At 46.4% G+C, this 70,293-nt stretch overlaps 10 protein-coding genes across 10 annotated transcripts; 6 read left to right on the forward strand and 4 right to left on the reverse strand.

Annotated features, from left to right (window-relative positions):
* Positions 1-19,987: 19,987 nt before the first annotated feature.
* PtA15_11A526 (uncharacterized protein) lies at positions 19,988-22,340 on the reverse strand (the record flags this gene model as incomplete). Its single annotated transcript, XM_053161443.1, has 11 exons — positions 19,988-20,169; positions 20,260-20,517; positions 20,667-20,802; positions 20,885-20,968; positions 21,050-21,118; positions 21,212-21,326; positions 21,393-21,487; positions 21,567-21,663; positions 21,760-21,906; positions 21,981-22,094; positions 22,183-22,340. 11 exons carry the CDS (start codon positions 22,338-22,340, stop codon positions 19,988-19,990), a joined length of 1,455 nt encoding a protein of 484 aa, XP_053025389.1.
* A 1,483-nt stretch (positions 22,341-23,823) lies between these two features.
* On the forward strand, positions 23,824-26,443 carry PtA15_11A527 (uncharacterized protein; the record flags this gene model as incomplete). The annotated part of the gene is made up of 6 exons (XM_053161444.1): positions 23,824-24,375; positions 24,701-25,079; positions 25,184-25,558; positions 25,721-25,825; positions 25,903-25,961; positions 26,051-26,443. 6 exons carry the CDS (start codon positions 23,824-23,826, stop codon positions 26,441-26,443), a joined length of 1,863 nt encoding a protein of 620 aa, XP_053025390.1.
* A 1,649-nt stretch (positions 26,444-28,092) lies between these two features.
* Positions 28,093-29,183, forward strand: PtA15_11A528 (uncharacterized protein; the record flags this gene model as incomplete). Its single annotated transcript, XM_053161445.1, has 4 exons — positions 28,093-28,204; positions 28,316-28,603; positions 28,674-29,009; positions 29,086-29,183. The coding sequence occupies 4 exons, from the start codon at positions 28,093-28,095 to the stop codon at positions 29,181-29,183; spliced, it is 834 nt and encodes a 277-aa protein (XP_053025391.1).
* A 659-nt stretch (positions 29,184-29,842) lies between these two features.
* Positions 29,843-31,178, reverse strand: PtA15_11A529 (uncharacterized protein; the record flags this gene model as incomplete). Its single annotated transcript, XM_053161446.1, has 3 exons — positions 29,843-30,412; positions 30,485-30,918; positions 30,992-31,178. 3 exons carry the CDS (start codon positions 31,176-31,178, stop codon positions 29,843-29,845), a joined length of 1,191 nt encoding a protein of 396 aa, XP_053025392.1.
* Positions 31,179-33,162: 1,984 nt separating this feature from the next.
* Positions 33,163-35,089, reverse strand: PtA15_11A530 (uncharacterized protein; the record flags this gene model as incomplete). The annotated part of the gene is made up of 3 exons (XM_053161448.1): positions 33,163-33,243; positions 33,355-33,426; positions 33,524-35,089. 3 exons carry the CDS (start codon positions 35,087-35,089, stop codon positions 33,163-33,165), a joined length of 1,719 nt encoding a protein of 572 aa, XP_053025393.1.
* A 277-nt stretch (positions 35,090-35,366) lies between these two features.
* On the forward strand, positions 35,367-36,527 carry PtA15_11A531 (uncharacterized protein; the record flags this gene model as incomplete). Its single annotated transcript, XM_053161449.1, has 3 exons — positions 35,367-35,471; positions 35,538-36,174; positions 36,253-36,527. The coding sequence occupies 3 exons, from the start codon at positions 35,367-35,369 to the stop codon at positions 36,525-36,527; spliced, it is 1,017 nt and encodes a 338-aa protein (XP_053025394.1).
* A 2,443-nt stretch (positions 36,528-38,970) lies between these two features.
* PtA15_11A532 (uncharacterized protein) lies at positions 38,971-40,127 on the forward strand (the record flags this gene model as incomplete). Its single annotated transcript, XM_053161450.1, has 5 exons — positions 38,971-39,013; positions 39,083-39,164; positions 39,260-39,668; positions 39,739-39,847; positions 39,931-40,127. The coding sequence occupies 5 exons, from the start codon at positions 38,971-38,973 to the stop codon at positions 40,125-40,127; spliced, it is 840 nt and encodes a 279-aa protein (XP_053025395.1).
* A 7,413-nt stretch (positions 40,128-47,540) lies between these two features.
* Positions 47,541-50,467, forward strand: PtA15_11A533 (uncharacterized protein; the record flags this gene model as incomplete). The annotated part of the gene is made up of 9 exons (XM_053161451.1): positions 47,541-47,552; positions 47,618-47,638; positions 47,713-47,774; positions 47,865-48,023; positions 48,088-48,187; positions 48,260-48,579; positions 48,671-49,618; positions 49,704-49,970; positions 50,086-50,467. The coding sequence occupies 9 exons, from the start codon at positions 47,541-47,543 to the stop codon at positions 50,465-50,467; spliced, it is 2,271 nt and encodes a 756-aa protein (XP_053025396.1).
* Positions 50,468-53,607: 3,140 nt separating this feature from the next.
* On the forward strand, positions 53,608-54,549 carry PtA15_11A534 (uncharacterized protein; the record flags this gene model as incomplete). The annotated part of the gene is made up of 5 exons (XM_053161452.1): positions 53,608-53,686; positions 53,772-53,857; positions 53,922-53,993; positions 54,087-54,294; positions 54,359-54,549. 5 exons carry the CDS (start codon positions 53,608-53,610, stop codon positions 54,547-54,549), a joined length of 636 nt encoding a protein of 211 aa, XP_053025397.1.
* Positions 54,550-55,623: 1,074 nt separating this feature from the next.
* Positions 55,624-59,140, reverse strand: PtA15_11A535 (uncharacterized protein; the record flags this gene model as incomplete). Its single annotated transcript, XM_053161453.1, has 4 exons — positions 55,624-56,787; positions 56,855-57,585; positions 57,669-57,862; positions 57,945-59,140. 4 exons carry the CDS (start codon positions 59,138-59,140, stop codon positions 55,624-55,626), a joined length of 3,285 nt encoding a protein of 1,094 aa, XP_053025398.1.
* Positions 59,141-70,293: the final 11,153 nt, after the last annotated feature.

The raw sequence follows: 70,293 nt of genomic DNA on the forward strand, positions 1-70,293 counted from the left end.
AGTTAGACCCTCCAGAACACCTGTAGCACCCTGTCATTCCCCAATATACACATACATTTCCCTACTCCATGGTATCTCCACTGCATATATTAGTTTGCCTTTGTTTGCTATCTGCATTACATCATTCAGCACTGCCCCTGTAGTCTGTGCCATTGTTCTCCGCAGTCTAGAACTTTCACCTCCACTTTTGTTTGGTTTTGTTGCATCACATGCCATTGTTCCCTGCATCATGCATGCACTCCTTGCATAAATTGTACACAGCCCAAGCCAGCAAAAATCCCTCACTGGGGCTGCCCTGGAGCTAAAATCCCTCACATTTGTCTATATAAGGAGCTCTCTCCCCCCCCCCAATTTGGTTCCTCAGTTTATTACTGATCAGTGATTCACTCACCACCTTGTACTCTCAACACTTACAACTTACAACTATACTCATAACAACCCTTATATATCAATAACAACTCTTTATACGGTGTCTCGAACAAACTCATCTTGAGCATCCACTCCTATCACCTAATTAAAACTTGCCAAGCTGAGCTTGGTGAGTCTTGTAGCTGTTAGTATAGAAGGGCAGAGCTTGCAACTCCTTCATCCCCTTCTCCATTCAGCAAAAGGGTTTCAAAACCACTTTTGAGTCTTACACCGTGAGGGCAGCCACCAGGCACTCATCCCCTCCCAGCGGTGTCGCCGGCCTAGCACTGGTCAAAGCTTCATAACGACACTTGCCACCTTGGGCTTGCTTTGAAGAAAAAATCGTTTGAATTGCATTTGATTACATAGAGATGCGCACAAAGATATATTTGCGGACTTGGGCAGCAACAACCGCACAAAATCTCTATCTGGCTCTTTGGTGAAGTTTATTGGACAATATCAAGGTGAAACCTTTGCTTTGAATGTTGAAGATGATTCCTTCAGTACTCTGACCTCTCCAATCTGTTTTGTTAGATTGCCGAATCCAAAATTAGTTTAGTTTCCAATGTTTGGACAACGAAAGGTGGGCACAAGGCCTTCCTTGGCATATTGGCATGTTACATCACAAAGAACTGGGAATACCAATGCCAGCACTTTTCAATGAAATATATATCTTGGCATCATAAGGGCAAGTATCTTGCTCTTCCTTTTGACTGAGTTCTGATCAAGAACAGTCTTCACAATAAGATATGTATTAATTTTCTTGAATCTCAACCTTTCAATCAATCACTGATCTTACTTTTTGCCTTTGTTGTCTTTTTTTTGAATCATTACATCCTAGCCAAAACAGCTGACTCACAATTGAACAACTTCACCATGACTAAGGAGCTCTCCAAAATAATCGGTGATCCGTTCTGGGACCATGAAGTAAACCATCAGCGTTGTTTCTGTAACATTCTCTCACTTATACTTGGAGCCGGGCTAGCTGCAATAAATCTATCAATCGCGGAGGGACCAACACCAAAAAAACCAGAATCGTTTCCAACCCTTGCAACAACCACTGAGGAAGGCAAGATAATTGATGATGGGTTTGAACAGTTTGAAGCTGATGAAGAGATTGATCCAGATGATGTCTCTGATTCGCAATCAGATGGTCAAACCAATGAAGATGACATTGCTGAAGGGGTACCTAGTAAGAAGAAAACTAAAGGGAAGCACACTGACAGTGGGATTGGCTTAACATTGAAGAAGGTTAGGAATTTTTTTGGTTGTTTTTGGTGCATCATCCTGACTTGCATGCATATCATCCTGATCAAACAGATTGATTATGTATGCCTCACATCTTTAGCTCCCCGGCAAAGCAGGCCGAGTTCAAATTCTGGGCTGAGAAGCTGGGGTACAAGGGCCCAGGAATCATAGGTGGATACAGAATCCAATGGAACATTGCATATGACAGTTGGAACCAAGCATATAATGCACAAAAGGAAAGTAAATTTATTTTGATTTTGATTTCACTATCATCAACATTAACAATCTTGTTAGTTTTTATATCTTGTTCACAGGTTGTAAATCAACTTCTGGTAAATGAGACTGAGAATGGAAAGGTTAATCATTTCAATGGCTACAAGTTCACATCCAAAGAATGGGAGAACATCAAGGTCCTCAACAGGGTTCTAAAGGTAGATGGTCTACTCAACACCTTTTGATTTGTTTTCTTGGCTGTTCCAAAAACTAATTTTTTTTCATTTTACGTTTGTGCTTGCAGGGATTCCTCAATCTAACAAAACGGATGAAGGGAGAAGGCCCATCTTGCTCAATGGTAATGTATGAATATAGTCAACTCATTGACTACCTCTCTCAATTGAGACATGATAGCAGTGGAAGTGTCTTGGAGGCAATTTTTGATCCAATGATCAAAAAGGCAAAGAAGTACCAAGATATTGCTCTCAAATGCAAACCAATCCTCATGACAACAATGTTGCATCCGGCATGGAGACTTCTCTTGTTTTCAAACAAGTACCCGACTCATCACACTGCAGCTCAATCTCTCCTTGTGAACAAATTCAAGGAACGTCAAGCATCCCTCAAACCATTGACACCTACACCAACCAAAGAAACATTCCAACCAGCTACAGATGCTGCAGATGAAGGCTACAACTTCTTTCCATTGCAAGTTGGGGTGGATGACAGTGAAGATGATTTGAATTGTTATCACGCAACTCAATTTTTGTTAGGTATCAAAGGCAATGTACTCTTGTGGTGGAAGGTTAGTCGTTCTCATTGATTGTCTTTTCTGTATTGCACAGCACTGACCACTTCATCCCTTTCCATATCTGGGATTCAGACTCAATCAATATTGTTTCCAGTCCTGTCATCCCTTGCCAGAGACTACTTGGCATGTGCAAGCAGCTTGGCATGTGTAGAGCAAACCTTTTCTGCAGCATCCAACATATGTACCACCATTTGTACTTCCCTAGCACCTCAAACAATTGAAAGATGCATCAGTAGTGATCTTTGGCTTCGCAGTGGAGCCAGAGCCAAAGGCCAATTTGAAGATTTTCTTGCTATTATCAAATCTCCAAAGTTCAACAGTAACATTTAATCACAATCATATAATCTATCATTGTCCTTGGATCTTTTTCAGATCACATTGTCTTGACTCTTGTTTTCTGTGAAGACCCCCGCAACATTGGGTCTGCACACGAGGGGTTACAGGATCACCTAACCCTAAACCCCCTGCAAGACTCATACTTAGACTTGACCCCACTCTTCCCTAGTCGAGCAGAGATCTGATCTCTCTCAACTAGGTGAGCACCCTTTTCTTTCTTCTCTGTTTTCCTTCTGTTTTGTCTGTGTATCTAGCCAGAGAGATCTGATCTCTCTCGACTAGCCTTTAGAAATACCAGCTACACCGTTTGGAACTAGAACTCAAACGGCTCTTGTCTTGTCTTCTGCGCCCGTACTTCGTCGTCTTCAGTGAGGGTTCACAGAACCCTTACACTTTTTTTTTCTCGTTCCAAACAAAACACCGGGCTAATTCAGACCCATCCTCAATTTCCGATCTCATTCCGTCTCGTTCACCCCGGCCTTTATCCCCGTTCGACCTCTACACCAACCCATGACAACCAGAAACTCTAACAACGAACCTCTTTTGCCAATCACCGATCCTGAAGAAATTCTTCGAACTGCGCGCCGCCGAGCCCGACTTGACGCCGCATTGGCCGCGACGAACCCGATCTCGGTTCCCCTCCCTCGTTCTCCAGTACTGTAAAACAACACCAATCTACCGACGACTCCCCCTTTCGTAAACACAGATCTGCCCGGAACTGCGCCTCAACCGACACTGTTCGACGAGCCTAACGCCATGCAACAATCCTCAGGAAACCCGAACGCACAAAACCTTGCCTCCCCAGCCCCACCAAACCAGGAGGTGGAAGGCGAGCTGAGTATCACGGACTGCTTCAAAACCTTACTGACGATTCAGAAGAACACGGCCGTACAATTCCAAGCCACCCAACTCCAAGCCGAACGAGCACAGGCCCGGGCGGACGAGCAACGCCGCCATGACGCAGAGCGACTCGCCGCTGTTGAAGAGCAACGAAGGCTTGACAATGAGAGGTTCGCCGAACAACGCCGCCTGGACGCGGAGAGAATTGCGGCCATCGATGAGCAGCGCAGACTAGACAACGCTAGGTTTGAGGAACAACGCCGCATCAATACTGAGAAACTCGCACTTCTGGAGGAGATCGCGAAGAACAGCGTCACCAAACAAGAGTCAACTCCGGCCCCTGCCACCCGAGTGGACGGCCGCATCGATCTCACCCGGTTCCGTACCTCTGACGGCCCACAGTTCAAGGGCCCGTTTCAGATTGTGGAGCCTTTCCTCACCTGGATGCAGGGAGTGAAAATCTTCTTTTCAACACGCAATGTCACCCACTCGGACGACAAAAGATTAGTCCTTGGCGCATTAATTACGGAAACTAACTTGCTATCGTACTACGCCAACGTGTTGGCGTCGTACGAAGGAAAATCCTGGGACGAGTTCAGGGATTGCCTCTTCAAGTTCTGCCTACCTGAAGACTGGCGCACAGAGCTCCGACAAACCATCAAGCACTTGGAGATGTCAAATTCCAAGTCATTCATGGAATAAAGTGGACGAGCCCGCACCCTCCAAAGTCTGGTAAATTTCGAAAAACACTCTTTCTCCGACCTCGATCTCGCCGAGTTCGTCATGTTTGGATTGCCACATGCACTCAAGACAAAAGTCAAGGACTTCCAATTGCTTGCCACCAAAGACTTCAACTATAGCGAATTTGAAAGCCGAACCAACGGTTTTTACGCCACCCTCCCAAGAACAAGATCTACCGCTACCCGAACACCATCGACGCTATCCTCCAACCCAATGGAGCGTTTGGACCCTGAAGCATATCTCTGGAGGCTATTTTCTTATCTCGACTCGGTCGGTAAGTGCCACTTCTGCAAGAAGCACTGCGGAAATTTGGCCGGTGCTTGCCCGGTGTGGTGGTCAAACTGGTACAGGGCCTCAAGATCAAGATTTCAAGATTTTAGATCACTCATCAGAAAATCCTCAAGAGAAGAATTATCCAGCCTCTCAAGACCCTTCAGCCTCAAGATCCTCAAGATTCATCCTCAAGATGATCCCCTCCCTCACTTTCTCACTTCCTCAAGATTCTAAATCCCTCCCAGATTCTTTCTTTTCCTTTCTTGGTCCTAACACATGAGTCATGTGGGTTTTATTTTGTTTCTTTTGTCTTGTTTTGTTTTGTTTTCTTTTTTTTAGATTCTTTATTATTTGATTGTGTGTTTCTTTTCTTCCTTATTCTCATTGGTGTTGCTTTATCTTTGATTGTTGTGGTGTTTTCTTCTCTTTCTTCTTTTTTCTCTTTTCCTGTTTGATGTTTGTAGTTAGGGATGTGATGACATGTCCTGTGACATGTCACTCCCCAGAGTCCAAGTTCGAGTTCAAACTTGGAGGATGGGACGGCATGGGACTTGCTCTGATCCAAGAGAAATTCCATCACCCTTTTCTGATCCGCTGGCAGTATCCCCAGCACTATTCTTGATCCTTTATCTCTGATCCTGATCCCTTATCATCATCTGATCCTTAACAAACCAACCACCGCCGACGGTATTCCATCCCCGTCGTCTCTCAAAAATCCCCCCCCAACGCTATCACTTTCTGATCCTCATTGCTCTTCATCCGGACCACCACGAGGGCAGCCTCAACAGCACCTTTCCCCTCAACGCTCTGCCTACCGCCTGGCACGGTAGGAGTTCCACATTTGGTCCCCCGAGCCGGGATCGGACCAGCGACCTCAAGATTTACAGTCTTGCCCTTACAGATTTCGAGACGATCGGCGGTTGAGGTGCTCTCCCTTTCAAATCCTTTCTACTTGATCTCGAGTTCTTCCCCGGATTCCTGCTTCTTTTTTTTTTTTTTCCCCTGGGTTTCTCTATCTAGGACGACTCCTCTCGGCGTCGTAGGCGTGGATCTGCTCCGCTTGGAGTCTCCCTTTTTGTTTGTGATTTGTCGGCGGAGGCAAAGCCCCAAGTCAGCTCAACTTTAATCAATCAAATCTCGGATACGGCCCGACGTTAGAGGACGCCGTTGAGATCAAGGTTGTAGAGGACGATTCCAGCTTTCTTTGGAGCCCTTCATTGGTGTTATTGGGCGACTCGATCAAAATTTATCCCACGTCAAAGCCGACCTATCCGAATCCCTTGATCTTGAACTTCTAGCTGCTTTATCGCCAAAGCCGTTAGCTTTTGTGCAAATTATCCAACGACGAGGTTCTAGAGGACGACACAAGCTTCAATCGTACATATTCTAGGTCCCGATTGCACGATTAGATCAGAAGTTATTCGACCTCAAAGTCGCATCCCCCTTCCTACTTTCTCTGATCTCCAGGCCCGATCGATCGACAAGCGCTTGGCTCTCTCCTTCTCTCAATCTCAACCCAAAGTCCCGACGACGACTACAGACACTCGATCACCCCATTCCTGGCTCTCTGGAACTCGACCGATCGATTAGAGGAATCGTCGACCCCTTCTTTCTTTCTTTTTTAGCTCGACTGGACGTCCATATCGCCAGGCCCTATCTCTTCCTTCTTCCTCGTCGCAGGAGCAATCAAAGATCAACTAGACAGCTCATTCTTGTACCCTCAAGCCGTTTCAGGAGCAAGAGCCGCTGAAAGCAATCACAACCGAGTGGAGTTTCTTGTTTTTTTTTCTGGTGTTATAAGCGGGGCATAGGAGAGACAAAAGTAAGTCCCCTCCATAGTGCACCTCCAGGGTCTATCTACTTTTGTCAAAGCATTACCTTTGCCACATACGTGAGCCTTGCGGTACTGTCTTTCATCCTTGTCTAGGTTCTGGCTCTCCTTTCCTCGTTGTTTCAGGATCGGTCCGAGATTGTTTCAGGACCCGAACAGCCTCAGAAGATCAAGCCCAGGCCGATTGTTCAGATTGCATCTCTTGTTTTGATCTCAATCTCTAGCTGTTCTTCTGCGCGGCCGACCAATTAGAAAGCACAAATAGCCAGACCGGACCAATCTTCTCGCCCTCCTTCCTCCTCTGATCTGCAGAAGTCCAGACGATTGCTCCCAGACGGATTGCTTGCACCCTCGCCCCTCAACTTCCTTTAGGTTACAGAAACCAAACAACCAGACAGCCTGAAGACCTGCCACCGGCCTCAAAAGGCGACTGAGCCCCTAGATCATCTATCAAGCCCCAATCGGTCCTGCCGATCATCTGAACGGCCTCCTGAGTCCCTCCCATTTTTTGAAGGGCCCTCCAGCCTGCATACCTCCCTGGTGGGGGAATCCCGCTGTCGAGACGTTTCAAAGTCGTCTACAAAGCCATCCAAGCATTCATCCGTTCGTTCTGAAGCCCAACAGAGTCCCAATCGTTTTCAGACAGCCCACTCTCGTCTCAGGGGCTTGTGTGAGGACCCAAACAACCAACAGGTTTGATCCTGCTCTGGTGACCCCACCCACTCGATCGTCTCCTGCTATGGATGAATTTTCAAGGATGCTGCGGTTGTTGGAAGATCTCTTAGAGAAGCTCGAGTCTTTGGAGCAACGGCTGAAGAGGTTTCTTTCTTCTCCCTCGTCTTCCGCCGCAGCAACTCGTCGTCCTTTGATCTGCTATTACTGTCATCACAAAGGACATGGGACGGCCTGTTGTTCTGTGCTTCAGAGGGACAAAGAAGACGATCTCATTGAACAGAAGGGTCAGAATTTTTTCCTTCCAAGCGGCGCCCTGATCCCGTTCGATCCTAGTCGCCCGATTCGAAGTGTCGTGGTGTTATTTCAAGCTACAAGCTCCTCTCCCGATCCAGTCAATCATCTACCGTATAGAACTAGTTGCGGCAACCTCAAGAGGCGGTATCCGCCAGTGGCTCCACCACCGCCTCTTTCACATGCTCACGTGTCTGATCCCACTCGGAAGAAAGGTCCTGAGCCAACGTTCCTCAGAGTTCTGTCCAATTTCCAGCCTCATCCTCGCCGTCCGATCCGCAAGTCACCTGTCCCCGAGTCTAATCAATCTGAAGCTGCATGTCTACCGTGTTGTACTCCGTCCGCGCAGGCAGTAGACTCTGTCCTGAAGAAGATCTCCAAGATTATTAGCCCTGGTCTTTTGGTGTCTAAGCCTCCTAGGAGGAAGTCACCCACATCTGCGTCTGTTGCCATCGCTCTGCCCACTGCAGAGAAAATGAATAATTGGATTTCGCTCCGCTGCATCAAGATAGGTTCCCAGGAAGTGAAGGTTTCATCTGGTACCCTCGTTGAAGGCTCCAATCCCAGGGTTTTCTCAGCTCTCCACCCGCCTGTGGGATGTTTGGTTTCATCTTCACCGACTCTGATCGGCCTCCGAGATGAGGTTAAACTATCTTCACCGTCTCCGATCCGCCTCCGAGATGAGGTTAAACTAGCTTCCCGATCCTCCTCTGATTCCACCAATCAACAACCTTTCTTTCGAACTCAGATCCGTCTCCGCAATGAGAATAAACTAGCCGATCCTGATCCGGCTTCTGATTCTGATCCTGCAGAATGTCTCTGCTCTCCTCAAGTCCACCTCCGCAATGAGGGTAAACTAGTTCCGCGTTGTTTGGGTTTTCTGCGGAGGCATAGGAGTATAAAAGTAAGTCCTCCCAAAGTATGCACCTCTTGGGTAGTTTCTACCGCTTTGTCAAAAACTCTACAATTTGCCACATTTGTGAGCGGCCCCCGGGTTCTTCCCCTTTTGTCTTCTCTTGATCTAGGAATGCGTGGCGCAGTCTAGGGACAGACTGCAAATGGTGGGTGGATGTGGTGGTCAAACTGGTACAGGGCCTCAAGATCAAGATTTCAAGATTTTAGATCACTCATCAGAAAATCCTCAAGAGAAGAATTATCCAGCCTCTCAAGACCCTTCAGCCTCAAGATCCTCAAGATTCATCCTCAAGATGATCCCCTCCCTCACTTTCTCACTTCCTCAAGATTCTAAATCCCTCCCAGATTCTTTCTTTTCCTTTCTTGGTCCTAACACATGAGTCATGTGGGTTTTATTTTGTTTCTTTTGTCTTGCTTTGTTTTGTTTTCTTTTTTTTAGATTCTTTATTATTTGATTGTGTGTTTCTTTTCTTCCTTATTCTCATTGGTGTTGCTTTATCTTTGATTGTTGTGGTGTTTTCTTCTCTTTTCCTGTTTGATGTTTGTAGTTAGGGATGTGATGACATGTCCTGTGACATGTCACTCCCCAGAGTCCAAGTTTGAGTTCAAACTTGGAGGATGGGACGGCATGGGACTTGCTCTGATCCAAGAGAAATTCCATCACCCTTTTCTGATCCGCTGGCAGTATCCCCAGCACTATTCTTGATCCTTTATCTCTGATCCTGATCCCTTATCATCATCTGATCCTTAACAAACCAACCACCGCCGACGGTATTCCATCCCCGTCGTCTCTCAAAAATCCCCCCCCCAACGCTATCACTTTCTGATCCTCATTGCTCTTCATCCGGACCACCACGAGGGCAGCCTCAACAGCACCTTTCCCCTCGATGCTCTGCCTACCGCCTGGCACGGTAGGAGTTCCACACCGGGTCCCCAAGAACGACGATGCTTCATCCCACCCTCCTTCGTGGTTCCACCGAAGCCGGAAAACTATGTCGTTCCCAGAGCTTGGAAGAACGCCCAAGGACCTTTGGGCCCATCCACAGGCAAGGCAACGGGACGCCCGGCAGGAGTAGCCGCAGCAAGTGTGGAGGCTCCAGCTTTCGACGAAGCTGGGGTATCCGCCGTTGCGATGATTGAGGGTCACCTGGAGGCCGAGGCGCTTAACTACGGGGACGACCCATTGACCTTCATTGAACAAGACAGGGAGGATTCGGAACCCTCAGACACTGAGGAGACCCCGAGCATTGCTGAAAATCTCTTGCTAGCCGACGTTCAAATGACTGACGCCTCACAAGCGGGATATTGAGAAGACCTCCTCAAGCTCCTGGATAACCCCTCCGCAACGGAGGTAGACAATAAGTATGTCTCAGCCGGTTACACGCTCCCCCCCCCCCCCCCCCCCGCTCCATCCATTTCCTTCACCCAGGGAGACGCTTACGCGCCCCCCCTCTTACAGGGCGTAATCCACGTCCCACCTGCCGCCGACCACCAACACCGACTCACTTTCAACGGCTCCACTCGGAAACTCCGATAGTCATCCCGCTACATTCCACCTTTCCTACATTTCTTTTCTGTTTCACCTCTCCAGCCCCGAATCAACCAACCCCGACTCCCCAAACCTACAGACAACCCGGCACCGGCAACACCGACGGAAATGCAAGCATACAAACCAAGCCTGCAGACCGGCGGGCAAACTCGACTTCTTATGGACATTTGAGTGTCCCGACACGCCCCCCTGCTTTCCCCTTGTTCCTTATCCTCGACCGCCCCACTCGCACTCGACCTCAGCCGACCGCTCCCTCCTTTTTATAGGGGGGGAGATTGTGAAGACCCCCGCAACATTGGGTCTGCACACAAGGGGTTACGGGATCACCTAACCCTAAACCCCCTGCGAGACTCATACTTAGACTCAACCCCACTCTTCCCTAGTCGAGCAGAGATCTGATCTCTCTCGACTAGGTGAGCACCCTTTTCTTTCTTCTCTGTTTTTCCTTCTGTTTTGTCTGTGTATCTAGACAGAGAGATCTGATCTAGAGCTGGCCCCTAGTACCCATTGACGGGTACTAGGCACCCGTGGGCAGGTACCTGTCGAGGTGCACAGGTACCCGCCAGCGGGTGCCAGGTGCGGGTGCGGGTGTCTGGTTTTACCCCCAAAAAATGGGCAGGTACCCGTCCAGGTACCCGCCAGATACCCGCCCAGCTCACTGGGGAATACAGCTAGCTGCGCGTCTTGCCTCCTACGGAAATTTTCCGGTCTCAGCACGGGGGAAAAGCAAGCCCGCCACCACCCCAATCCATTGGGACCTCTGTTCACAGCCTCGCCCGATTGAAACACCTCACCTCGTCATGGCGAGAAGCAAGAAGCGATCTCACCCCTCACCTCGATCCCCGGAATTGAGTGAATCTCGCGTCCTCAGCACACATCCTCGCCATCAAAAAAAGAAAACTAAAACAGTTGACAATTAATTAGTGGACGATTCCGAATCCGACGAAAGCAACAAACAAGCAGCCCCCACTGAACTTTGCAGCACCAATCCTGGAAGCACTCAAGCAACATTGTCTTCTGGAGATGTTTCTGATGAACAAGAGCTGGGTAAGTGTTTCTGAAATTCTGTCTTCCTACATGCAATTACTGAAAAAAATTGGCACCTTTTAGCAAAGGCGCGGAAATTGCATCAGAATCAACTCAGCTCCAGCTATTCGTATTACGACAGCCCCCAGCTTTCCAACCAACTAGACAAAAATGGGCGGAAGATGATTGCATTTCCATGCAAAGCGTGAGTCATTTTCCTGTCACTTTTTTTCTTTTTTTTTTTGATCGACTACCAATCATTTCTTGTTTTTAAATTTCAAGCTGTGGCACCAGGATTCACCGCCCTACGTATGACACTTCTCCAACAAATCTCTCAAAGCACGTTGCAAATTGCCTCAAGAAACAACAACAGGTCAACCAAACTAAGAATCTTGCCGCGCTGGGGGTATCCGGAACCGGCGATATTGATCCACCTGAGGTAAGTGTGATTTGCTTAATTTTTCAATTCAGTCTACTGAAATTTTAATGTAAAAAGGTGGCCCAGCTATGTGCAATCTGGTGCGCCGAAGCAGCTCGCCCTTTTTCGGCTCTTGGTGAACAGGCGCATCGCGGCATTCTGCACCCGACAGTCTTGAAAAATCTGCCCACACGCAAGGCAGTTTCACGTGACATAAACATCCTATGTACCGCCGTTCAGGACTTGTACATCAAATCACTTGAGGTTTGTTTTTTTTTGCTCTTGATTTCAAATTAACCATTTCGTTTTCTGAGGTTATTTTTGAGCTAGGATCATAAGGGAGCGATGTATTTGGGACTTGATGCCTGGCAGTCGCCCAACGGCTACGATATTTTAGGAACGGTTATATACCAATTGATTCAGCACGAAGGTAATGTTTTTGAGTTAGAGGCAATGCCCCTTGACTTCGTCAGGTTGAAGGAAAGACACACCGGTGTGTATTTGGCGGAAACAGTCCGAGTGATTGTCGAGAAATTCCGAGTGCAGAATAAGGTAAAAATTTCAGTTTCACTTTTGCTCGGGACCATTTTTGGATCTTTTTTGATTATTGCTCTCTCAGATTTGTGGCATTGTAACAGACAACGCCACAAACAACCAGAAAATGATCCAGCAGATTGCGACTTTCAGATGGCCTCGATTCACAGGCGAGGCGCAATGGGTTCGATGCTTTGCCCATATCTTGAACCTGATCGTTCAAGTAATTCTACGACCTTTCGGAAGCCACAACGCGCAGAAAAACATCAACTGCCAAGATGCAGAATGCAACTCTGACTCCGACGAGGACTCAGATCCAGAGGACCCACAGAATCAGATCCAAAGGTATAAATTTTTATCTCTGTTGCAATATTGAAATCTGCTGATAATTATAACGAAGATACACAATATTCTGAAGATGAAGAGACAGATTGTGATACAGGCGAAGATCGAAACATCGCAGGCGAACTGATCGATGACAAAGAGCTGGAACTGGAGACTGATGATATCAACGATCTGAGCGATGAAGAGGATGATGATATATATACTACCAAATCCTGCAAAGAGACATTGGCCAAGGTAAGCAATCATCCCCCACTCTTGAATAATCAAACAATTGCTGACAATCTAAGCAATTAGTTCAGGGCCATTGCTCGGAAGCTCAACAAGTTGCCGACTTCAAAGACTCTTTTTGTTGAACTCTGTCGGGAGAATGATTGTTCTAGGCCGCATTCAATCGAGCGTGATGTCAGGACAAGATGGAATTCCACACTGGTACAACTTTTGAGCATCCAACGATGTGAGTCAATATTTACCCCCTTCCAGAAATCAAACCGGTGGTTAACAATCTCTTTTCAGTCTTGAATGGCAGAAAGATAAGCGCCACGGAACTTGTCGATCATATCACATCAACAAGGCTGATCTCGACCTAGCTGGCCACATGATCGACATACTACAACCTTTTCACGACATAACCCTCCAAGTATCAACTCGCGGAGGTGCTCAAGTAGCCCAGGTGGTTGTCTTCATCAATCAGATCACCAGTCATTTGTCGACTGCCATTTCTGATTGACGAGATGTCTACCCCCCGGCCTTGAGAAACGCATGCCGCGCTGGGCTTCAACTAACGAATAAATACTACACTCTAACAGACTGCTCACCATTATATCGAGTTGCTATGGGTGAGCTTCCTTCATAAATTCATATTGATTAATTTAAATAGATGCTTACTCCTTTTCCGTAGTGCTACATCCTTCATTTAAAGACGAATATTTCAAACTAGCAAAGTGGAAAACTGAATGGATTGAAGAATCCATCAGACTAACCCGTGAGATGTGGGAGAACCACTACAAGCCCGATTCTCAGCCAACCATAACAAAACAGACAACTTCGCGTCCAAAGGTAAGTGGAATCGTGAACTCTTTTCTTTTTCTGTCTACCTTCGTTGAGGCTGAAACTCTGCCAACTAGGCACAGATTGGTGTGCTTGCTCAACTCAGCAGCGCTTCTCAAGCTCGTTCGGGAGGTAGCACAAATGATCCGCTCAATGCATGGCTTGCAGGAGGATTGGCTTTGGATGATGATGGCCAGCCAGTCAACCCTCTCAAGTGGTGGACTCAACAAGGGCGGGCAGGTAATGACCACGGCGGTCTGCTCCAGATGGCACTTGATGTGCTAAGTTGTCCGGGTGTGTTTTCTTTCAATCTTATTTTTTTAGTTTTTTATGAACCCTAACCAAATTTTTCTGCAACAGCAACAACCGTTGACGTCAAGCAATCTTTCAACTTTGGGAGGGACTATGTGTCATCCAAGAGACACAGTCTCAGCGCTTCATCTGTCAGTCAAGGGATGACAGTTGCTTTTTACTCAAAGAACGGAAAAATTCCAAGTGGAAGATAAAGCGGAACAGCGCCAACAAAAAGGGTAAAAGGAACTAGATTTTGTTCCTATTTATATATGAAATGCATCCAAGCACGATTTTTGCAGAGAAAAATCAATAAAAGTGCCTCACACCCGCGGGTACCTGCCACCTGCACCCGGGTACCTGCCTGTGCGGGTGCGGGTGCGGGTGCGGGTGCGGGTGTCCAGTTTGAGGGAAAATTCAGGCTGGTACCCGCACCCGCCACAGGTACCCGGGTGCGAAGTGCCAGCTCTAATCTGATCTCTCTCGACTAGCCTTTTGAAATACTAGCTACACCGTTTGGAACTAGAACTCAAACGGCTCTCGTCTCGTCTTCTGCGCCCGTACTTCGTCGTCTTCAGTGAGGGTTCACTTACATTTTCCCATCTCACAGTCTCTTGTTTGGTTTTCCTATCTGATTCAACATATTATGTCTTGCTACTAATTTGGTACACGGCCAACATAGATGCAAAGATTAGCACATATAAAGCAAGTGCATAGATACACAAAACATAAGTAGGATACTGAAATACCACAGAACATTTCTCCCCCACGTCCCAATTTTTTTGCTCTTGTAGCAAAAACAACTCGCCTTAATAGTGATTGTTCTTCTGCTTTTTTAGCGGAATAAAATCGCTACAGTAGCGTTCCTACTGCTATTAAAGCGGTGAGCGCAGCGAAACATTGCTTTTTGCCGCTGAAAAAAGTGCGCTACAATTTACAAAAAATTTACCCCAGACCATTCAGCGAAAAGCAAAGCGCTAAGACCGCTTCATGAAATAGCTTAGCAAAGTGAATGCAAATTTGCTACGCTTTTGCTGCGCTGACCGCTTTGGTCAGCATAGCTCTTGTGGTGTTGGTTCACCACAATAGCGTTTCACCAGAATTTATTTATTGACACACCAGAAATGCTGTGCACGCTGCACAGATTAAAATTAAGCCTATTTTAGGCCACCAGAAAATTTGTGGCATGTTCACCCATAGAAACGTTCTGGTGTCCATCTCTTCATGACCCGATGGCCAGTCTGTATTTGTCTGTACATACAAATCTCAACCAATTCCCCATCAAGACCGGTCATCGAGTTGATCAATTCCATTCCATGGCCGGTCAACACCGGCCATCAATTGGACACTCTACATAACACTACCAACATGGATGAATTTGCAATGTTGTATATTGATCATTTGTTTCATTATTCCTCTTGATCCCTTTTTCTGACTTCCATGTCTCATCAATACTCTTCTATAATCTGTCTCCTTCCCCCTGTGTTAGGTTCAAACCGCAGGAATATTTTCATTCTTTTGGCTTGATAACATTCATAAATTTTTACATACTCCAATCAATTTTTCCTGAAAAAAAGATATTGCAAGTGTGATGAGTCAGCCTGGGGAGTTCAGAGGGGGGCTAAAAAATTTGAATTGTGTTTTTTTTTTACTTGAACCATTGATGTTATCAGAAGACTCCAAATCTACTTTTTTTAAAAAAGGGAAAAATTTGAACTCACTCATAATATTATCCTGCACCTATTGTTTTGAAATTTGATTTGCTGGAGATATGGCATATCAGACTTGATATTTCTATAGGTGGATGCCGTGGGGGCCGCGCCTGCAAGGACGGTGGGCTTCCCTGGATGCTCCAATTTCCAATACCGGGGAACTGGGGCAGTTCAACCTGGTTGGTATGGAACTGCGAAATGTAGAAGGGTTTGAATTAGTTTCTTGATTCAAATATACTACAAGCCCTTTAAATTAGTTTGCCATGGATTAGCTTATTTTGGTCAGGTTTCTTTTTTTATCTACTTGTTTGATCAACCCCAGATTAATGTAGAATATTGACCAATGATATTCAATTGGAACACTGTTTTGCATGTGAATCTTGAAATTATACATTTGGGGTCACAGCCATTATGCAGCAGCTAGAATCTGATCAGTTGCCAAATCACTATTTTGGTAGTTTCTTTGTGTTTCTGCCACTATATGTCAAACCAGCATGGGAATTCTTCCAGGATATTAGTACAAAAAGAATTTAAGATCCCCCAAATATGCACTGTGCATCTTTGTTGACCACAAAACCCTTCAATGTAGCACCTACAATCTGATCAGTTGCCAAAAACTGTTTCTTTGTGTTTTTGCCACTATATCTCAACCCAGCATGGAAACACTTCCAGGATATTGGTACCAAAATATTCAGCAGCGCCCAAATACACATTTGATATCTTGCTTTACCATTAAACACAGAATTGTAGCAGATATAATCTGATCAGTTGCCAAATATCACTAATTTGGGAGTTTCTTTGTGTTTCTGCTGCCATATCTCAACCTACTGTGGAAATCCTTTCAATATATTAGTAAAAGAATGTTCACAAGCCCGCAAATAAGCACTGTGCACATTGTTTTACCACAAAACCCTGAAATTTAGCCACTACAATCTGATCAGTTGCCATTGGCCAAATGTCAACAATTTGGTAATTTCTTTGTGTTTCTGCCACCATATCTCAACCCAGAATGGGGATCATTCCAAGATATTAGTAACAAAATGTTCAAAATCCCCCAAATATTCATTTTGTACTTTTGTTTAGCACAAAAACCTCAAATGTAGCAGCTACAATCTGATCAGTTGCCAAATAGCACTGTTTTGGCAGTTTATTTGTGTTTCTGCCACCAGCGGTGGGCAGATACGTTATCCAGAATTCCGCATTTTTTTGTTGTAAATTCAAATTTTTCACACAACAGTTCAACTTATCAGCAAGAGTTAAGCATTAGGGCTTTGTATTCCCAGTATCTTTAATTTTCAAAAAAATATTCCATGTTTACTGACTAATTTTCTTCTAATCATCAATTACACAACAAATTTTCCGTTATCTGTAACTAAGTTACAGATAACTGAAAATTTGGTGTATAACTAGTGATTGAAAGAAAATTACTCAAGAATCATGGGATTTTTTTTTTTAAATCTTGCTGATAAGTTGAACCGTTGTGTGCAAAATTTGAATTTACAACAAAAAAATGCGGAATTCTGGATAACGTATCTGCCCACCGCTGCTGCCACTATATGTCAACCCAGCATGGGAATAATTCCAAGATATTAGTACCACAATGTTCAAAAGCTCTCAAATATGGATTGTGTACCTTGTGTTGAGTTTTTGACCGGAGAACCCAAAAAAAGGAGGCGGAGATGCGGTAAGGATATGCTGGACAGTGAGAGGAGGTTTTCTCACTGGATCGGCTCAATGGCGGAAAAAGAGGGAAAGAACCAATGGGTTGATTGCTTTGGACTAGACTATGGCTAAATAGACTATGTACATGGCATCAACTTGTGGTTTGAGAATAATAATGAATAAAATAATAATGAATTTGAAACTTCTCAACTCAGTGTAACATGTCAAAAGGTACACTGATATCCCCATCAGAGATGCGCACAATCTAGAGGATAAGCAGTAAACAAGGAAAGCTAACAGTCTAATCTGAGCAGGGATCAAAGTCTACAAGATCAGTAAGAAAGAAGCATGACCATGAATAAAAGACAGACCACATAGAAAGGGGGCAACATAAGTGTTGGATAGCTTTGATCTGAAAACAAGCCCATAGAGGAGGATAAAGTAGTTGGAAAGGAGGGAGAAGGGAAAGTAAAGGGGTTTTAGGGATGAGTGGAAAGACAGAAGTCCGACACCTTGATTGACCAGGAAAACCAGAAGTGTAGCAGATACAATCTGATTGGTTGCCAAACATCACTAATTTGGTACTTTATGTGTGTTTCTGCCACTATATCTCAACCAGCGGTGGGTAGTTACAATACACTACAATAACCGCCGTTATCTGTGTAGCGTAACGCTTGCCATTAGTGCACTAGTAACAACCAGTTTTAACCCCAGGCCTGTATTGTAACGGGCCTGATTTTCTTTGGTGCGTTACTCACGTTACTAGTAGCGTAACGCTTTAACCACCGGTTAATGGGATAAAAAGGGGTAAATGGCCCCCTCTGGATCATATGTGGTCAGATATCTGCCCCTCTGTGCGGGCAGATATTGTGACAGATGTCAAAGATTGAACATCATGGGTGTGCAATATTGTAACACACTTCTGTCACGGTTAACGGTAATGGTAACAAGAGAAAAACCGTTACAATATTGGTACGTTACCAATAACCGTACCGTACCTACCCACCGTTGTCTCAAACCAGAATGGCAATCCTTCCAAGATATTAGTACCACAATTTTCAAAAGCTCTCAAATATGGATTGTGTACCTTGATTGACCAGGAAACCCAGAAGTGTAGTAGATACAATCTGATCAGTTGCCAAATATCACTAATTTGGCCATTTCTTTGTGTTTCTTCCACTATATCTCAACCCAGTGTGGGAATCCTTTGAATATGTTAGTATCCAAAGGTGCAAAAGCCCCCAAATATGCACTGTGTACCTTTGTTGACCATGAAAACCTCAAATGTAGCAGCTACAATCTGATCAGTTGCCACACAGCACTATTTTGGAAGTTCCTTTGTGTTTCTGCTACTATATGTCAAGCCAGCAAGGGAATCCTTTCCAGATATTAGCACCAAAATTTTCAAAAGCCCTTCAATACTCCTTGTGTACCTTAGAAGTTGACCAGGAAACCCAGAAATTTAGCAGATGCAATCTGATCAGTTGACAAATATCACTAGTTTGGCAGTTTCATTTTGTTCCTGCTACTCAGGGTGTAAACAGGTTGGGTTTGGGTTGAAAAACAGCGCCCAAACCCAACCCAACATTTAGCGCGGGTTGGGTCGGGTTGAGGCAGATTCTAAAATATACTGCCCGAACCCGACCCAATGCCATACTATTTTGGGTTGGGTCCGGGTTGGGTCGGGTTGGGGCAGATTTTAAAATATACTGCCCAAACCCGACCCAATGCCATACTATTTTGGGTTGGGTCGGGTTGGGGCAGATTTTAAAATATACTGCCTGAACCCAACCCAATGCCATACTATTTTGGGTTGGGTCCGGGTTGGGTCGGTTTGGGTCTTGGGTCAACCCAACCTCTTAGGCGCCAAAAGCCCCCAACTTGACTGTTGGAGGTGACACAGTCGGGTTGCAGGCTGACCCGATTAGGAAATAGGCTGCCCTAACCCGACCCAACAATTTTACAAGTTGGGTTGGGTTGGGTTGGGTTTGGGTCATGTCATTTTCTTTAAGAATGTGCCCGAACCCGACCCAAAACCTGACAGGTCTTGGGTTGGTTTTGGGTTGGCCCGACCCATTTACACCCTGACCTGCTACTATATCTCAACCCAGTGTGGGAATAATTTCCAGATATTGGTACCAAAATTTTCATAAGCCCCCAAATATGCACTGTGTAACTTGGTTGACCACAAAACCCTCAAATGTACCAGCTACAATCTGATCAGTTGCCAAACAGTACTATTTTGGCAGTTTCTTTGTGATGCTGCTACTACATCTCAACCCAGCATGGGAATCCTTCAGAGATATTAATACCAAAATGTGCAAAAGCCCCCAATTATGCACTGTGTACCTTGATCAACCAGGAAACCCAAAAATGTAGCAGATACAATCTGATTGGTTGCCAAATCTAATTTGGTACTTTATGTGTGTTTCTGCCACTATATCTCAAGTCAGCCTGTCATTGGACCGGTTTTTGGTGGTGTTTCACATGCAGTTCCCAAATTCCCATGCTGCGCGCTCTAGTGGCCCTAGCTCATCACCAGCCCGCGCCCGTGCCCGTGTTGTGCCCCTAAAGGCAACAGGCACATGTACACCCTTCTTGACACAACACACTCTCTCGAGGACCATCAACATCATTCTACAGCTTTGATCAAGCTCATCATAATCTAAATGCTGGCCAGGCCGTGATGCGCCAATATCCAACAGGGTCATACAGAGTTACTCTACTTCCTCGTGATGATTTCCAGCGAAAATATGTTTGTTGCCGCTTAGAAAAACAAACAAAGCAAAAAGCATAACAAGGAATGATGTTGATTGGTTGATTACATGTTACCGTTTGAGCCACCCCCACGCCGAACAAACTCCCTCACAGCCGCATGACCATCACACTCAATAAAAAACTTTCGCAGTCCAGCATGTTCCCACAAAACAATCCCCAGCTTTTTAGAGTATTGAAGGGTTGAATCATATTCTGCAGCTGTTCTAAAATCTTGATACAGATACCCTATTCATTCACAATTGGTCAAGTATCAACGATGATCAGTTTATATTTGGTAGGGAAGAGGAGGGAGCAAGAGAGTGGAAAAAGGCTGACCATCTTGGGCCTGGATTCGATTTTTTTCTAGCTCCCACAGCCTAATCTGATCAACGACAGTAGGCGGCAAAAGGGGCTCGACTTTTCTCATTTGTGGATGGGCATGAGTATGCAGGTACATAATCACTTGATCGGCCGTGATCCCATTTGATAACGCAGACTTGATCGACTCTCTTGTTACCGCTCCTACCACCAAGTTTGGAAACCGATACCTCAAAGACAGAAATAAGTTTAAAACGGCTATCTGTAATGGATTACCTATGTTTGTTGCAGACATGTCGCCCGGGCACCGATTCAAAAAAGAGAGAGAAAATTAATTTAGTTATTTGGATTGGATATGGCCTGCGTTTTCCAAAAAAGGGGAGCAATGAAGCCCAAGGAGAATTGAGAGGATCAACAAAGCTCACTGGTGTATGCATAGATTCGATAATTAGTTTCCAGGACCAAGAACCCGTGCTCTTCTTGTAATCTTTCAGCAGAGACCAGAGGAGGGGCTGTCGAGGTTAGAGTTGTAGCTAATCGAGTGGGATAGAACCGATCTGGCTAGCGATCAAAGCATCAGCTGAGCTGCACAATCATCTCTAAAAAACATCCTAATCAACAAGTTCAAGAATTTATAGCTGACAGCCGTCACAAGTACCAAACCGTAATCTACCAGGTCTTGGAGTACTTGGGTTTGAGTTGAGGTCCAATTCGAAAAAGAATATTCCTACGGGACAAGATAGTGTTTGATATCCTGAGTTATTCTTTGTTTTTTCAAAGATAAACAAGTTACATCGATTGAACTCACCTGACCTAATTCCAAACTTCCTAGCATAAATAAGCATGCCAAGACATCGACTATATCAAGTCCGTGACTCTACGGAGACATAAGCAAGACAGTTTGAAGTCAAATCATTAGCTGTGCTCCAACAAGTCTCTGGATCATCACGTGAGATTCTTGATGACCTACTTCCGTCATTTTAAGATATTGGAGTAAGATGTCCCACAGCTGGGTGTTAACGTCTTCCAAGAGAAACCCGAACCCTTTGGATGTGATTTTCAAGCTATGGAGGGACCTTGGGTCTCTGTGAAGGTCGTCAACAATATTAGGGTTCAGACTGTTGATAGTTTCAATCGATTAGGAGATGTACGTGGAAGTCATCAAGCCGCTTTGGCCTAGTAAAGTTAGAATGTTATGACTCGGCTTCGTTGGCAGTCGGGAACCAACCATGTAATGGAGAATAGTCTGGAAATAGATGTCGAAGAAGAATAATACGTCGTATAAATTTATAGCTCAAATGGAATCAGTCTGATGGTGGACTAACCTCCCATTTTTCGGTACCATACCGATCCAGTTCGTCAATGGGAACTACCGATTTGGGAGAGGTATTACAAGGAACGCCAAACGAGCAATGATTGCCCCTGGTAGTTACGATGAGGAGAAAATAAATCGAGGTTAGCTTCTCTCGAACATGTTATGTTGCGCGCTGAAGAAAATGCGAGATAATTGCTACAAACCCTCCCGTTAACGCGCGCCTGAAATTTTGCTGGAACGAGCGATTTAGGATCAGAGTAGCTTGAGTATTATGTCGATCGGATGACGAAGTGAATGATTCTTCGATGATATTCAATCGAAACAGTTTTGTAAGACTGTCGTCGAGCTGTCTGTAGGCACAACAAAAGCTTGAGCTCAGCTAAGCGAAAGATCATGAGTACAAAAGCAAAGTCGCTGGACATACGTTTTACATTCCGGCCGGTTTATATCTGCCCAAAGTTCTACTTCTGACTTCCTAATCGGATCTTCGGACCATATCATGTTAAGGACCAGATGCCTGCCGATCAACGGTAACAACCTATAGACAATCCAGACAAGAAGGTGTCCTTAGCATTTTGTTGAGATATTAAGTCGCGTCCGAAGGAGAAGAAGAAAAGGACACACACCTGAAGATTGCGAGACAGCTGGCGGGGGTGTTGTACAGTCGAGCCAGGGTGAGCTTGGGTAAGGCATTGAGGAAGGCGTAGAGTGCTGAGGTGAAGTCTCCAGTCGACGATTTTGAGCTGTTTGCTGGCACGGTCGTCGTGGATCGGAGGCTGGCCATCGTCGTCTACGTTGAATGTACTTGGACACTTTTCTGGTGGCGATACATAAATATCTTGTGCACATTGAAAAATTTCTGCAACCTCCGGCCCACAACCCGAGCGTTACAAAGCCCGCGGCACCGCCAAGCCGAAGGTGCAACAAGGAGATTCTCGCATGAGAGAATCTCGAAATTAACCATAGGTTTTCTTCCTCCTCTAAAATAAGCAATCTTTTTCTAACCTTACCCTATCCCAGCTGAGCGCTGCCGTCTGCTTCAATCCTACAAAAGTAGCTTTCCTCCAATATTTTGTGTTGTTTTTATTTACTTTTTTGAAAACAACAACTTTTGTAGATCTTGTTGGACCTCTACACGTAGCCTATTCTTTGGATTCAAAAAACCAACGAAACGAAAAACTAATCACATGAAACGGAGCAAAGAGATAGAGAGAAAGGTTTTGTCGATCTATTGCAGCGAATCTCTAGTGTGTGCGACCGTAGTAAATACATTTACGTTACGGGGGATATCATCCAAGAAGTAGCTCATATATAATAACTACGATGTTCAAGCCTATGAGCGGAACTAGAAAAAAGGCCATTTGAATCAGTTGTTGTCCTTTTCCAAAAAGGGATTGAATACTACTGATAATGATAATAAAAAAAATGTGATGGTTGTCACTCAACTCCTCATCAGTGTACGGACGGCTCCGATCAGATTGATCAATCGTTCTTTGACACTACTGGCGTGAGCACTTGAGATCATCGAGGGATCCTGGAATTGGATTGGGTTGTTCATTTGATTGAGCATCTTTGTTGACCAGCCGACTGAGAGATAAGAAGCAAATCCGCCGAAAAAACAGTTGAACCATCAGTCAACGGTCAGTTTCAGCCGGTCAATTTGAGAGAGAAGGACAAGAGGAAAAGAAGCAACAGTGGTTACAAACGATGATAGTGCTTAACTCCTTGCAAGAAATCTGTCCTCGTTCAAGATCGCCAGGGAATTGATGAGTAATAAGGATACATAGAATATATTCCCCAGTCCGAACATGTCTTGTTCTCTCTTTATTTTTATCTTTGTCGGTTTTTGTCGAGGCCTCGGAGGGCAGATAACCTGAAAGTGTATCGACGGGCGCTCGTGGGTTGGTTGATTAGGCGGTTCAAGATGACAAGTTTTCTGTAAGCTGTTTTCTAGTCGGCGCTATGAATCGGCGTTGGTCGAAGGCTGTTGTTTGTGGAGTCGACGTCATCAAATTCGGGAAAACTGGGGAGGTATGTATGTGGTAATGTTTATGTGGGTTTAGCAGAGTACACAAACCCTAATTTAAAACTGGATGAGACACGTCAGAAACCGGCCAAAAGGGTTCCGCCAGGTTTAGGAACATTGAACAAGAGAAGCAAGGCGAACACTTTCTCCACAGCACCCGTCCACGCAGAGTCCAGACAAGACAACTCCAAGGGAAAACGGTCAACAAGAGACAGAAACAGTCAACAAGGAATACCCAGCGATGGCAAACGAAGACCACGAACAACTCAACAACAATGGCTCATTCAACCAGCACTACCACCACCCCATGAACCCACCCGAAGCGATGACAGCCAAATCGGCCTCATCTTCACCAATCGATTCTAAGTTCCAACCAGTCCCTCCTCCTGAACCAGGCTGCTCCGAATCAGCATCATGCTCGAAAAACAATGTCAACCAAGCCATCCCATCTAAATCTCAATCGAGCACCGGGCCTTCTGAATTCGTCAAGAAGCTCTACAAGATGCTAGAAGAGCCTGAATCTGAATCAGTCGTCGGATGGGGCGCTCAGAGAACTACCCTGGTCATCAAGGATCAGATCTTATTCCAAAGAGATATCCTCCCTAAGCACTTCAAACACTCAAACTTCGCCAGCTTCGTCAGACAGTTAAACAAGTACGATTTCAGGAAAATCAAAGTCTCATCGGCTCTCAACCATCATTCCCAGAGCACACCCAACAATAATAACTCGGACCCTCAATTACCGATTCCTCAGGCTCTCAACCCTCCTCACAATCAGAATGCTGGTTCATTGGTGTGTTGATAGACCTGTGCTGAATACATCCATCCATGCATGCATGAATATATGTATGCGTGGGATGGATGTATCAGTTGCCTGACCTCTAATTCTTTTCTTTCGTTTTCATTTCTTTTCCGCACCCGCTTTCTTTCTCTCCTTTCTTCTTATCAGACGCAATGAACCCAATTTTGACCTGCTTTCCCCACGTATGTGTGGACATCATTGGGTTCACTAATTCTTATAATTTCTTACTGGAATTTTAGCATGTGCCCTCTGTTGTCTTTTGGTGCAAGTGATAGCAGTGTAGTGAAACTGACTTGAGTCTTCCCTTTTTTTTCAGCAATGGGAATTTTACCATCCACACTTTCGAGCGGATACGTTATCTGAATTAGATCACATTAAACGCAAAGTCCCGGCTACACGTCAGAAGCCTGTCGAGAATCCATCTCAGACCGAGTGTCAGTCAACAAACTACAGCGGCGAGCGGACAGAAGATATCGTCAATAGACTGATGAGCCACCAACTCGAGACTACCTCTGCATTAAACCAACTCACTAAAGAATGTCGAAGTTTACGAGAGAAGCTTGACCAGGCTCACAACAGATTGGATCTCCAACAACGTCAAATCGATCGATTAACTGACCCCAACTCCCGCCATCAGCCATCACATCAATATCTGGAATTAACATCACAACCAATGCAAAACTCACTTACCTCACGTTCGTTCATTTTTCGGCGTACTTGTGTTTATTTATATATTTTCCATTCGACTGACAAGCATACAATGATACATTTCATTCGGGTTATTTGAATCCATAATCAGATTCGATTAAAGTTATGGATCCAATTGATAGTCCTGACGAGGTTTCTAATCAGACCAGCAAGCCGCTTGATCATATCACGACGTCCTTCATCATGACCCCTACTCAATATATCGCGACAAATATCAACTCAATGATAGCACCGGTTCCACGACAGTCAGCGAAGCTTAACAGATGGCCAGGACAACCTCGAGTGTTGATTGTAGAAGATGATCACATCTGTCGCCGCCTCTCGTCGGCGATTTTGGAATTGATGGGATGTCAGATCGAGTTCGCTTGTGATGGCTTGAACGCGGTCTCTAGAATGAAAACTCAAATTGATGCACATGACCCCTTCGACCTCGTCCTCATGGATATCTACATGCCAAACATGGATGGTAGGCTTCATTTTATGGGTTATTTTGTACCAGGAGAAACATACCTCATGCTAGTTCCAGCACTAGTGCCAATTGAACTAATTCCACATATTTCTGACCCTCTTTCCCTTTGTTTGACCACTCTCCTTACTGATCGCTTTCGCTCTTTTTTCGTATCAACAGGTCTATCAGCCACTAGTCTAATCCGCAAATTCGATTTGAAAACTCCCATAATCTCCATGACTTCAAATTTTCAGCCTGTCGACGTGCTTAAATACATTAATATCGGTAAATACCTAGGGTCTCCTTCCTTTCCATGCATTTGTGTTTTCTGAAACCCCGGTCTTTGAATTATTTCCACAAAGGTATGAATGATTGCCTGCCCAAGCCATTGACCAAGGAAGGGATGATAATTATGTTACAAGTAAGTCTATCGGAACCAATTTTTCTCATGTCTCAATGACAAATTAGCTTAATTCATGCATTGCTTTTTCTATCAATGAAAAACCAAAGAAGCATTTGTTCAATCCACCGACAGGAGTCAATTTGATTGCTGAGGGCAACGAATCAGATTCGGGTTCGATCAATTCAAACCCCCATCCCCCACAGTCGTCCACATCCCCACCCGGATCGCCAAGACGTTCCCAGCTACAATGTCGGCAACCTTTTTCGTCCTCGGCGACCTCCTCCTTACCTTATATGACCGACATGGCCAGGAATCTTAAACGACCCTGTTACTCACAAGATCAAGTCGATTTTATCAACAATGTCCATCAGAATGATCGCGATGAGCATATCGACTCTACCTCTTTTAACTTCAACCTTATCGACCATTTTCATGGCCAGAATGGCCCCCATCCCGACTCATCTAGTCCGCAAAACCCCCACAAACGCTTCAAAGTTTGACCATTGTCTGTCATTGTCCCAGCCATCGTCGTATATATCAAGAGGAGGCAAGGCCTCGCGCATAGGTTGTATAGATCATATCCTTACCCCCGTTTTTTTCCCTCCCCGGTCCTGTACTCTTATTACTCAATTCACTCGTAAGCAGCAGGCACATAACTAAATTTCTCTCTTTTATTGGTTTTGTCTATCTGTAGATAAAGCACAACATATATATAACATTCAGTATTCCAATCATTGTTATTATCTGATCCATCTTTTTACTTTTTCTTCTTCTTAGTAAACATGGAAATTATTGCGTTCTAGAGGATGTATTACTAATTATGCCCTTAGTTTTTGTTTTTCTTTGCCATTAAAGTTAACAAGCATTAATTATAAGTTGATGACCATCATCTCTTCTATTTTTTTTTCCTTCTTTGTCATAGTACATAATTCAAGTTGATCATAAACATTAATTATTAGTGTTAGTTATCATGATCATGTTTTTAAGCAGCTTTAGTTACACGGTGAAGGGAGGACGCCGGAGAGCCCCTACCAAGCCGACATATGTTGCATGTATCCGGGGGACATTTTTTTGCAAAATGCTCCTGATATAATCCAGCGGATACGTATCCAAATTAAATTTTTGTCCCAAGATGATCCTGATGACAATGTGGTTGGTATCTTTTTGGCATTTCCTGGAAACCAAAACCATATACTTGGGTCTTGGGTTCAATTTCCACCCGAAAAAGCGTTTTTTCTGCCCAATTGTTCCCTTTAGGCCTTTATTGTTGAAAATCCTCCTTATGTACACCGTATCCAAACCGGGTCTAATTGGGAAAAACCCAATTTCCCCACGTATCCAAAACCCGGAATTCCAGGAATTTACATATGTCGGCTTGGTCGGGGCTTTCCGGGGTCCTGTGAAGGGTTACATGTTGCATCCACTAGTAGAAACATGACGACGTCTTTTTTGCCCCTGTGTTTGATTTTGGTCGGGCCGACCCAGCTTGATGTTGGACTTCCAGGGTGTCAGACTGACCCGTCTGACCCGGCACAATTGACGCCGAAACGCACTTCCCGACGGGTAGGGCAGTCCGACCATACTGATGCGCCGGTCAGCATGATTGGGTTGGTGCATGCACGTGCATTGAGCCGACAGTTCTGACGGCTTGGGCAGCAGCGTCGGCTTGCCCAGTTCAACATTGTAAGCCAACCCTAACTTCACACAAGTCCCCCTGATGGGAGGCTCGCTGTGGCTCGCAGGGAGAGACTTGTTCACCAAGTCAAAAATTTGGCTGAGAAGTAATCCGGTAGAAACACTGCGTAAACTATGTAGCTGGTCGGACAAGTCGTCGGACAGAGTTTGGCCAAATAGTTCTGCAATCCGGACCCAGAAAATTGCAGAACTCGTAAGACAATTTTTGTCCGACAGCTCGGACCAGGCTGTCCGAGCAGCAATCAGTTTTAAGCTTTTGCAGTGAAAAATACTAGTCCAGTTGGCCCGTAATCGTATCATATGTAGCCCACAGCTACATACCTGTGTGTCCGTTTCTGAGTCGAGTGTGGCCAAGTGCGTCTGAGCCTACAGCAAGTTCAAAGTATGTATTTACAACGACTCAGGTTGTTCCCCATTTTGAAGCTGAGTGACCGAAATTCTACCAATCTCCCAAATGCTGCCAATCAACATTTTGTTGTTCAGCTCAATCGTCTTCTTCAAACGTAGCAGTGTTCATCAATCGGCAAAAGCCATGCAGCTTGTGCCTCAACATTCATATCTACAAAGTGAGTTCATGGGTCTTTACCCCACTCTCTCAAAAACACCTTTCCGCGTATTCGGTATCAGAAAAACTCACAGCACAACCTCGCCTACCAGACACCAGGCTGTTTAACTAGGAGGGTCTCTGTTCGTCATGATTTCGCAGCCGCCTACCTCGAGTGGTATTCGAATCAAAGCACAAAATTCGGAGTGCCTCAGGGCATATTTTCCAATCCACGGCATCCATGCCTTGTTCACTCGGATCGAGTACCAACCAACGGATCCAGAAGATGATTGCGAAAAATTAGCGTATGGAGCTAAACATCCAGGTGTCATATTGAGCCGACTCTTTGCGCAGTCACAATGGAAATTAACCTTAGGCAAGTGCCCGCGAAGTGGTCGTTTTCCATACTTTCTGATTCCATGTGAAGTCAAACAGAAACTTAAACGACACGTAACCTGGAATTATATTATCTCCCAATCACCATCTCTCAGCTAAGTTTCAAAGTAGTGAAAATAACCGGGTCGGCGACGGGATCAGAGCAAGGTTCATAAAATTGTGCGACCGCGTACACAAGCTGTCGAATTCACAGAACCATTCCATTGGCAAGGACGGAAAGCAAGATGTGAATTGTCTGTCGGTATCCATATCATGCATCGAGATGTGTCACAATACCTTTTCCCGATGCACTCGCCCAACCATCATCACAGTTGGTATCAAACAGTCAGGGTGCGCGAACGGATACATCCCAATAAGCAAACAGTTATCCGAAGATTGCATTTGGAGCGTTACGGAAGAGTTCGTATTTCACGAAAATAATCGAGTCTGGTGTGAGTTTGTTTGGGTTACGCCTTCCTTTGGATTATGAATCACTTAGATTGACCTTAATCTCATATTTTTCCCCAGGCTGTAACACAGTTCCTCCGCTGTCCACTTTGCTCCAAATCCCGAGAATCGCGGTCCATGACTCGTTTTTTCTGGCAGTTCAGATCCGAAAGACATAAATACCTGGCTTCATTTTACTGAGTCGTGCGATAGATAGCGCATAACACAGCAAAAAAAAAAATTACCGATTACAAAGTAGTCCGGTAATGATATCAGCTGGATGGCCACATCCCCCCCGCCCATTTCAAGGGGCTGAATCAGTGACGCAGACGAATACCTCAGGCTGGTGTTTTTATTGCCAGCACTGCCGCAGTTGTATTAAGTTTTTTTACAATCCTTATTGTCAAACTATAGGTCAAACTGGAATGGCGATGAGGATAGAGGTTTTACCATTGCTCATGACAACCAGTGCATAGTTTGCAGAGATCAGCGAGTGAAAATTCCTCATTTTTGGTTGTCCATAGTCTGCCTAATTTCTCCTAACTTGCGCATATAATTAAATAAAATAATGAATAAAACAAATGATGCTATTAAGAGAGCTAACTATGAACCTCGACTGCGACTAGAATAAATAGGGGTAGGAAAGGTACGCGCCACACAGTACCCAAAGAAGATAAAACGGATAACAGACCGTTAAGAGAAACATTAGATTCTTTTCGGGTTAGAGTCAATCAGAAATTTACATATACATCAAATTCTGGAGGTGAATACAAAAACAAACTAATCACTGTTTAAACTAGATTACGAAGGGTGATATCCCGAGGCGGAGGGGGGATTACTAATGAGTACGAGGGATGATGACGTTGCGACGAGTTGCCGGATGGTGGCTAGAGAAAGGCGACCTCTCCAGTTGTATCTTGTGGGCAGTTGGAGCTTGCGAGGCACGGAACGGTTTGTGGCCGGAGAGAGAAAGTTGGAAAAGAAGTTCTTCTTCGGGAGAGGTGCTATCAACCGTTGAGGGATTAGACGAAGTCGTCGATGAGGCCGGGGAAACCTTGGCACCTCTCTGAATCCCACCAATCCTTTGAATTGTTTTGTCGGCGAGTCCATTCCCATAAGCCATGAGCCTTCTGATTGGCGAAGGCGATGGTGTCAGAGGAGCACCATGGTGGGAATCACGGTACTTCGTGAGATTGTTCCTAGGAGTGGTATGCGAGATAGATGGCGGTGTATTTGCAAAGCTCTGGTTGGATGGGGCGCGGTATGGGGTGGGGGGTAGGACTTTCTGACTGAGATGCGCAGGGATTGGGCGCGGAGACGCATCGGGTAAGAAAGGCGCGAAAGCCTTCAGTAAGGTTTCTTCATCCATTCTCAAGTCAAAGTCCAGTAAAAACAGCAATTGTCTCTCCTGTTGATCAGAAGGGGCTGAATGTTAGTTTTACTGAAATCATGTGTGTTGTGAAGACGAAGAGGAACTTGCCATCAAATTGACTTCAACATCAGCGAAGATTGAAGCATGAGAACACCAATGCTTGTTCTTAGGACACGAGTCGTTGAGGTACTTTGCTGCCACAATTAACGCGGCCAAGAAGACACGATGGCGTGTGCAGTTGAGGCCCTTGGCGATCTTGGGTAGCTTTGAGCGGAGTCGTTCCAAGTAAATGATCGTACAAAGTAGGGTAGGAACTTGCACATTGGATTTCTCGACGACGATTTGAATGAAAGCTTCAAGTGAGGGTAAAGAGCTTTCAGATTCCTTGCGCGGGTCTCGGGCGTACGAGTGCGGAGTTGCAGAAGCAGACTGATCGCGACCGACGTGCTCCAGCCGGATAGGGGTCGCTGGGGGCGAGAGCAATGATTCGGGTGACTCCGACTGGCATTGAATAACGCTGACTGCTACCTGTGCGATGTGAGCTACGTAATCAAGGGTTTCATTTAATACGGGACCAGGTCTCTAATTCAATGGTCATAAGATAATATAGCTCACAGATCATTTCCCGGCTGACCCTTTGACGAACCAATGCTAAAAGTCCAGGATGGTGGAGAGATTTAGCAATGAGAGAAGCGGGATGTCGGCGTACAAGCGGCGGGTAAGTCGAGACAGCAGAGGTGGGTTTTGGTGGAGTCGGGAACAAACAGGTGGCCTTGTTAAAAATCATGTTGGTGACGTCCATCGTAGATTTTATTTTGATTTACTTGCTGGTTTTTCGAAGGGGGGGATATATTTCCAAGGAGCGGATAAGTTAGGTAGGCGGCCTGGTACTAGCGAAAATGGAGATAGGTGTATCAAGGAACTGAGGTACTATTGAGCGTATTCTGATAGGTTGTAAGTAGGAAAGGTTTAGGCGAAAGCAAGGAAGGAGCCGCAGAGTGAACCCGAATTGCGGCAACAATGAGTATCAAGATTTTTTTTTCCCCCTTTTGTAGTGTAGTGGGTGGAATGAAGGAAAGTAACTGGTGGGGTCTGAGTGAGACGATAAACAAGAAAGTTCAAGAAAGAGATGACAGTCACTGGGGGAGAATCGGAGAGAGAAACTTGGGTCAGTTTGCTGGGGTTGCAGTGGATGAGGGAGAGCGAGGGGGAGGGGAAGAAACGGCTCTATATATCTATTCTCTCGACGATTTTCCTCTACAATGAGGTACCTGTTAGACTTTTTGATGATTGGTTACGCGGGCGCGACTGGAATGTGGATGCTGGTTCGCGTTGAAACAGGTCCAATATTGGTATAGTACCTATTTGCACAGTGACGGCTAATCCATGGAGTTCAAGGGCGCGGTACCTGGACTGAAATATTGCAGGCTGGACCAAGCAGGGGAAGGAGACACCTGCAGAAGGGGAGTGGCTACATACAATTCTAGGTTTTCCAGGTACGCTGAACATGAGAAATGCTTGACCAAGGACTACTTCACTCCGGTATGTGACTGTCATGCCACTGGTGCCAAGGATATGTGCAATTGCGAAAGCGGTAGGGGGTGTAGGGTGTGTGTAACCGTAGCGTCTCGAGAGCAGACATTTAAATATAAGACAAACACCGGGTCACTTCAGGCCCCCGGCCGGGACTCGACATCTACGCTTAAAAGGAACCTGTAATATAAAGCGGCCTGCCCAGTCGGGCTTGAAAGTCAGATCAGTTGTGCCCGACACTGCATGTCAGCGTGACTCTGCGAGTCGGCATGACTAGTGATTTTTGGCCTTTTGTGCCCGACACTCGCCGGCCTTCGCCGGCCTGTTGATTTTACAGCACTAAGCCCATATTGGGGTAGACGGTTGACCCAACCAAGGTCAAGCTCTACATGTATGATGTATGTATGATGGACGAGTTTCGTCAATTGTTGATCTTTCACAATTATTCTATCCCTGCGTAAGGAAACAGCACACCTGCCTTGAGGAATAACGCCATGCGTGTCCCAGAGTTACAGAACTGGTTCTAGGAGTCTGATATGTACTGCCACCAGCAACCAAGTGTGCCCCGGGTTTCCATTCGTTATGTTCTCTTGCCGCCACCCTCCCGCCCGGACCCAGGTTGCGACCCTCCCGCCCGCTCGCCTGAACAATCCACAAAATTGTCTTCGGGGTGCACCCCATGTCGGCGGGCCTCCGAGTGAGCACACTGTGCCAAGGCCAGGGCCTCAGACATTCTAGGCCGGACATCAAACTGGGCCTTGGTGCATCATTCCATTACCATACGGGGTCCGACGAGTTCATTTGAGCCCGCCCAATCAAGGTCTACTTCATCGCGTACCGCATGATGACGGTACCTTGTTTTTTTGGGTGTGATTCGTTTCGAAATCAATCAGCAAACCAAACCTTGATGGTTGCCCAATTATTCGAGAGCCAGCCAAGGTATTTTTTTAGTTTTCTAGAGAAAAGGGGTCTATTTCGTCGGAGATCCCAGAACAGATAGACAAGGAAAGGGAAGTGGATTTTTTTGCAAAACAATATTTCTTTGTCATACTTGGACAAAGGTGCAAGAGCTGAGATCCAGTAAACAAATGCCTAGATAAGTAAACAGATGCCTAGATAGATTATTAAAGAAATTTGATAGAGTGAGCGAGGAGGATGGCGGGAGTTATCCAGGAAACCAGAGATAGAGTTATCGAGAAGAGTTGGTGGAGTTATCTAAAAAACTTGGCGCAGTAGTCCAGGGAACCAAGTTATCAAGTAAACTTGATGGAGTGACTGGCTGTGTCGATAATTCCACCCCTGTAACTTCCTCTTTTCTTTTTGTTTTTCTCTTTCTGAGTAGTTCCAAAATTTCGGTTCAAAAAAAAGAGCAGAGCTTAAGTGTTTGTTTCACAAAAACACAGAAGAGAATAAAACGGAGGAACAAGAAGAAAATGGACTCAAACTGTAAATGCTTTGCCACGAGTGACAATCAGATCTTGATGAGCCTTGTAGCCGTAAGAGCCTTGAGCACCACCCTAATTTAATGATGGAATGAAAGCACAAGCCGGGTGAGTCATGAATAAAAAAAAGAGGTATCAAGAACCGCGAGTCAAGCGAAAAAGATAAATTTACTTTGGCTAGGAAGCTGTTATCCGATACTCGTCGATCTAGTTCAATTTCTTCGGCCCTAACCCTCCGGAAAGGCGCATTGGTCTTCTTTTGCTTGGCATTATTTAGAGATTTTTCGGTTGATTGAGGCGCCGGAGTAGGATTCAAAACAGCCTGGGATGAGGATGGGCTAGCTTTGATTCGCTTGCTGTCGACGCTTTTGGCTGGCGATGTGGCTTTTCGCTTGTTAGTTAACGAGGAATTTGGTACTGGCTGTGAGTTTAAATCCGATTGGGGTGGAGTTTTTCCCGACGCAGGGTTGGGGGTGCGAGAATCAGAATCAGAATCGGAGCTTGAAGAGCCAGATGCCAAGGTGACGGAGCTTGAAGAGCCAGGTTCTGAGGTGGTACTGGCGTCGGATTCTGATTCAGCTGAAGATGATGACGAGCCGGATTCTGAGGATTTCCCGGCAGTGATCCCACCTTTTGCCTTGTGGGCTGATGATGAAGTTGATTCTTCGGAATCAGAATCGGAGCTTGAAGAGCCAGATGCTGAGGATGACGACGAGTCGGATTCTGATTCAGCTGAAGATGATGACGAGTCGGATTCTGAGCATTTCCCGGTAGTGATCCCACCTTTTGCCTTGTGGGTTGATGGGGAAGTTGATTCTTCGGAATCAGAAGAGGATGACGACGAGTCGGATTCTGATTCATCTGAGGATGACGGCAAGTCGGATTCTGAGGATTTCCCGGCAGTGATTCCACCTTTTGCCTGATGGGCTGATGGTGAAGTTGATTCTTCGGAATCAGAATCGGGGCGTGAAGAGCCAGATACTGAGGCGGCACTGGAGTCGGATTCTGATTCAGCTGAAGATGATGACGAGTCGGATTCTAAAGATTTCCCGGCAGTGATCACATCATTTACCTTGTGGGCTGATGGTGAAGGTGATTCTTCGGAATCAGAATCGGAGCTTGAAGAACCAGATGCTGAGGATGACGACGAGCCGGATTCTGATTCAGCTGAGGATGACGATGAGTCGGATTGTGAGGATTTCCCGGCAGTAATCCCACCTTTTGCCTTGTGGGCTGATGGTGAAGTTGATTCTTGGGAATCAGAATCGGAGCTTGCAGAGCCAGATGCTGAGGTGGCACTGGAGTCGGACTTTGATTCAGCTGAGGATGACGACGAGTCAGAGTCTGAAGATTTCTCGGAAGTGATCATTTTTTGTGGTTTGTTAGCCAATGACAAATTTGATGCTGGCTGTGAGTCTGAATCGGAGTGAGTTGAAGCTTTTCCTGATACAGTCACAGAGGTGCTAGATTCGGAATCAGAATCGGAGCTTGAAGGACTAGATGCCGAAGCGGCACTAGAGTCGGATTCTGAGTCAGCCGAGGACGACGACGAGTCGGATTCTGAGTCAGCTGAGGAAGACGACGAGTCGGATTCTGAGTCAGCTGAGGAAGACGACGAGTCGGAGTCTGAAGATTTGTGAGACGTGATCATTTTTTGTGGCTTGCTAGCTGATGATGAATTTGATGCTGGCTGTGAGTCTGAATCGGATTGCGTTGACGTTTTTCCTGAGGCAGCCATGGAGGCAGTAGTTCCGGAATCAGAATCGAAGCTTCAAGGACCAGAGGCAACGGTGCGTCGAGCCCTTTTTTTCAAGTTTTGGATGAGCCTCGCCCACGATGCATATTCAAAATGAATGTGGTTGTAGATCGCGCGTGCCGCGCCGTGCTTTCTCCGCCTGCGCAAGCTTGACCTTGCGATCGGAGGGTCGGGGGGCCCGCCCCCGCATCCCGAAGGGGCGCTCTCCGAAAGGGACTCGTGTTACATAATTCCGGCAGAGCCAGGACGGTCGAGCGCAATGATGACAGCAACAATCAACCCACGAAGCCTCAAGACGGCCATCAAGCTCGCCAATACCATCCCACGACCATTCTCAAGCACCACCAGCTCCCACACCCCAGATGTAAGATAAATTTCCCAGAAAAAAAATAAATAACAAAAATCAACCTGACCCGAAAATATTTGGCAGGCTACCAAGATTTCAATCTTGAAAAAACAGGCGGTCGCAAATGCCGACGCAAGCTACGAAAGTCTACCGCCCATGACGAGTGGCTTCGATCAGCTGACAATCAAGGAGCCCAAGAGCTTCCTGCGACCACGGATCCATCTGAGCAGCCTGCCCAAGCTGGCCCTCAAGTTGACACGGCCGGCCAAGGAGACGGAAGCCTATGGGATCAACTTTGGCGTCCTGCCCAGGAGCCAGCCGATGGCCAACGAACGGACTACTACTGACCAGAAGCCGGTCTCGTTGATCGATCAAGCCCTGAAATCCCGTCCTGCCGATCGCCAGCCCGCCGAGCACGAAGATACGAGAGCCGGCGAGAGCTGGTCAGCCTTGGACGAGACAACGGTTCGCAAGACCGAGTTTGGCGCGACCAACAACGACCCTTCCTGCCACAACGCCTCCTCCGATCTCCTCGTCGTCTCCCACAAAAAACTTCAGAAACTCGCGGATCTCATCAACCGTCATCGGATGTCCGTCGACCAGGCTCTCATCCAGATGCGCTTCAGCCACAAGGCTATCGCCTCCAAGGTCCTCGACCTCCTCCTCAAAGCCAAACAAGAGGCCATTGAGCGCGGGTTTAAACCCGATCGATTGGTCGTCGGTCAGTTCAATTCGCACCTCATCCCTAGCATTGCTTCCGTGCAAAATAAAAGCATCTGACATATAGTACATCGACCAGCGGAAGCATGGGTGACCAAGGGCTTCCACACTACTGAGCTACAAGTACGAGCTCGCGGACGACACGGGAAGATCAGCCATCCAACAGCCAAGTTCAACATGGTCCTACGCCAGTCAACCGACCCAAACAAGCTGGCACTCCAACGGAGACTGGCCCTGAAAGAGGCCAACCGTCGGCTTAGTCAACGTGGTACAATCGCTGGCAGCCCTATCAGAGTCCCCGCTGATGGCGTCGTTCCTTCCTCTGTCGCTCACAGGCCATTCTGGGGATGGTAACCCTCCTTCTCACCTATTTTTGTCAATCTCCGCCCCCAGAATTGCATTTCTTCCTCCTTTTTTTTGTACACCGTTCCTGTTGATCTTTTTGGTTTTCAAAATGACTCAGTTTTATTATTGTTGTTTGCTCGGGTTGAGCTCGCTATAGCGATGCTCCTGCCCTGCCGTCTATCTCGTCAGCATCTCTCCCGCAACCCATTGTCCGCCAAGGTTTCCTTGGAATATTGTTGCTTAAGATTGACCTCTGACCATCTCAAAAATAATGATCTTGATTTCATCTTCATGGAGCAAGCCCAGGAATAATCATTTTACCTGTTCCTTGGAAACCCCTGCTTGATAATTTTATGAACACTTACACTCACTCTTGTGCGTGTCTTTCGATCGAGATGGCTGATTTTAAATCATCTGTAGTGGTCATCGGGGTCATTCCTCGCAACTTGGACTTCACATTCTTGGAGAGCCTCAGCTGTGGAAACTTTTCCAGCCGTCAAACCAAATCTATCTACTCCCCAAAATGGTGGGAGCTCCTCAGATCAAATTGAGTATGCAACATTCTGAAATCGTCGGGAAAACCCCTAACCGGGATTCCCGGAGGTTGACTGCCAAATGCATATTTACCAGTGCGATGAAGTGAAGACAAGTTTAATATTAAGAGCTAGAATCCTGCCAAGAATTACAGGTATCGCTCCGTGTCTACGCACAATACCTGGAGAGTTCAATGGAGCAGAAAACAACACCGGTGTCAGTAACCAGAAATGAACAAAAAATCAAGAAAATAAAATAACACCCGGCGAGCTCGGACCCGAGGAAGCTCGGACACGGGCGTCGAGATGAGCGTGTATCACTCCTCTGGCCCGTGCCGGGCCCTGCGTGGCGTTACTTGTTTTGGTGTTGCGCTAGCGCTAGCTCCCGCGCGACAAAGCGCCCGCCCGCACATGTACACTTGTCTGCGTGCCACTGCCGCTACCGCTACTTGTTCCTGGAGGCATACGACAAACCGGTATCATGTGCCCTGCGCTCAACGACCGCTTTACACATGTAGGGTAGTGTAGCGGTGTCACCCTTGGATGTTCATGAATCACACTCCCAGACTCTCCCTGAGAGAAGGACTTGATAGATTTGTTGCACCCTCCCACAAAGCTCATTCACATCAGACCTCGGACTCATCCATCGGGATTGTCGGGCCTGTATTTCTCCCTGGGTCAATTTTGGAACGTTCTCAGTGCGGTGTACACCACAGGAGCGATCGAGGAAATCTCAAGCACTCCCTCGACGCTCGACGAAATATTGAGCGTCTGCTGGACGCTTGAGGGAGAAAAACGTCCGTTAAGCCCACAAGACATGGGCTTTGCGTTGAGCGTTCTGGTACATCGTCAGAACCCTCCCTCAAAGCATAGTTTGTTTTAACGTCGGGGCGGTTGTAGAGCTGCATGTTCTTGGGATGTGCCAGTTCTCTCCACGCTCGGCCGGTGCGTTGAGGGAACGGTGGCCCGGAATCAGGCTGTTCTCTGAACGCACCAGTTCTCTCAACGTCTGCTAATATGTTGAGGGAACTGGAGCATTGGAAGAACAGTCGGGTTCCAGGCCACTGTTCTCTCAACGCTTCCGCGGAAGAGCGTTGAGGGGACCCTTGCGTCCAACCATCGTTCTACTGGAAGGTTGGCTCAAGGGCATGAAAGCACCTTTTGCTGTTTGTTTTTGGGCTTTTCATGATGCCCCACAAAGTCTCTCATAAGATTATTTTTTTGTGAAAAAAATACTATCTCAAGGAGATGCTACATATTTATGTTGAGAAACACACACTATCACCCAAGAAAGCTTGCTCGTGTATCGGGTTAAGCACAGATTATCGATCTACCTATGGCCTGAGGGTGATAGGTTCGAGCTCTGACTCGGCCGACTTACTGGGCAAACAAACGACCTCCCCACCAAAACCACCAAAACCAATGGTTGGTTAAGAATGCGCCAACCGGGTGTCAACGTCGCCATGCACGCAAGAGCGCGAAGTAACCTCCAGGTCCTCCGCTGACCTAACGTCGGGCTGCTCCTGTGGTCTAGAAACCTTTTTCATATAAATAGCAATTGTGCAGGTAGGGGGATGTCGGAAGGCAATCCATGGATAGCATGGTCACTTTGTGATCATTCCTTTCAAACATATGCACCTAGATGGTACAGGCTGGTACCAGTGCATTCACCTGCCTACAGACTGGCCTTCTCTTTCTCTATCTCCACTTCTCGACTCAGCTTCACTAGGTATACTCTCAGCTCGTAACTACCAGTGCAACATTTAGTTCATCTCTCCTACTGCCACACGCACCAAATATCAGGTTGAATACTTGCACCTGACCTGTCTCTCATTGCTCGATAAGAAAAGAAAAAAAAATCTGTCTCTCTGCTCTGTTATAGTACTCATCGCCGGCTTCAAAGTAGAAAAACGAAAAAAATGCAGTTTTCACTCTTTATCCTCCTCCTTGCTACTTCCCAGCGTAAGTTTTGATGTTCTGTGGGAATCTGTGTTGGTTTTTCAAATTTTGACGAGCGAAAATTTGAACCAGCAATCACGATTTTAACGAAAACTTCGAAAAACTTCGATTCGGCGGTTTCTGGACACGCATTCACAACAGAAATGCTGCATAGGTTGGGACTGTCTCAACCGCACTCACTTTGATCTTACTGAACAAAATTCCTGACTAAGTCTCATATTTCGTTGATTCTTTCCCTTTGTATTCAAGATCTCACAGCGTCATACCGGTCCCATCCTCTAAGAAAAGACTCTGGAGACCATCTTCCACCCAGAAGAATGGCCCTACTCGAGTCAGCCAAACACGCGATCTTCCTAGTCACAATAAGCTAGAAAGTCGGTCCTCTCAAAAGCATACGCGCAGGGCAGATTGGTACAAGCAAGATAGGATTTATGCTGCCTTGAAGGATTGCCTGGCTGGAATTCAGATACATGCGAGGAATATCAGGGAGATTGCTTCTGTGTCCTCACAATATGAAAGCGACCAGCATTTGGCATGGGACGTGCTCCAGGAACTCAAGGCGATTTTGGATATATGCAACGAGGCTCTCGCCCGAATAAAGAACGGAGACTTCCCTCTTCCGAGCTCAAAGCCTGGGTTCTTCGGGCATGCCACAATAGTGAGTTCTCGCCTTCTACATTCAACCCCACCAGATGAGCGGTGGTTTTTTGACAAAAGCCTTTTCACAGATCGACATCTGCCGAGTGATCGCTGATATTTTAACGGAGATTAGGCTTTGCTTTGAAGAAGTGAATGGATTGGCTAGATATTTCCCTATCATCCAAAATATCTGTGGCGGTAATTTCTTCTCTCTTCTCTTTCAGGATAAGCTCCTCTTCCAAAACCGTTAACTGAGCTATGTTCCAATTTTAATTTTTTAGATACTTTACACCAGATTTCGGGCGCTGTGGCCAACTTAATCATTGCCTCATCTGGGCAGTTAGGAAACATTATTCGGTTCATTGCACGGATATTCAGTGCGACTCCAGGTTTCTTCAAAGGCATCGGCTTCGGCTTTGGTGATATTCCTGAAATAATCGCTGCTGGTGGCTCTCGAGAATTCGACCGGTTTCTATGAAGTTTGCTCCAAAACTTACCTCTCCCGACAGTAAACCTACTACGCCCGAGGAAAAAATTGTTATGTTGCTCTGAATTTCACTCTTTCAAATCATGTGCAATTGATTGGAAGGCATTATTTAGGGCCCAGCGTCATATGCAGTAATAAGCTGCTGCCTAATAAGCCCAAATAAGGTTTATGGACCTTAGTGAGATTATTACTGGGCTTCAATATATTACATGGCTGTTTGGGACAGCCATCATCATATTCCAGCATACTGCTGCTTAGCCAAACTTTGGGTTGGACCAAAATATCCCAAATGGGAGAATAATGGAGTGGCAACTCCAGTCGTCAAGTTTATGACACTCTGTGGGATGCCAAACAAAAACATGCTATATTGTGATTTCCCTTGTCCCCCAAAAAGTAACCTGAATGATTTGATATGTACATGCTTGACATGGTTATTGGGAATTTCTGCAGGGCATTTTAATCTCCACATCCAACCCTCTCAACCCGCCAAAAACCCCTTCCCCTCACTCCTTAGTGAAAGAAGATTCATATTATACATTCAACTTATCCTCATAAGTACCACCCATAAATTTCCTAAGTTGAGACATCTCAGTTGTTACTTGTAGCTGAGTCCAAAGAAACATAGTCAATTAGCCCCAGTTGTACTAGACATTATCAGAGATTCATAGTGTGCAATGCCATAGGCCAAATTACACTTTTTTTTTTTTAAAAAAAAAAAAAGGTTTTTATAGATTTATTCTATCATCTGCAGATGCAGTGTATGCACACATGAAAGGGGTATTTTTACATGAAAGGGGTATGTTTGCATGAAAGGGGTATTTTCACATGAAAGGGGTATGTTCACATGAAAGGGGTATGTCCACATGAAAGCAATATCATCAAAAGGGTATGAACAAATGAAAGGGATATGTACACATGAAATGGAAATGTGAAAAGATTTATTTACACATCAAAGGGATATGTCCACATGATGAAAGTAGAATTCATGCACAAAAGGGGTATGTAAACATGAAAGGGTTATTCACACATGACGAAAAGGGGTATTTACACATTAAAGGGACATGTGCACTTGTAAGGGGTATCACCAGGAAAAAAAATAGTCACTTGATGACAAGTGACATGATGCCAGCTCCAGCAGCAACAAAGGGTAGTTACACTACGTGTAACACGTAGATAACGGTAATGTAACAGAATTTTTGTTGTTATCTACGTGTTACGCGTAACAGCGGTGCAATTACATTATCACACCACATTAAGCCATTTTTTTATGCTTGTTACGTTATCCGGGCGCGCGGAGCCCCTGAGAACGGGCAAAAAATGAGGCTAAAAAAGCCCTAAATGGTCCGTCATTGCGTTATCCGGGGGATAACGGGATAATGGGCCTCAAAAATGAGGCCCGTTACGTTACGCGCGGGGCCTGAAATGACCCTGTTACTAGTAAAGTAACGGGGGGCCCCGGATAACAGGGGTAGTTACGTTACCAAAATTGTGTGGATAACGCAACATAACATAACTACCCTTGATCGCCAGCAGGCTACCCACCATCTAAACACATCTCCCCCCCCCCATCTACTTACCTTTCAGAATTTCCACAGGAGATCCTCAGTTTTGGCTGGGCACCACTAATCCTCATTTCTGGTCAGCTGATACTCAGCTTTGGCTCCCAGATCATCCCAGTTCCTGCTCAGCTTTGTTGCCCAGCTCATGCTCAGCTCATGCTCAGCTTTGAACCAGTCCTGGCCCAGCTTATTCTCAGCTTTATTCCATTCATGGCTCAGCTTGGACTCAGATTAGGACTATCATTGGCCCAGCCAATGCTCAGATTTGGACCAGTATTGGCTTAGCCAACTTTCATCTTTGGATCAATCTTGGCCCAGCCAATGCTCAGCTTCTGACCACTCCTGTAACAGCTGATGCTCATCTGTGGACCAGCATTGGCTCAGCAGATGCTCAGCTGTGGACCAGCCTTGGCTCAGCTGATGCTCAGCTGTAGACCAGCCTTGGCTCAGACAATGCTCAGCTGTGGACCAGCCTTGGCTCAGACAATGCTCAGCTGTGAACCAGCCTTGGCTCAGCTGATGTTCAGCTGTGGCAACGGTGGGTAATTACTTTACTTTACAATATCTGCGGGATTTTTGTAAATTAACTACCCGCCGTTACTTTCTGCGCCGTTATTGTTAGCATTAACGCGCGAACAGCGGCATCACACGTAACGTAACAAGCCTCTTTTTTTGAGGCCTTTACCAGTAATTGAGCAATAAAAGGCCAAATTGGCCCTATTTTGGCCTTTTATTGCTTGTTATCTTGCCCAATATCTGTTGTTAAGCACCCAGATATAGTAACAGCCGTTGAAAAAAAAACTCTTGGTGCAATATAAATATTGCACTGCCGTTACTGGTAACAATAACAATAACGGCCAAAAAATGTTATGTTATTGTTACGTTACGCATTACTGTAGCAATAACTACCCACTGTTGGCTGTGGAACAGCCTTGGCTCAGGTGATAATTATTTTTTGAATAGTCTTAAAATATCTTATTCTCAGCTTTGGAACAGCCTTGGCTCAGCCAATGCTCAAATTTGGACCAGTATTGGCTCAGCTGATGCTCAGCTTTTGCAAATTCTTGGCCCAGCTGGTGTCAATATTTGGAACAGTATTTTCCCAGCTGATCCTCAGCTCTAAAAAAGCCTTTTCCAAGATGGTGCTCAGCTTTGGACCATTTTTGGCTAAGCTAATGCTCAGATTTGGAATATTCTTGGTCTAGCTGACACTTGGCTTTGTATCAGGCTTGGAACAGCCAATTCTCAGCTGTGGACCAGGCTCAGCCAATGCTCAGCTTTGGCCCAGGTTCAGTCAATGCCTACTGCTCAGCTTTTGATGAGCATCAGCTGTTCCTGGGAAAAATTGAGGATCAGCTGAATGTCCCACATTGAGTGCTCTGGTGCAGTGCTGAAAGCTCTACAAGTGCTGGTGGGGCAGACTTGGAGCAGCGCTGGAGCAGCTCTGGAGCAGAAACCAAAGCTCCATCATGTCACTTGCCATCAAGTGACTATATATTGTTTTCCTGGTGTATGTGCACATGAAAGGGAATTTGCACAGGCTTCAACTGAGTGTTTTGAAGCCTGCACTGATGTTTTTGTACTGCAGACTTGGTATTTTAAAAATTGGGAAATGTGCAAATATTCCAGGGCAGAAAACTTTGGGATCCATGGTTCTGGATGCTAACTGGCAGCAGTTTCTTGAGTTTTTGTTTTTTTCATAGTGTGAAGCATTAGTAACAGCCTTATTGGTCAAAACCAAGACAAAAGAACAAAAAGACTCTGGAACCCTGTGAATAACCTAGATCAGACAAGAGCAGACTTAATTTTAAGACTTACTAGATCTTGTTCTGTTATAGAACTCTTGCAGAACAACTTGGATCCAAGATCAAAGCAAACCTGCTCAACAGGGTCAGGGAAGCAGCAGAAACCCGTAAGCACAAAAAAGTTCTTTAAAAGAAAACAAAAATAAGACCTATTGATCTCACCCAGAAAAAAACTGTTTGATAAGCAGCTAAATACTCAACAGAATTATTCCATCAGGATAAAACAACATTACTATGATAACTAGTCTTATACAAATCCGTAAGACACAATGAAGACTGTCAGCTGGTGTCTCAATTGTGACAGTTGGATGATGATGTGAGAAATGCAAAGATGGTGTTCTGACAGTGATTTGGTTATTTATTGTGAACTGGAAATCTTCAGGCAGTGATTTGGATATGTATCTTCAAATGAAGAGGAAAGGTGTTGTTGATGTTGTCTCTTCCTAGATTTCTGGGGAAAATAGAAATGAAACAAGGTACAGTGGGTCATCTAATGTTTTTGGCGCCACGTTTTTGAATGCAGAAGCTCAGGCCACAGCCTTTAAGGCATGAGATTGGCTACAGGGGTAGAAAATAAGTTCCTAAGAATGATTATGAAATACAAAAAACTAAAAATAAAAAATAAAAAAATGAAAAATGTGGATTTTTTTCAATTTCTTGCAAATTTCTCAGAATGCTCATTACTGTCCAAACCAAGGGGGGAAAATTAGAGAGAACAGCATGGCATGCAACAAGAATGATAAAAAATGAAAATTTTTGAAACCGTTGCCAATGATTTTTATTGGATAAAATAAATTAAGTCAAATTAGTGGTGATTTGGGCTACAGTCCCTGAGTTCAAATGAAATTGGTTGATAACCCATCCACCCAAAAAATCATTGAAAATGGTTTCAAAAATTTTCATTTTTTATCATTCTTGTTGTATGCCATACTTTGCTCTCCAATTTTCCCTCCTTGGTTTGCACAGTAATGAACATTCTGAGAAATTTGCCTCCGGACCACTCCAAGATTTTTGGAGTGGAGGATTGTTCACTCCAAAACCAGCCCCCATTTGGAGTGCCCAACCCGGCACTCCAGGCTGGTATGGAGTGAACACCCTGCCACGCCAAAACCAGCCCCCCCTCGATGGCCGGTCTGCGCCGGCCATCGAGGGCAGTATGCACACTCGATGACCAGCACAGGCCGGTCATCAAGGGCAGTACACTCGATGACCGGCACAGGCCGGTCATCGAGCGGACACACCCCTCTCGATGACCGGCATAGACCGGTCATCGAGAGGATTTATCCCTCTCGATGGGACACACCCCTCTGGATGACCGGTTTGTACCGGTCATCAAGAGGACACACCCCTCTTGATGACCGGCATCGACCGGTCATCGAGAGGATCCATCCCTCTGGATGACCGGTTTGTACCGGTCATCAAGAGGACACACCCCTCTTGATGACCGGCATCGACCGGTCATCGAGAGGATCCATCCCTCTCGATGACCGGTCTATGCCGGTCATCAAGAGGAGTGTGTCCTCTTGATGACCGGTACAAACCGGTCATCGAGAGGGATGGATCCTCTCGATGACCGGTCGATGCCGGTCATCAAGAGGGGTGTGTCCTCTTGATGACCGGCATCGACCGGTCATCCAGAGGGGTGTGTCCCATCGAGAGGGATAAATCCTCTCGATGACCGGTCTATGCCGGTCATCGAGAGGGGTGTGTCTCTCGATGACCGGTCTTGCCGGTCATCGAGAGGGGTGTGTCCGCTCGATGACCGGCCTGTGCCGGTCATCGAGTGTACATACTGCCCTCGATGGCCGGCGCAGACCGGCCATCGAGGGGGGGCTGGTTTTGGCGTGGCAGGGTGTTCACTCCATACCAGCCTGGAGTGCCGGGTTGGGCACTCCAAATGGGGGCTGGTTTTGGAGTGAACAATCCTCCACTCCAAAAATCTTGGAGTGGTCCGGAGTTCACGCCTTTTTTGGCGTGCATCCGGCATTTCTTTGGCGTGCCTAAAGCCTGACCCATAGAATAAACATGTAAGCAATCTGACCTCTTTGATTCCAGATATCCCAGTAGATATATCTGGTGCCAAATCCACAAAACATTATTGCAATCATGATCATCAAATTCTATGTATTTAACACTGAAAATGCATTGAGTCAAAAAACCATGAGAGGGTCCATGTACCAATGATCCAAATAGACCCAAATCCATCAAATTCTACTTTGCAAAAAACAAGGGGGATAATGAACTACAAATCACAAGCCACTGGCTACTCTTGGCCAAATGTTTCCAAAAAAAAGAAAAGACACTTGAGAAGCCAGGCTACAGCTTTTTCTAATCAGAATGATCTCCAACAGGTTCTGTTATGTTTAAATAGTTGTTGAGTTTAAAAAATGTGAAAATCAGACCAATTTCTCAAAGTGCTCAGGCCACGTGGGCAAGCTGCAACATAAACCTCTCCTACGGAGAGTCCCTTCAGGACCCCCATTTGAGAGGCTTTGTTAAGCTCACATTGGCGGGCCCACCCAATTGCAAACTTAACGAAGTCCCTCAAGACTTTGGGGAACTTGCAAAGCAAGCCTCCGTCAGGAGGGACTTAGAACCTACCTCCCCAAACTCACACAGTAAGATTGGGTTTTGGATGCACTATGTACATCAGTTCTACTGGTCATCTCCTGTAAACTTCTGTGTAAATAGGGGGATTCAAAGTTAACCATGCATGACTTGCATGCACTTTTGCAAGTTGGTGTTCAAGGCTTTTGTTGAGTTTTCGCCGCAACAGCCCTGTGAAAGGCCTGAGACTTCTCAGCCCAAGTGCTCTTCTGTCCGCTTCAACTATCTCTTCTGTTTTCTCCTCTGTCTCGACATCGCTCAAGACCTCAATCCTCAAGTCTCGACATCGCTCAAGACCTCAATCCTCAAGTCTTGACATTGCTCAAGACTTCTTCCCTATCTCTCTTGACATTGCTCAAGATTACATCCTCAGATTGGCTCAAATCTCAATTTGGTGAGAAAAGATCGACAACATCCTCGGTCCTCCCGTCCTCGGCTGATCTCCCTTCTTTTCTTCTCATCTTATTCCTTCTGTCATCCCAGTGTCCTTGTTCTCCTACTCTGTCTCTTCACTCTTGTCTCAGGTTGTCTCTAGATTATCAGATCTCTTGTGGTGGTAAATTCTTTTTCTCTTTTTATCCTTTTCTTCTTCATTGTTGATCTAATCTTGTCTCTTTAGCCTGGTTCTCATTTTACAGCAATTCAGACTAAATTCTAACAGCTTTTATTGAACACCAAATTTCAAAAAAAAATTCAAGCAGGCTTAGGGGGTGTAGTACAGTGTGGCTTGCATGCACTTTTGCAACTCGGTGTTCAAGAATGAACTTGAACACTGACTTGCAAAAGTGCATGCAAGTCGTATCTGGCCAACTTTGAAACCCCCTATTAGCTTGTTGGAAGAAGGAAATGCAGGAGAAAACAGTAGTATTTTTTCAGCTCAAATGATATATCCAACATGGGTAAGTATAGGAAGAACTATGAAAACTGAGTTGGTGAGCACAGACCCTGTTAAGGATTTTTTCCGGAGTGGAAGGAGTTTTGTGAAATGACTCAAATTATGTAGGTTGGACAGGCATATACTAGCTTTTGACCTCAGCAATTTTATTCCAATGTTATTGCAAGGAATTATAGGGGGCGACAGCGCGCAAGTCCCTCCTGCCAAGGGCTGCCGGAGGCTTGCTTCGCAAGACACACGCCCACAGCAGAGGACAGCGCGCAAGTCCCTCCTGCCAAGGGCTGCCGGAGGCTTGCTTCGCAAGACACACGCCCACAGCAGAGGGACTTGGTAGCCGTAGTTCGACCCGATTGCGGATTGCCTTCCCCAAATGTGGGATCCGGAAATATCCGCCCATATCCGCAGGTTTGGGAGCCTTGGATCTCAGATATCTAGTGCGTTGCGCGGTCCTTTACCAGATATCCCGGATTATCAACCGGATATCCCACACTGGATACTGGCTGGGTTGAAGTGTTGGAAAGACACTAATCCCATCGCAATGAGCACCCAAGTGAGCTCTCTCTCCCTCATTGATAACCGAATGCCTGTGCTTATGTTTGTCTCTTCTGTTACCAGCCTCGTACCCTGTTTGACAAGGTCAGCCATCGGGCACCCTCCTTGGCAAACACCCATCAGCCTAAAAACTTACCGGACTTGAAAATTTCTGTCAGATCTGGGACTCACACGTCGTTAATGCTAAGGACGACGGCTCGGCGTTAATATACATCGATCGGTTGGTAGCTCAAGCCCAATCTATTTTACCTGGTCAAATCACAAAGCACAATACTAACAATAATAAACATTAAACCAATTAACCAAAAAGGCATATTGTTCATGAAGTCACATCTCCCCAAGCCTTCGAGGGCCTCAGAAACGCTGGCCGGAGCGTCAGACGGACCGATTGTACTCTAGCCACATGCGACCACAACGTGCCCACCGATGATAGAAGTCAAGCTACCAGCGTGTCTACCTTCATCAAAGAGTGAGTCTGTTTTCATCCGCCCCTCCAATCTCTTCACGAATGTTTTCTAATTACTTGTTGTTAGGTTTGAATCCCGTACCCAGGTCATGACCCTCGAAGAAAATGTCAAGATTTTCGGCCTGACTTACTTCGGTCTCAAGGATAAGCGTCAAGGAATTGTCCACGTAAGATGACATGAACATTCAAACGGAGATATTGTTGGGTTCTAATCTTTTCTTTTTCTTTATAACAAAAAGGTCATGGCCGCCGAACAAGGCTTCACTTTGCCTGGTTCAACCGTGTGCTGTGGTGACTCTCATACCTCGACCCATGGAGCGTTTGGCGCGTATGCCTTCGGAGTTGGCACCTCGGAAGTCGAGCACATCCTGGCCACTCAAACTTTACCCCAGCAGAAGAGTAAAAACATGAAGGTCAAGGTTAACGGGACTCTGGCTCCAGGGGTCACTAGTAAAGATGTCATCCTTCACATCATCGGTACCATCGGCACTTCTGGCGGTAATGGACACGTCATTGAATTCTGTGGCAAGGTCTTTGAGGACATGTCTATGGAGAATCGGTCAGTCTTCCACCCTTTTCTAGCAATCAAGCGTAGTCTTACGCAATATTCAGTTATCCGAAAACTCATGATAATCTGTTAATCCCTTCAGGATGAGTGTTTGCAACATGTCCATCGAAGCTGGTGCCAGAGCAGGCTTAGTTGCGCCTGACGAGAAGACGTTTGAATACTTGATTGGAAAACCGCTCGCACCCAAAGGCGAGGAGCGCAATCGGGCGATTGAATGGTGGAAGTCCCTCGCAACTGACGAAGGGGCCCACTTCGATAAGTCAGTTGAGATCGATGGAGGTGATATTGGACCAACAGTATCTTGGGGTACGAGTCCACAAGATGTGGTACCGATCACCGGAAAAGTACCCGACCCTGCCCAGATGACGGATGAAGCGGCCAAGAAGTCAGCTATCCGAGCCTTGGAATACATGGGTCTCCAGCCCAACACCCCGATGGAAGAGATCAAAATCGACAAGGTTTTCATCGGCTCTTGCACCAACTCACGTATAGAAGATTTACGACTCGCAGCATCCATCATAGGACCCGGCCAACGCGTTGCCGAAGGTGTCTACGCGATGGTTGTCCCTGGTTCAGGCTTAGTGAAATTGCAGGCTGAAGAGGAGGGTCTGGATCGGATCTTCAAGGATGCTGGGTTTGATTGGCGAGAGGCTGGCTGCTCGATGTGTCTCGGAATGAACCCCGACCAACTCAAGCCCGGCGAACGTTGTGCATCTACCTCGAACCGCAACTTCGAGGGCCGTCAAGGCCCCGGTGGGCGGACTCATCTGATGAGCCCTGCGATGGCTGCCGCCGCTGCTATCCATGGTCGGTTCACCGATGTCAGAAAGATTCAAACCACCGCTCGACTACACGAGCCTAAACTAGTTCCGAAGATGGAACCCAGTGACAAAGATCAAACCTCCGAATCTCATCCGGTGGATGACGCTCCTGCTCAATCAGCTGGGGCTCCTACCCAAGCTGTTGGTAAACCAGCTGGCTTGCCCAAGTTTGAGGTTTGGAAGGGTATTGCTGCCGTTTTAGAAGCCAGGTATGTTTCGAATCAGTCTCCTAACAAATTTAGCCAGCCTTCTCCCGATATTCTCAATCTAACTTCAGAACGGTCTATTTATTAGCAATGTCGATACCGACAAAATTATCCCAGCCGTCTTCCTCAAAACGATTAAACGAACCGGATTAGGACAAGCTCTGTTCCGTTCCCTGCGATATCGAGTTGTGGACGGAAATGACGAATTGATACCTGACTTTGTTCTAAACCGAGAACCGTTTAACAAGGCTAAGATTCTGATCGTTACGGGACCTAACTTTGGTTGTGGAAGCTCTCGAGAACACGCCCCTTGGGCGTTATTAGACTTCGGGATTAAATGTGTCATAGCTACCAGGTCTGTCTCTTTTTGAGTTCTTGAGACTTGAACCATCTGTCGAAAATCATTAGCCCAAGCTTGAAATCAAACTGCTGATTGGTTGCATTTGTTTCTCTGGCGGATGATAAATTAGCTTTGCCGATATCTTCTTTAACAACATGTTTAAGAACGGAATGTTGCCATTAATATTACCGCAGAAGGACGTGGACGAATTAGCACGACTAGCGAGTGAGGGAAACGACGTGGAGGTTGACTTAGTGAACCAACGGGTGAATGCGACGTGCCAGAAGACGGGCTCGAAGGTCTCGATTGAGTTTTCGATCGACCCTTTCCGAAAGAAGTGCCTCGTCGAAGGTCTCGATGACATCCGTCTGACCGAGCTACTCGGCGAAAAGATCAAGTCCTATGAAGCTGTCCGTTCCCAGAAGTGGCCATGGTTGGACGGAATCGGCTTCGGCGGGAAAGTGCCCGTCCCCGTTGGCGGCTCTGGAGCCAGCAAAACTCTTGATTGGTAGACACATCCGCCTTGTCTTGAGCTTTTCCTTCTCTTGATCTGCAAAAAACATATTAAAGACATTCCGCCTCCATCGACCCAAATGCATTATGTTCCTACTGCATCTCGCAAGTATTCATCTTTTTCTCTTCCTTTGCTAGCCATGTCCCCTATCATGTTTGTCGCCCACAACAGACAAAAACAACAATGTTTCTTACATACTGTTAAAATCTTGAAGAATGATCATTCATGTGATTAAATTCTTGAAAATTCATCATTCATGTCCATATAACCCTGCCACAAGAGGCAAATCTTGTATGCCCTCCATGCATGTCCATCTCCGTTCCCATCCAATACCGCTATTCCACACTTTCCCACACTAGTCCACCCTTTTCTGCCTGACTTCTGCATGTCACATTCCCAGGCTCTGCTCCTCTCCAACGCTTGACCTCCCATGTCCTCTGCCTATTTTTTCTTCATTTATAAGATACTTCCTTGTAGGTGCTACAGGATGTTGAAGTCAGAATACAACAAAATATCACAAAAACCCCATTCTTAGGCCACACTTTACACGTAAGCCTAGGCTTAGGGCCTGTACCATAGCAGGTTGAAAAACAGTTTTTCCTGCAGAAATTGATTTTTTGTGCAAAATACAGTTTTTGCTAAAAAATGTGTCCCACAGCACCTGTTTTTTGGGTCATCCAGAAAACAGTTTTCCTCAAAAAAAGGCAATTTTCAAAAACAGGTCTGACCCTGTTTTTCACAGCTGTTTTTCCTCCCCCATCACCCTCCATCACCTCATTACTCCAAGCCTGGAGCAAGCCAGCAATCAATCATCTTTCTCCAGGAAGTCCTCCCTCCGCTTGGAACAAACCATCATAGCTGACCAATCCAACCACTACAACTGGATCGGTCCAAGGAAAACAAAGAGAGTTTGGAAAAAAGAGTCCTTCTGGTTTGCCCTTCATCTCTCCTCCTTTACCTTGGACCGCTCTTCTCCTTCTTCCCACTTGGATCACTCTGTAGTATTGGTCCGAAAGGAATTGTCTCTTATCTCTCCAAACAATAGAACTTGATTGTTCCGAGAGAAAAGAGAACTCAATTGTTCCGAGAGAAAAGAGAACTTGATCTTTCCAAGAGAAAAGAGAACTTGATCTTTCCAAGAGAAAAGAGAACTTGATCTTTCCAAGAGAAAATAGAACTCGATTGTTCCAAGAGGAACAAGAAATCAAATTTTTGGGGAGAAGGAGAAAGAAACCTTGGGTCCCTCCTCCTTCCCTCCCCTTGGACATATAAAGTTAAATTGATCCAACAGGAAGGAGGAGGGAATTAAATTTTGACCCACCCATCCCCTCTGATTGGTATTCCCTCCTCCTTAAATCTCTCGGGCCAATCTATGGGCAGGGCAAGGAGGGAGTTCCTCTTGGACCAACAAGTTAACAGGAGGGAGTTGCTCTCGGACCATTCAGTCCAAGACAACTGGAGGAGTGATTGCAGGCCTCCTCCCTCTTGGGACGGTCTCTCCAATCCTCTCGGATCAATCTGTCCGATCCTCTTGGACCAACGAGTAGATTGGTCCAAGAGGGGGGAGTGTCAAAGAGCGTCTGAGGTTTTCATGAGTAGGGAAGGCACCACAATGACCCCTTCCCTACTCATGAAGATTTGCAAGGGTACCAAAGATTGTCTTTGGGTGTATTGAGCTGATGGGTGGTGGAGTGGAGGAGTGCAGATATTCTGGAACCAAGTGATGGTTGTGGTACACGTTTATTGAAATCTGTTTTTCTGAATGCGGGTTTTTTGAAATATCTGAAAAGCGCAGAAAAAAAAACTGTTTTCCCTTTGCATGAAAAACAGAATTTGTATGGTACAGGCCCTTGATTGAGATTGAGTTTTCACCAGCAAGCAAGGTTTAGCGGATACCTTTAAATCAAGCCATTTAGGCAAGGGGGAGTCCTCAAGATCTGAGGGCCTCCCAGAAATGATCTGGAGCCCCAAAAGCTAGATTTCCCTGCAAAAATCTAGACTTTTTGGGTCTATATCCACAAGTGTGAGGGTCCCAGATGTGGCGGGTAGTCATCCATTGTATCTGTAGGAGAGGCTTATGAAGAATGTCTGCAGGCTTGGTACTCGTCACACAAGAAACTCGACATAGTAGCACTGTTCACGTAAGAAATCTATGACCATGTGAGAGATATACATCAGCATACTTTCCCAGCCAAATTGGCTGGCACAATGGGATAAACTTTATTTCAATCTTGCTGATGTTTAGCTTACGTGAACAGTGCTAGTGTGCAAGGTTCCTCCCTCGCACCCCGCGAGCGCCTGGACTTGTGTTAAGTTCAATTCTGTGTGAAAAATTAAAATGAGCCCATCTGCTAGGAAACGAACCGTTAGCAACTAGCCACGCACATGAATGAGTTGCCATGGTACACACACATACGGACGCAAACTTGACATATGTATGAATGTACGGTCCCAGCTTCTGTGGGTGGACGTGCTTCGCTCGTGGTTTAGTTATGGTCGATACGGACGACACCAGGAAGAGTGCCATGAAGCAAGCGCGGCGTATTGTCGAGATTGGAGACCGGACCGGGGAGTGTGGAGGGCTTACCACATAGGACTATTATCCTACAGGATATTCTTCAATACTTGTAATCAGCTGGCCGTCACCATGGAAAAAGCATAGTGACAGGCTTTTCTGTCACAAAATACGGAAGACAACAGATTCTTCTGTTCCGAATTTCTCTTCAGCCGTCGCGTCATGTTAAATGCTCGCAACCTTACCTCTTCTTCCCGAGACTGCACAACATCCACACCTAATTGTTAACCCCTTTCTCAGCACTCATCCGTGCGGAATAGATATATCGGAGCAGAGCTCACCTACTTTTGGATCCACCAACACAAGACTATTATTTTAACCTTCCGCTCTGTCCATACACGATTTTTTTCATCAAGAGTAGCCTGGGAGGACTTCACAAGCCACATCACCATTTCATTATGAAGAATATTTGGATTTTTCTGGGGTGTGCAGCCGCATTTGATGCTCGGATAATTGTAGATGAGTAAGTTGCACCCCCAACTTCGTGAACCACCTCCTCTTCAGCTTAAATTCTTTGGCTGCCTAGAATACCATATGCTGCTGGTCGCCTAGCTCGTAGACGCATGGGATTGGAACACAACTCCCCCATATCCAAACTTTTACAATTACAAGGCTGTCCTGGAAACATCTGCGGCACTTTTGGTACGCACTAAGTCCAGAATTCTCAAGGACAGAGTGCATCACCCCGGCTAATCGCCAAACCGTTGCTCGTTTTCCAATGGCACAGCCGGCGACGCCATTGCACCCTTGTTAGCTGCTAGTGATGAATGCGCCCAGCAGGACATGGCGGATAGAATCATTGATGCTGCAAAGGTCAGTGCTCTCAGATACCATGCTGTTCCACTGATTCGCTGACTGCTTGGGACCGCTCTTTCAGAACCTTTCTAATGGCATCACTTCGTCAGACACTCGAAATCAGATGATAATAACAGCCATGGCATATCGCGAGGTGAGTGAACCCATTAGACCCGAGTGACATTGATCAAAGGAACTAATTAACATGCTTGTCAATCTCAACCATCTCTCACACCGTCGGCGAAAGGCTGAAAAGAATACGCTGCCTATCTATCCCGACCTGATCCCACGTAACTCGGTATATTGCCAGAAACCTCCAAAGAACAGTGAGTTGAAAGGATTAGTCCAAAAGCAAGATCCGGCCAACGGCCCGTTGCTATTCTTCGACCATCTCGTCCACACCAACGGAAGCACCGTATTATTAGACAGCCAACCCAACACAAGACCTTTTGGTGGTGCGTTTCATATTTTTTCTATTACTCGAGCCTTATCAATCTAAATTGGATGACTTCTCAACAGAAAAAGCGGGATCCCCACCTGCAACCGGTACGAAACTCAAGCAGTCCGACATTACCAGTTCGTCTTCCACAGACGCGAAAAGCACCCCCGTTGATCCCAATCCTAAGCATTCCAACAATGCTATTCGGACGTCGTCTGTCGACGAGGGCGAAGGCAATGGTTCTTGCGATGACGCCGAAGAGGAAAAATGAAACACATCAAAAGGTACAACTTGTGGCGGAACCAAAACACGAACCATGGAGGGGATCAAAAGCAGGAAGTCGATCAGGACAAGAGAATTGCGAACCAGATAGGAGTTAATCAAAAGTCACTGTATCCGAATGCGGCTCGTTGTAACCACTGAACTTCGAAGCAGTCACGTCTTTTCTTGTTAGGCTTTGGCTGATGGCTTGATTTTCAAAATAATTTCTGCACTCACCTCTTAATAAAGTGTGCATCTGTAAATGTTGTACATAAATAGCACTAGTAACTGTAGCCACTTTTTCTCCATGGACCGTACTCATCTTGTAACATAACTTCTCCTTAACCCTGCGTATCTAGCGGTGAGTTTGCAAACAGTTTCTGATGTTGCTTATTCAAAAGAACAATCTGTTACTGTCGTCCATGAAAAAGCGGTTTGTACTTGAATTAAGTCAACAACCACAAACCGTGGCAGTAATCAGGTTTCCTTTTGCTCTGATTACATACTATATTGGACAGCGTCTTTGCAACGTTTCCAGAACACCACCTTTTGGTCCCAAAGGTTGCAAAAAAAGAAAAAAAACCCGTTTAAATATATGTAATCGTGTGAATCGTGTAAATCAGTCGTCATGATAATTGTTGATGTGGGAACGATTGAAAGGGTTGGAACATGTAGATATCAAGTTACACCCAAAAGCACAATTAGGAAGAAACGAGTTAGTTAAGACACAAAGAGATTGCACAAGATATGTAAGAGGAGAAAAAGGAGGAATACAAGGCGACTTTTTGTGATATAAGTTAAGAGCAAAATGACTGGAAACCCAAAATTGAATAGAGAACGTTGAGAGAGAGAGACAGCAGTACCTACATAGAGACCAGGAAATCGATTGCATGCGAGATGAGAGAAGTGTGCTGTCGAAGAAAGATTTACATGTGAAATGCTTTTGTGTAGGATGATAGTCTTTTTTGATTTGTATGTAACAAATGAAACGAACGAAAGGCAGGAAGTATCACCAAAAGAAAGTTCTTGCAAGTGAATAAACAATTATGAAAGTTTCAGTGTAACATCACACAGCACAGTAAGGCTATTTGTGAGAATTAGGTGAGAGTTTGCCATTCGAAATCATTCCCCAGAGGGCCACGCGTTCGTCTTCTCCATGTAGGAGCGTGGGCCTCGAGATCCGCTTGAGTTTTCCCTGGACAAGTCTGGCTTGCTCCTGGGCTTCGTTGAGGGACCTGCAATCTTCGGAGGAGTGAGCCTGATGGCTGTTGATACCGGTGAGGTCGAGCAGCTTGGCGTCCCGGGCCTGCATGCGAGTAAGGGACAAGAACAGTCTGCTTTTCCGGGCAGGCGGGTCAAGCTTGGCTGCGGCGAGACCTGAGAACTGTTGAACCTGCTCGGCACTGCTTGATTGGGCACTGGGCTCCTCCGTCGACACCTGGTTCGGGGCCGGCGGGCCGGTAATGATGATTGTGTCGGGCGTCTTCGGACCGGAAGAGGTTGTCGAGTGCGAGCTCTTCCTTTCGGCTAGTTTGGCCGCGGAATACGAGGCCGCAGATATGCCCCTGTCTGCACTTCGCGGGGAGGACTTCGGCATGCAAAGGCTCGAGAGGCATCGCTTTCGATGGCTGGTGGCAGTGCTCGACGGGAAATGTTCCTTGCCTGGTGCGCTGACTAGCGTAATGTCTTCACAAGTACCTGTCTGAATGGAATTGTGTGAGCTAACACGTCTCCGAGCGGACGGAAGCATCTGGGTTTTGATGGGACTGAGGCTCTTGAACGAATTTTTGGGAGCGAATGAATTGTCCGAGTAGACCTTAGCATGTTCCACGTGAGGCATATTCTGCTGGGTTTCGGTTGGTATTCGTGGAACTTCATCGATAGTCAGTGTTACCAAAGATTCTTTGCCCATCGTGGCAGATGGTTGGTTCTGCACCATCAAGTTAGTGTTACTAGAACCCATCCCGAACGTGCCCGACCTCGGCTTCAACACTTGGATGACAGGGATCTCATCAATTTTGTCTTGTCCCGTTGTTTGTTTCACAGCTCCAGAAATTGGAGGCTTGGTGGCTGGGTTTGCAATAATTGATTCCTGCGAAGCATCATTGGATTGTATAGGAACATTCAGATTCTCAACAACATGATCACTCTGCTGATCTGATCGTTGTGACGGAGCCGGCTCTTGAGATTCCGGGACAGACTGTCCACCCATTGTTCCGTCTGGGTCCTTCAACGTAACGTCGTCAGTCTGTGGTATATAGGAGAAGAAATCAATTATCCAACATTTCGATGTCATGTGATGCAAACCACCTCACACTTTTCTGGCTGGAGTCCCAAGGGTCGCTATTCGTAGCAAGAGAAGAATTTGTCTCATAGCTGGGTTGGGGCGGACTTGCAGATCCTGATGATTGTGAGTTTCTCACAGACGAGTCGTGGATATAAGTCCGCGTTCTAGAACTGATAGTGTTGGAGGGAGTAGATCGTAAGATGAGTGGCTTGAGACGCCGCCTGTAACTTCCGCTCATGCTGGTTGGAGAGCGCGTGATTCTGATCCCATAGGCCGCATCCGATTCCAAGTCCGGCGCTTCCGGAATCGGTTCCAACTCTTCGTCATCGACTCGCCGCAGCTGTTCTTTCCTGGAGCCTGGTCTCTCTTCCTCCTTGTCGTCACGAGAGAGGCTGGCGCGAGTAAAGAGTGGGACGCCGCCCAAAGAAAGCCGATCCATGCCAATACTGGAGCGAGATGAATTACCATCAAAGTCAAAATGGGATTTTGATGAGGACGCAGTCTTCGAGCTTTCGTAAGAATCCCGATTTGAAGGGTTAGGATGTTGATCAGTAAATTGAGGAGAAGTACAGCGCAGGAGATAGTTGACCGAGGACAGGCTTGTCCGGATGCCAGTGGTTGAGTCTTGAGATCTTCCGTTTTCGGACTTGGCATGATATCGAGATTTAGCCTCAGCAGCAAGAGTGACTGCGTCTATTCCATTCAACATGGATAACCGTTGACTAATCTTCCTAACGGTGTCCTCCGTCTTTGCAAGATCTTGAAGTGGCAAAAAAATGCGAGAGATTAGATCATAGACATCATAGATTTCACATGTGAATCTGAGGATGAAACAAACTGACCATCATAAGCATCTCCGCTGTCAATGTCCATCCATTCTGCCTTATCGGGTGCATCTTCGTAGAGAGTATCTCTGCTAGCAGTGCTTGTGTGACTCATCAAGCTTGCCGGGCGAGTGCGACGTGAAATGGAATCATAACCAGTCGAACCAACATGTTTGCTTGGAGTCAACGGATCCCCATCGGAAGCAGAAAGACTACTGAGGGCCAGTAAGGTCAGTGTCAGTATCTTTGGTGAAAAAGTGTAGTGTGAGACGGGTGTAATGTATCGAGTCTCACCTATTGGCTGCTAAGCTGGGACTTTGTAGAACAATGGAATGTTCCGTTGTCAGAGGCATTGGCGCCGAAGAGAGATCGAGGTAGGCAAGAGCCGAAGAGGGGTTTCGTGCGGACGCAAGGAGAGAGGGGTCTGGCCTAGGAGCGTTAGACCAAGTACGGAGCGGATAATAAGTGGCTGATTTTCTAGGCCAACCGGATGGAAAGGGGGAAGTTGAGTGTGCGGATGAGGGGGGGACAGGCCAAGGACTAGCTAATGCTGGGGAGACGAGGTTTAGATGGTGATCTGTCGAGGTGCGGGACAGGGAGGAGAGTGAGAGTGAAGAAGTAGAACCCGTTGGAGCTCTCAGGTCTGTTGATGCTGATGCGACGGAATAGTCAAGCTGTAGACCGTAACTGGCTGAGGAATTGGCACGTTGAGTGGTGTATGAGGTAGGAGAGGTGGCTATGTCTGGGTCTGTTGAGGAAGTTTCTTGACAGTGTTTTTGAGGTGAAAGCGAGTAGAGTGAAGTTCTTCTGGCGGAAGTCGGAGTCGCCGATGGGGAATGGTTGGCAAAGTAAGAGCGGGATTTAGGAGGAGTGCATTCACTGGAAAAAGACGTAGGAGTGATGACGAGGTAATTGCTGTCGTGTTCACTATAGCTAAGTTTGGATCTTGGGCCTCTGGGGGAATGACCATTCGTTTCGGGGTCACGATGGGATTCAGGTGTGGCGAATGTGACGGTGGCAGCACTGTAGCCTCTCTTGGGCTTCGGTAGAAATGCTATCCGTTGTGAGGTTGGTGATTGGGACGGTGTAAGAGATGGGTCGGCGGCGGAGCGAGATGGGAGAATTGACGAGTGAGCCGAGTCGACGCTGAACTGCTTTAAAGGATTGGGCTTGGGTCGTCTGGAGATGATCGAATGAGCCAAGCTTCTTTGGCCGTCAGTTTTCGCTGAGGGGCCTGCTGTCTCGGGACGGCGGCGTTGGCCCTGGGTTTCGAGCGTCTCGTTCGGATAGTCTTCGACGATGGTCTCAAAGTTGCCGAGGCTGGTGTCGCTGTGGGCAGTGGCTCCACCACCAAGCTGGGGGTAGATGGGGAGATGGGAATTCTCGACGATGGTGCCGGGTTGGCTCTCTAATATGTGATTGTCGATTCGGTGTTTGACTAATAGCCCACTGAAGTTGAGCTGTCGAGGCTGTTTGTTTCGATATGCCATCTCTCAGGCCTGACAGAAAGCTAGGAGGTGTCGGGCCACGTGTGAAACGCCCACGCACATAGATATTTGGCAAGAGCTCGTGGGTTGTCTTCTGTAGCGCCGATGGATGCGACAGATGTCCATGTTTTATAGCAGGGGATGAAACATGGCGGAGGATTGTCGAAAGGAGAGGACATGGCTCTTTCGGACTGGCGTTGAGAGTGCGCTGGTCTGGAGGGCAAGCCAGTCTGAGGGCCTGGGAGCCGTGAACGGGGCAAGCTCACCGGGACCACCCAGAACTGCTCGAATCGTTCGAATATGGCACTCGCTGCTAACACTTGTGCCAGCTGTCGATGGACCTTCATGAGATGGGGCATGCGCACGTCCACCATCCACGTCAAGCATCCCCCGAGTCCTAAGGGCACAGAGAAGACCTGCGGAAAAATGGGCGGCACGTTTCGCATCGGCAAAGGCCACTTCTCCATGGATCTTCTCGCCAAACTGATGATCAAAACGAAACTGTTCTGGTACTCGCCCGACCGCGTCCAGCTGGTACCGGCCATCAAGGGAGTGTTTGTTGTCTCGATGGCCGGTACTGGCCATCAAGGGTGTGTACGCTCTCTTGATGGCTGGTACCGGCCATCAAGGGTGTATTTGTTGTCTTGATGGCCGGTACTGGCCTTTGAGGGTGAACATTGAGTGACTGATCTACATCTGTTACTGAAGTTGGTAAAAAAAGGTAAGGATTCTAAAGAAAGCTAGAACCTAAGATTCAACTACCAAAGGAAGATAACCATCTCAACATGGGAAAAAGTATTCTTCAATTCTATTGGAAAAATTGAATGATCAAGTCAAACACTTTATCACTTCCTGATTTCTGTTCAACTTCCTCAACTCAAAATACATTACTCTGGGCTACACATGTTGATAGTGAAAATACTCATGTGCCACTTGATTGAGCCTGTGCAAATAATGTAGACTTTTGTGTCAACATTGCATTTCAGTAACAAGATGAAGCATTCAATTTTCCCTGGTAGTTAAAGGCGGAGGTGCAATGTAAAAGAAATATTTTTGATGATTTGAATTGCTAAGTGAAGCCGACACACTTTGAAAGAAACAAGTTAGAAGAGTAGAACAAGAAATAAAGTAGAGAAACTTGAGACCAACATTTAGAGCAACAGAGATGTGAGGTGAGGCAGGGCTTGAAGGATGGACTCGGAGGGAAGAACAAGGAATGGACAGAAGACTGTGTAGAGTTTGTTAGTTTGAGAGTTTGAGATGTGTTTTATGAGAAGCAGGATCTCACCAGACAGAAAGGACTTGAGTTCGGAGGAAGAAGATAGAAAAGAAAATAAGAGTAAAGAGAAGAGAGGAGTGAAGCGAGGATAGTTGAGGAGTATGAGTGTCAAGATTGAAAGGGAGGATTTGAACAGATAGTCGATTGATCTTGAGGTGGTTGATTGAGGTGGGTAATTGAATGGAATGAAGAAGAGCGAGAGAAAGCGAAGGAAAGAAGAGAGAAGTGAGAAGAGGAGCTGTCACAGGTGTGACAGTGTTGTGATTTTTACACTCCCCGTGGCTGGAGAGATCAGGCCGAGAAATGCGGGTCGACGGTCTTTGTGAGATTTAAGACTGAAGATTTAGTGGCAGCCTTTGTCAGGGCATCCGCCAACATGTCGAAGGTGCGGATGAGGACGATCTTGATGTTTTTATGTTTCAGTTCCTGTCGAATGCCTTTAGTTTTGAGGTCAATGTGTCGGGTCTTAGGATTAGAACCGAATTTCTTCAACTTGTTGTCGAGACCCTTGTTGTCAATGTAATGAGATGTTGTAAATTTTTCTTTGAAATCTTGATCGTTCATCATAAGCCGTTCGTTGAGTTCTCTGTTGTCGATGTAGTGTGTTGCTGCGTCTACTTGAAGATCCCAAATGTCAGAAAGTAAGGCCTTCAACCAAGTTCCTTCGTGAAAGGAGTCTACTAAAGGATTCAGTTCGGCCTCTGTGGATGAATATGTTACGTTGTGTTGTCGACTGCTATTCCAGGAGACCAGAGCTCCAAATAGGTAGCAGAGGTATCCAGATTGAGATGTTCTGAAGACCGGATCGTCCCCCCATGAAGCGTCGCTGTAGATTTCAAGAAGCTCATTTGGTTTGCGGATTTCTAGGGTGAGTTTCAGGTCTCTAGTGTGTCGTATGTATTGCCAAACCTTTTTGACTTCATGCCAATGAGTCATTCCAGGTTTAACTGAGAAGCGAGCAAGACTCGAGACTGCGAAGCTGATGTCCGGGCGGGTGTATCCGGCAATGTAGTTCATGAGACCAATTGCTGATCAATAGTTGACGTTTTCCTTCTTAAACAGCGCATGATCTTCGTCCGAGGCTTCCTTCAGTTTGAGATTGGGAGTGAGAGGTGTTGTAGAGGGTTTGGAGTTTGACAGACCGAGTTCTTCAAGACCGTGTTTGATGTGTTTTGGTTGTGACAATAGGATCTTGTTGTCTAGCCTCTCGAATTTCATGCCTAGGATAGTGTTGGGTTCATGACACGATGAGTTGGAGAACCGTTTTTCGAACTTGTCCTTGAAATTGTTTCCCGGTCCCACCAAGACTAGGTCATCCACATGAAAAAACAATCGAGAGACTCCATCGTCGCACAGATAGAGGCACGGGTCGCAGTTTGACTCCTGGAACCCGACAGATTCTAGCCATGACCCGAGTGTCTCGTACCAGTTCTTTGGAGCCTGTTTGAGTCCGTACAGTGCCTTCTTGAGCTTGAGGTACGGAGCGCTTCGATTGACACCTTTCGGCGTTTTGATGTAGACATCTTCGGAAAGAGGAGCGTGTAGAAAGGCCCCTTGAACGTCAAACTGGGTGATTGATAAATTCTGGTGAAGTGCGTAAAGAAGGATCATTCGGAGTGTTGATACTTTACCGGTTGGAGCGAATGTTTCACCATGATCTACACCTTCGATTTGATTGAAGCCTTGCACGCAGAGTCTGGCCTTATGTTTCAGAGGATCGCCGTGGCAATTGTCTTTGATTTTAAAGACCCACGTAGTGTCTAGCGGATTGGGAGGTTCATCGAAGTGATCGTCCCAGACTAGATGATTTTCAATTGATGTTACTTCTTTTTCGATAGCATCTCTCCAGAATTGCTTGTCTGCACACCTTATTGCAGATTCGAATGTGCTCGGTTCATAATAGTGATGAAAACCAAATCTGGTAGGTGGCTTGATGGTTGATCAATCCCTTAGAGTTCTGTGCTGCGGTTCAATCTCTTTCGGTTGATCGGGATTGGGCTTTAGAATCCGAGTAACTTGTTTGTCTGATTCTGAGTCTGAAGAGTCACTATTTTCTTCTTCTTGACCGATCTCCCGCTGACTTGGCGACTCTGAAGCGTCGTTTCCTGGTTCTTCCGCTGCAGTGCGTTGAGTCGCGGTCGATTCTGAGATTTCAGCCAATTTGTCCGGGTGAAATTCTTCCCAGTCCGAAGCAATTTGAATTTCTTGTGGGCCCTTCAGAAAGCGCACGTGTTTAGAGTCGATAACAGCGCCATTTTGACATATGATTCTATACGACTGAAGTAAAACGTTGAAACCCACAAGAAGCCCTTCTTGCCCCTTTACATCGAACTTCTTCCCCTTTACTCGGTTCATGTTCAGCACAACAGCGGTGGTTCCAAGAGGTTTGAGGAAGTCTTGCGGTAAGCTTTTCCCGTGAACGAGTTCCCATGGAGACTGGGTTTGACCTTTTCGCGGAATCTGATTCAACATCAGGCAGCAAGATTTGAGTACCTCGTGCCAGAAGCTTTTAGCTATTCCCAAAGCACGAAACGTTGCCCGCATTGACTCAACAATAGTTCTATTTGCTCGTTCCGCTCTACCATTGTGTTCAGGGTGGTAGGGTTCGGATATCAGCCTTTGGATGTGATTTTTGTCGAGGAATTTGACTAACCTGTTCCCCATGAATTCTCCTCCTCCATCGGAGCAGATGAGATTGGGGAAGTAGCCTCGTCTCTTGCTCTCAGATTCGAGTATGTTGATTAGGACATTGGTTGTGTCGTCCTTTCTTGCGATGGGGAATCCTGCAAGGTATCCAGAAAAGTTGTCGACTAGAGTGAGAATGAATCTAGACTTTATTTTCGATTCCGGAGTTGTAGGACCGATCAAGTCCAGGTGGATCCTTTCGAAGACTTTGGATGTTGAATCTGATTTGTTTTTGAAGGATTGTTTGGTGATTTTGGAAAGAGTGCATGCCTTGCACTCAAATTCGTCTCTTTCCGTCTTTGAGATTGAGCTAGGAATGAATTGTTCGATGCGTTGTAACGAGGCGTGTCCAAACTTCTCATGAATCGATTTGAGAGATTCAGACGCTGCCTGTGAGAAATTTGCAGAGTATTTGACAGTCCCACCTACAGCGTTCGGATTGTCTATAACAAATAGATTGTTCTCGACCTTGCCTTTGAAGCGACAGACTCCGTCCTTTGCTACAGTAAAACTGTCTCTCCTCGCCGATACTTCACATCCCTTTTCTAGCAGAACTCCAGCGCTGACTAAGTTGATGACAATGTCGGGAACGTACAGGCACCCATCGATGGAAATCGTTGATTGTCCCCATTGTAGGGTTACTCTTCCTATACCCTTGATTGGTAAGGTGGCTCCTTCCTTGCCGGTTCGGATCACGTCCCGATCGCCAAGTTCAAGTTTGTCGAAGAATTTTGTGTTGTTGAATATATGCGCAGATGCGCCACTGTCCAACACAATCTTGAATTTGGGGTTGCCGATTTCGGTCCATAGCGTAACCAATGACAGATAGTAATTTACGTTGTCGCCATTTTTGCTCGCTTGCCATTTTGCTTGAGCGTCTCGCCACCATTCTGGAGCTTTTTCGGAGTGCAGGTGCCAGCAAGAGTCCGCCGTGTGATTCGCGTTGTAAGACTCAAAAGTGGTTGTGAAACCCTTTTGCTGAATGGAGAAGGGGATGAAGGAGTTGCAAGCTCTGCCCTTCTATACTACCAGCTACAAGACCCACCAAGCTCAGCTTGGCAAGCTTTAATTAGGTGATAGGAGTGAATGCTCAAGATGAGTTTATTCGATACACTTTATAAAGATTTGTTATTGATATATAAGGGTTGTTATGAGTATAGTTGTAAGTGTTGAGAGTACAAGGTGGTGAGTGAATCACTGATCAGTAATAAACTGAGGAGCTACAAATGAGGGGGAGAGAGCCCCTTATATAGACAAATGTGAGGGATTTTAGCTCCAGGGCAGCCCCAGTGAGGGATTTTAGCTGGCCTGCGCTGTGTACAATTTATGCGAGGGGTGCATGCATGATGCAGGGAACAATGGCATGTGATGCAATAAAACCAAACAAAAGTGGAGGTGAAAGTTCTAGAATGCGGAGAACAATGGCACAGACTGCAGTGGCAGTGCTGGATGATGTCATGCAGCTAGAAAACAAAGGCAAAATAATATATGCAGTGGAGATACCATGGAGTAGGGAAAGGTGGCTTGAGGTGCGTGACAGGGGTCAACAGGGTGCTACAGGTTGTCCGGAGGGTCTAACTTCCAGTGCAGTGGGGCTACAGTTACACTTTCAGTGGAGACTAGGGGGTAATTTGGCCGTAGATTCCATTTCTGGGGTCCATATGGTCGTACCATGAGGCATTCTATGACTAATTACGCAAATGAGAGAAAAACTTTTGATTTTTCCCATTTTGTATACCACAGCGTCTTGCTTGGGATTGTGATAGCCAGGAGTGCATCTCTTGGAACTGTTCGATCCGGACGATCCTTGTCCCCCTTTTTGATTTGGCCTCTGCGTTCTCGTCGATACCAGCGCTGCTTGAGTCGATGATGAGGACTCCTTGACTTCGGCTCGATTTTCATTATTGAACTGTGTCAAGTGGTTGCAGACAAATTGTACCGTTAGATTTTTATCGGAGTGCATGATTTGCCGTTTCAGGAGTTGCAAGTTATCCGGTAGTTTGAATAGGATAAGATAGGCGAGTATGTCTTGTGGAAGATCGATTCCTACGTCGACGAGTTTCTTAATCGCAACTTTGATGTCCGTTACAAAAGCTTCCAAGGCATCTTCTTTGAATCTGACATACAGAAATTCGTTGAAAACTCTCGCGCGATTCGCGGATTCATCGGACGCGAAGCGATCTTTGATAGCCTTCCAGAGATCCTTTGCGGATCCTCGATTGTCTGCCGTGACGATGTTATTGTGCATCACACTGTCCATTTTCAATATGAAAAGAAGCTTCAGCTTGGCGTTGACGTCGTCTGCTAGAGGTATGACGTTCGGTGGTTGAGAGTCTAGAGCAGTGAGAACCCCCCGTAACTCTAGCAGCGCCGTGATTTTGTCCTTCCAGATCGAGTAGTTTTCTTCCGATAGCTGGGGTGTTGTTTCCAGCGCCGTCTTGAGCATTGCTTGCCGGAAGCCATCGCTATTCGTCGAACCTGCCATCCTCGTCGTATCAATGATCTCAATCGACGGTACCTGCTGTCGTCCTGCGCCGGCTTCACTTGTCATAAAACGGTCGGTCGAAGGCTTTTAACCGTAAAAGAAATATTTTTGATGATTTGAATTGCTAAGTGAAGCCGACACACTTTGAAAGAAACAAGTTAGAAGAGTAGAACAAGAAATAAAGTAGAGAAACTTGAGACCAACATTTAGAGCAACAGAGATGTGAGGTGAGGCAGGGCTTGAAGGATGGACTCGGAGGGAAGAACAAGGAATGGACAGAAGACTGTGTAGAGTTTTTTAGTTTGAGAGTTTGAGATGTGTTTTATGAGAAGCAGGATCTCACCAGACAGAAAGGACTTGAGTTCGGAGGAAGAAGATAGAAAAGAAAATAAGAGTAAAGAGAAGAGAGGAGTGAAGCGAGGATAGTTGAGGAGTATGAGTGTTGAGATTGAAAGGGAGGATTTGAACAGATAGTCGATTGATCTTGAGGTGGTTGATTGAGGTGGGTAATTGAATGGAATGAAGAAGAGCGAGAGAAAGCAAAGGAAAGAAGAGAGAAGTGAGAAGAGGAGCTGTCACAGGTGTGACAGTGTTGTGATTTTTACACAATGGCTGGTGTGTGTGTAAAGTGGTATTTCTTATGCTCTGGGGTGCCGGTGAATAGAAGGCGAAAAAGAGTATAAGATTTCGGTCAATAGAGAGCTAAAAGAGAACAAAAAGATAAGAGAAAAAAAGAAAAAGAAACAAGACTAGAAAGGAGAGATGAAAACATCAGGTGCTTACCTGGGGTGCCGGTGAATAGAAGGCAAAAAAGAGTGAAGAAAAAAAAGGTTCACCGGCACCACAGGAGGAGGCTTTTAGAGTGAGAGGGAAAACAGGATACAAGCATAATCTAAGTACATATGTCAATAGTGAGATATAACCATACTCCATAACAGCCACCCCCTCGAAAAGACTCCGACAACTGATCAAAAAATTGAGCAGAAAACAAAGAAACAGAAAAGGAAAAAAAGAGAAGAAAAAGAAAAGAAAAAAAATCCAGTTTTGGTCGAATATCTGTAAAAGCAAAGTAGATAATGTGTTGTCATCTTGATTTCACACCATATTTGATTAAGGGTAAGACGGACAATTGCGGGGGGCGCATGTGTCTCGCAGCTAGCGCATGCTGTCCCCCCAGGTACTTGCCATAGTGGATGCCGCTCATGTTGGAGCAGACATTTTGAGGCTGGCTAGAATCCTCTCAAAAGGCATCGGACCAAGGGCTTTGGTCATGATATCGGCAAGTTGCTGGTCGGTTGGAACCCACTCGATGGCTAGACGTTTGCGATGCAGCTGTTCGTTGGTGTAGAAATACTCCCGCTCCGAGTGGCGCGTGCGTTTGTTTGCAGAGTTGTCCTTGGAAATTTTGACGGCCGCATCGTTGTCGCACATCAGTCGAGGAGTGATGATCTGATTAGTCATGTCAAAAAAGAGTTCCTTGAGCCAGACTGAATGTCTTGAGGCCCAACCAAGCGCCATGAACTCAGCGTGGCACGTCGATGTTGCAACGGATGGTTGACGTTTGCTTGCCCAGAGTATAGGCGCACCAAAAAGCGTAGTGATGGAACCGTGAGTTGACCTCGCAAATTCCCCACCCCAGTTGGCATCCACCCAAGTTAGCATGTCATAATTGCCAGTTTCTGGTTCAATAACCAACTCTCGACATCCAGTTGCTTTGATGTAACCAAGAGCGTGCTGGACCGCAGTCCAGTGTCGTTTAGTTGGTGATTTGGCAAAGCGCACTAGAAAACCGACGACAAAGGCCAAGTCCGGCCGCGTTGCCACCGCCAAGTAGTTGACTGATCCCACTATGGACAGATACCCATTCGGGTTGATAATTTCCTCGCCAGCCTGAGTCGAGGTGAGAGAGTTGGTATCCTTGATGGGCACTGCTCGTGGAAGAGTTGCGTCCGTAGTGAAAGTGTCAAGGATCTTACGGGTGAGAAATGGCTGAGATAGAATGATTTTCGATGGGGAGGGGCGCTCGACCTTGATTCCAACGATGGTGTTAAGTGAATCTTCCCAAGTCGTGCGCAGTTTGGATTCTAGTGTGGCCCAGAATTCGTTCATAGTTGCTGCCGAAGATGCAGTCACGACACCGTCATCTACGTGGATCCAAACCAGGATGGTTTCGCCATTTCGGTGCAGATGATAGAACGAGTCATCATAAAAGCTGAACCGGAAACCAATCCCTTCCATCACCTGTACAAAATGCTTCCACCAGCAACGACCTCCCTGTTTAGTTCCGTACAAACCTTTGTCGAGTTTGAGTGACTTGCCTTTATGTTCGTCAGGCACAACCATCCCATCTGGGACCTTCACCCAGACGTCTTCGTCGATTTCGCCATGGAGATAGGCCGCGGTGATATCAAAAGACTCAAGTAGCCAACCGTTTGATGTCGCTACTGTGAAGAGCATCCGCAAAGAAGCAAACGTTGCCGTAGGCGCCCACATATCGTGGTAGTCTTGACCAAATATCTGGCTAAAACCGCGAACAATATAACGAGCCTTGTACTTTTTGATTGAGCCGTCCTGATTCCGTTTGATGTCGAAAAGCCACCGCGCATTGGTTTCCTTTCGACCGGGCGGTACGTGCTCGAAGTGCCAGACGGACATGTCCCAAATATTACTTAATTCGGTGTCCACCGCAGCAGCCCACTTGTGTAAGGGTCCAGTAGACCCTCACTGATGAGATGGGTAGAAAGGGCGCGGGGAGCGGGCTAGAAGCCGTCTGGGAGGTTTCTAGGTCCAAACTGTGGGGGACTGGATTTCAGGCTAGCCGGGAGAGAGGAGGAACTCTCTCTGTTAGTCTAAATACAGGCAAATCATGAAGAAGGAAATCGAGGAGAGAAGAAACGGGGTCGAGCTTACCTAGCCGGGAGAGAGGAGGAACTCTCTGCCGGACTAGGGAAGCGAGCAGCTCGGACTAAGTAATTCGATGCGCGGGGGTCACGTAATCCCGTGACCCTTCGTGTGGAGCCCCATTGATGAGGGGGGGCTTCACAGTCTCCCCTCCTATATGAAGATGAAAATAGGAGGCAGAGTGGGAAGAACATTGGCGGGGACTGAGTCGGGGCGAGTGAAAAGTGGGAGGAAATTGATAACCGTGAAAATCAGGAAGGGCCGTTTTGATAGAAGGAAAAAAGGAGTATAGGCGACGGTGACAAAATGATTGGGGGTTTGTGGCATTGGGACCGTGGCGGCGCGACGTTGCAACCATTGTTGTCAGTTTGCGCGGTCGATCTTGAATGTGTCGTGTATCAGATGCGATGTTGGTCTGGCATTTGTCGGGGACTCTTGTTGAACGGGGAACGGGGTCGATGGTAGTAGGACAAATTAGAAAGGTGGGAACTGATGAGTGGAGGGGAATGAATAAGAGATCAGGGGTCTTGGGTCGTGGAGGAGGTATCGGTCGAGTCAATCGAAAAATCTTTGGCGGTGTCCGAAGGCCTGTGGGGGTGAGGACGCGTAAGCGTCGCCCAGCATGAAACTCATGAAGGCCTCGAGAAGCGGGAGGAGGAGAAGGAGCAGTGGAAGGGTTCACGTACTCCGTGGTCCCGTGGTTGTCAACCGGGAACCACTTGTCGAGGATTGATTCCACTTGGTTGTCGACTGCGTGTACGTCCATGAGATCGGACGTGTCGGTGGGTTCTTCCGGGAGTAGATGCGAGTCGTCGTCAGATTTTGGGGCTACTTGCTCTTCTTTTTTGATTTCACTGAGCGGATCATCACCACACGACAGTGTTGTTGCTTCGAGTTGGCCGTCGATCGCCGAGATCAGGGACACTTGGGACTGTTCAAATGGGGGGGCTTCATCCATGCCCGCTACCCCTGCCGGTTTGCCAGTGGGTCTGCCCGCAGCTGCGGGGCCGGGCTGCTTTTGGTGTGCGCTTGACCAGGCCCGTGGGGCCACATAGTTCGGCGGCTTCGGTGGGACTTGAAACGCCGGCGGAATGTAAACTCTAGATCGATCGGGGGGGCCAGGACAAGCCCCCGCGGGGTTGCCGCAGTGCTTCTTGCAAAAATGGCACTTCCCTACCGAGTCGAGATAAGCGTGCATCCGCCATAAATACAGGTCGGGGTCTAAACGGTTCTGGCCTGGTTGGGAACCAGGACCAGGAGGGCGAGAAGAGGTCGCGCGGGGTCTGGGGAGCTCAGCGTAGAATCCGTTTGTTCTTTGTTCGAAGTCGCCATAAACGAAAGGTTTTTGTCGAAGAAGTTGAAAGTCTTTGACCTTCACACGGAGTGCCTGTGGCAGGCCAAGGACGACGAATTCGGCTAAAGAGTAGTCGTCGAAGATGATCATGTTGTAATTGATCAGGTTTTGAAGCGTTCGGGCTCGATTACTGAAGTCTTGAAAGCTTTCATTCGCTGTCATTTCGAGGCGGACGATTGATTGTCGTATATCAGCGCGCCAGTCCTCGGGTAGACAGAACCCAAAAAGTCGGTTCTTAAAGTCGTTCCAGGTCTTGCCGAGGAACTTATGGGATTCATTTTCATAGAACGCCAGTAAATTGGTGTTGTCAATGAGAGAGCCAAGAACGAGAATTTTATCGTCGGAGTGTTTGACTCCTTTTGTTGAGAAGAATATCTTCACGCTGCGCATCCAGGTTAAGAAGAGTTCTGCATCTTGTATCGAACCTTTAAAACGTGGGCCGTCGGATGTTC

The sequence above is a fragment of the Puccinia triticina genome, chromosome 11A, assembly GCF_026914185.1.
Source record: "Puccinia triticina chromosome 11A, complete sequence".
NCBI classification, from domain to species: Eukaryota; Fungi; Basidiomycota; class Pucciniomycetes; order Pucciniales; family Pucciniaceae; genus Puccinia; species Puccinia triticina.